Consider the following 72089-nt stretch of genomic DNA (forward strand, 5'->3'; position numbering starts at 1 on the left):
ACAATGTTATACACCCCTAGAAATTCCCAAGTTAGTTACAGACAAGAGGAAACGTTCCCCTTGTGTCTCCTCCACAACTCAGTTGAATAACTCATGTATTAATGTGTAATATTTTCCATTATAAATGTATGGTTAGTTCTAGTCTATTGAGGGGTGAATATCTAATAATATAATAAGGGATGGATAAAGTAAATTTTTGGTATTGTTTTTTACAATTAATTCTTCTTCCATTTTCATGCAAGATGCTTCACTGCATACAGCTTCCATGTCAGATATAGAATGGTAATGACAAAGCAATCACTACACAATATAACTTCTTTCCAGGTATTTGTCAGTCCAAGTATTAATCTGTTAAGCAAATGACCATATTACTTAAGAATTCCACATCAATGTTCCACTAGCAGATGAAAATATTAAAATCTATACCCAGTCGAGAACCATGTATGACGAGCAACTAGGTTTCATCGTATTTTCTCCCCGTTCTGAAAAGGACTGTGGTGGTTCCACTCAAGTGGGCAGCTGAGCTCCACCACAACCTCTCTCTCACTCCCCCTCCTCAAAGAGGAATTGGGAGAAAATACGATGAAAAGGGCTCAAAGGTTGAGATAAGGACAAGGAGATCACACACTAATTATTGTGACGGGCAAAACAGACTCGGCATAGGGAGACAGTAAGATTTATCGCTTATTACTAACAAGGTAGAGAAGTGAGAAACAAAGGAAAGAAACCAAAAGCACCTTCCCCCCCATCCACCCTCTTCCACCTCCTCCTCCCGAGCGGCGCAGGGGAATGGGGGAATGGGGGTTATGGTCAGTCTACAGTGCTTCTTCTCTGCCGCTCCTTCTCGGTAACTCTCGTCCCCTGTGCTGTGGGGTCCCTCCCACGGGATGCAGTCCTTGATGAACTGATCCGGCGTGGGCTTCCCACAGGTAGCAGCTCTTCCAGAACTGCTCCAGATATGGGTCCGTACGACGGGGTCCATCCCTCAGGAGAAAACTGCTCCAACCTGGCTCCCCCATGGGCAGCAGCTCCTGCCAGGTCACCCGCTCCTGCGTGGGCTCCTCTCCATGGGCTACAGGTCCGGCCCGGGATCTGCTCTGGCAGGTGTCTTCCACAGGTGGCAGCCTCTGTCAGTGCAGGGCCACCTGCACCACCGTGGTCTCCTCCATGGGCTGCGGTGTGGAACCCTGCTCCACCGTGGTACTTCATGGGCTGCAGGGGGACATCCTGCTTCACCATGGTCCTCACCACAGGCTGCAGGGGACTTCTGCTCCGGCACCCGGAGCACCTCTCCCCCTCCTTCTTCACTGACCTTGGCACCTGCAAGGCCGTTCCTCAGTCCTCTCACTCTCCAAGCTGCTGTGTATCGCAGCATTTTTTTCCCCCGTCTTAAATATGCTCTCACAGAGGTGCAAAACATCTCTTATTGGCTCGGCTCTGGTCAGCAGTGGGGTCCTTACCAAACATGGGGCAACTTCTAGATCCTTCTCACAGAAGCCACCCCTATGGCCCCCTGCTACCAAAACCTTGCCACGTAAACCCACTACACTAGTAGGTGTGAATACTTCTGCAGGGATAGTGATAACGAACACTTTGCTGTTGAAGCAAGATAGTCTTGTAAATAAAGCATATCTACCATACTGAAAAGGTCCAGGATCTACTCTTGCCTCTTGTATAACATTATTGTGTCTTACAGCTACTTTTCTGTGAAATGGGGAATGCTGCCAAAATCCTGTACCTAGCAGAGATGCATTCTGGGAGAGGTCTGGCAGAGCACTCTTTTCATCTATTCAGTGTTAGTCTCGTTACTTTTGAGACCACAATACATTGTTAAGATGCTTTAAAAGCCCGTTTTACAATTAAATTTACAGGTAGAAAAGAAAAAAGAAGATAAAGAATTAATTGTGGAGTCTAAATTACTTATAACAACAACAACAAAATTTAGGCACATCTCTGTTCCATTCCCAACCGTCTCATAAACAATAAGCTATGTTTTAAAAATTTCTAAGGAGAATACTTGCCCTATTTTGACATAAGAGAAATATTCCTATCCTTAAAAAAGTGTACAAAACAAGTAAAGTTGTAATAATAGCATATATTTGAAATAACACTTTCTTTAAAGCCATATTATTATATGCCTTCAAATGTGTACATAAATCTTGCCTGCATTTGCGAAATAATAAATTAAATTCTTAGAGCAATTTAAAAAAAGATGAAATAATGTTAACTGACAGAAAGCTGCTGTAAAGTGCTAGTCCTAAAATGTACAAGCTCTCTGCAGATTCAGTAATATTTAAGAGGGATGTGGCTAGCCATAGTGATGACATATTTGGAAAAGTCAGGGGTCATGCAAACAAGCTGTTTGGAGTGATAGCAATCTTGATGCACACTAGTTCTCTCAGCTGTTGCCACAGGATTAATTTGGAGGATTCAAGAGATTATCTACCTACAGGAACAGAATTGATATCTGTAGTCCAAGAATAACAGTGAGATATATATAAATACTTGCAATGTAACTGAGCTTTGTGCCAAAGGGAGCATGTTGCTGTAAGGGTGATGGATTTGAACTGCTGCTTTGTTACCTTAACATGCCAAATATACAGCTTCCCATTTCTCCACAAAAAGTAATTTTAGTCTCATACTGTTCTGCCTGCATCAGTATTGAAACTTACAGCATACATCACATGCATCAGCTATGCTCATGGTAGTACTGGTGACACCACAGCATGCAGGTGATTTTGCCTGACCACTAGGCTGCAGGAATTGATCAGGAAAAGGCCTTGAAATCCCCCACTCCACGACCCCACCCCTGGTCACCTTTGCTGATGCTCTTCCACTGAGGCTGCTCCCGTCTTCATTGCTTACTTCAGTGATCCTCAAAGACAACACTGCAGTTAAAATTAGAGGCTGTTTCTCTCCTAAAAGTTGGATCCTAATTGTCACTACTAATAAATGCAGAAACACAAGAGAGACAGCAGGAATAAAAATCTAAGAAGAAGGCAAAAGGGGGAAGGGCTGTTTCCATTGTTCCAAGAATTGGCCATTGGCCAGAGATGTCTGAAGTAGCTGCAGGTAAGAGCTAGCAACACCTTATTTATTTATTTTAATGGCTAGGGAGAAATGTGTGCATGCAGTCCACTTGAAAACCCAAATCTGCCTTTTTCTAATTAACCATTTCTTTCAGATGTATATCCTGCCATACACTTTAAATATTATATACAATAAATGTATTTCTACACCATAGTGCCTCTTGAGTGGGCCAGTAGATAGTGCTCAGGAATCCTCAGAGTTGTACCAGGGCTATTCCAATCCAATGAGACCTTCTCTGCACTGCAGGGATCTGAGGATCCAGTCAAATTTAAATCCTTTCACGCTGGGGGTGATCTGAGTTTTCATGACAGGGCCCCAGTACTTCCCTGTCATCACCTTTGAATTAAGCATTATTGCCAGTACTTGCAAGTCATTCAGCCTCTTAGCAGTTCGAGGCAGGGTGATGATTGCCTGGCTGTGCTCAGGAGCAGACATGAACCCTTGAAACAACTTCACATGGATGGGTGGGCTGCTGGGGTTTCATCTGCCTGTGGCAAGGCTGCTGCAGAGAGGTCAGGAGAAGACTGCTCCAAATCTACTCACCAGCACAAGCCCTGGCACATCCCATTGAACTCACAGGGCTGAACTTTCGGAATGGAAACACTGCTGCTGGAAAGGAGTTCTCTTTAGGAAGATTGCAAGTGGGTAAAGGTTGTATAAAGGCACTTTGAATAAGTGCCATTTTCAGCCACAACTATCATAGGGAAATATCATGAGATGCTTGTAAAACAAAAGCAGCAACCACAGACACAGATTTGCTTTTAGCACTTACACCCAACTATGGGCATGCCAAAATAGCAAACTAGAAAGCTTAAAGAAGCACAAATAATCCCCTAAGAAACAGTTTTTGCAAGGGCATTTTCCTATGCCCTCATCCCCCAAGCTCTGAGTTCACTTTGTGATGATTTGCATCACATCAGTGCAATAAGGCTGCAGGCTCACAAAGTGAGTCCCTGCTGCTGCCGCCACTGCAGCAGTTGCTGGGGAGCATACAGCAGGTAGGTGCTTCTGTTGTGGTGCTTTCATGTCAGGCCTGCACTGATCATAGAATGGTTTGGGTTGGAAGAGACCATAAAGATCATCTGATTTCAACCCCCCCGCCATGGGAAGGGACACCTCCCACCAGATCAAGTTGTATACAGCCCCGTCCAGCCTGGCCTTGAACACTTCCGGGGAGGGGGCATCCACAGCTTCTCTGGGCAACCTGTGCAAGTGCCTCACCACTCTCACAGTAAAGATTTTTTTCCATACGTCTTATCTAAACCTACCCTCTTTTGGTTGAAAGCCATTACTTCTTGTCCTATCACTACACTCCCTGCAGGTAACAACTGCTCCAGCAATCTGATTAAATACACAAGAATTAGACTTATTTGATTAGCCTTATTTTATGAAAGTCTTCATATGATTGAATAAACACTACTTACTGTATTTATAACCTCCTCTGAACTTCTAGATTCAATTTTGACCATCGTTGAGCTTATATAATATTTTTAATCCAAATCAACTGAAAATCATGAAGACATCTTTACTTCAGACTATTTCTACATCTTTAGAGGCTTACTTTAATTGTGTTTTAACTGAGCAGTAACAATACTCTAAACTATTTTCCTTTTTGCATTAGTTTTTTGAGGCTCAGTGCACTGATGTTTTTGGGTTCTTTAGTACTAGATAAAATTTGACAGGTTTGATATTTCTCCTGGAGTTCTTGAAAAGGCTGAAGCAATCCTCATATTATTAAAGAATTTGCCAAGTTCACCAGAAGTCATTTTCACCTGGTTTTATAGCTTGAATAAGATTTCATTGAGCAAAGCAATCTAGCTCAGGGAAAAAATGTTCTTTTGTTCACAGGTCATGTGCCTGTTTGACTCTGCTAGGAAATGATTTAGTATATTTATCCACCTGAGAAGCTGAGGTACAGTCTTTGTTGCTGCTACATCTGACATAGTTTTCTTCCAGTTTCATCAGATGACATCATCCATTTCAGCAAGAAGGCATTTTCATTTGTTGTATCACTGTATTATTCTGGCACAGAGGTCTTAGGCAGCTTTAGAGCTCTCCAGAATCCCCTCATTTACTCTCTATAAGTAATGGCTTTACATGCTATTTATACACTGCAACTTGCACTTTTAGTTTCTTTCCCCTTTGGCAGCCATTTCCCAACTTATGACTTGTGGGTACATTCTCAATAAATACAAGAGTATAAATGGAGCAAGTCTGTCTAACTACCTGTAGTCAAAATAAATTAGAATAAAGATAGATAAAATGAAACTGAAATATTTAGCTCTGGAATAAGCCAGGTGTATTACTAACATGGACAAAAACAACCACTACAAGTACCTAATGAAAGTGCACTTTTGGGGTAAAACGCTTTTGTCCTCTCTGAACTGAACTTGTGCTGGCAACTCTGCAAACTGGTGACAGAGCCACAGTTTCCTACCCATAGGTGGAAAGCTGTTACTCCAAGAAATATACTTAATTCAAAAAACACTGCTGTACAGTATATAGTTGGATACAGTTAGATTTTTATTATTAATTCTTTTAAGATCAAACCAGGAATGAAGGCTAAGAGACACTTATTTTAAAAGATGCCCCTTTTCAGAGGTGACAGTTAACCTTCCAAAGGTGAATATGAAAATATTTTCAGCTAACATTTATACACATACTAACTTATACACGTATTTATGAAGAAAATGCATTAAGCAGTAATTTTGAGCATAACTGCAGTAATCTCAGGGATGCAATAGGGATACTGACTTAAGCATATTTCAGAAATCTCTAGAATGCAAAAACACAAATAAGAAATATGAGGCATAATACAGCATACTTGAAACGAGTAATGATATCAATGATTTTCATTTTTATGGCTCATTATACAAGAAAGAAAGGCAATGAAGAGTAGATACACTTTTATGTGTCATTTTACTTGTGCTCACAAACGTCCAAATATAAACAAAGAAACGCTTCAACACATATGAAGCTCACAACTCAGGCATTGCAAACAGGACGTTGCAGTAGTTTGTATATTGGCAAAAATAAAAAATAATTTAAGCATCCTTTCCCTTTAGCTGTTCTCTTGACTTGTTCACTTTCCTTTCTATCTTATACAATGCAACCTCAACCCCTCATTTACTAAATGGGGATAGTGATTCCTCAGAAGAGATGTGATGTAAAAATTATGAATTGAGCTGCTGCTGTGAGCTGGGAAGAGATAAACCAGCCTACTAAGGCCTCAAAGGGACCAAAAACTGGCTACAAATGGGTCTGAAGCTTCTCACTGCTTCTTCCATCACCAGCCCCTGCCAGTCCGGCTCCAACTCCAGGCCCATGGGAGCTTACTGAACTGACAACAGAGAAATGAACAGAGTGAAACCACCTGAGCCATGTGATGGGGCCAAAGCAGTTTTTACTTTGACTAGTAGATAAGAACTACATAGAAATAGCTAAGAAAATCTTGCTTGCAAACAACTCAGCAAGCATTGTTAAATTCAACCTTTTTTTTTTTTAAAAAAAGCTTTTCTAGATCTTAAATGTATGTACCTCACCTGTTAAGAAGAAACTTAAAGTCCATAAATCATGGGGAAGAAAAAAGACACCAATTTTAATTAAGCTTGCCAAACAAGTTTGTGATTACTATTGTCTTCATCATCTGGTAAAGCTTTGATGTTGCAGCACTTGCCAGAAAGTGATCAATGTTCCCAAAAGGCAGTATTTGAAATCTGTCAAAAATTAAACAACATGTATGGCAGGTCCAAAACATTAATCTCATAAAGGATGCTTGTGACATCAGCTTGAACCAATATCCTGTCTCCCAGCATAGCTGCAGAATTGTTCTTCCTCATATAAGTCAAATTGAGTCTAATAAACAGTGGATAGTGCAGGGATAGGAAAGATTGAATTGTTAGAATTGATCCAGAAACACCTTTAGAGAGAATATTCAGACCCTGTCATTAGGTGTATTTGCTTCCTAAGCTTCAAAGGGGCACCTGTCACAGCTGCCACCACTCCTGAGTGCAGTTGCAGTAAGGCTGGAACCTGAACACAGACAAAAATAATAATTATAAGTGAAAAAAAGGAAAGGAAAAGATTTCCTTGTGATTAAGTGAACAAAGCCTGAAAGAATAAGTTGTGTAGATGGAGAAAAGACAGAGAAGTGGATTGTTGTTATGGTAATATTTAGTAGTGGAGAACTTGTCTCTCTGACTTTTTTTTTTCAAGGCTTGTTTATTGTATAACAAAATATTTCAGTTTTCAAAGTACAATCTATAGGACACATCAGATAAACACAAAGAAAATGATGCAAAGGTACAAGGGACAAGAGAGCATGACCACAGACTGACAGAAAACCTACAGAAGGACAAAAGCATCTCCCACATTATTACCATAAATTACACTTTGATTTAGCTTTCTATAGAAAGTATTATGAAAGGCTGTATTTTGACAGTCTTAACATTCCTATTTGTAAAAGACTTGCTGCCCAAAGGAAAAAGAAAAGTGTCTCATTTTGGCTTGTTCAACTGCAAAAGCTTTTTACATACTGATACAATGCCAGTGTTATATGCAGGTACAAAATGTTTTTTTCATAAACAGTGGACAATGCAACATCTGTTAAATAATAAAAGTGATAAAAACTATAAAAGCTTTGAAGGCATAATTATAAGGCTAGCTTTGTGTGTATTATTTAGTGTAAATGACCAAATGAGCAAATGGGAGGAGAATGTGAAACTTTGTGTAAGATAATGTATTTTATCTCCTATAACGACAAGAAATACAATTACCAAAAGTACTCTTATACACAATAGTTTCTCCTTCAAAGAAAGTTAAAAAAGATCCAGTCAGTAAGCTGAGCTTGTGGCAAGAAAGGTCTTGATAAGAATTAGTAAGTAAAAATACCTCAGTGTAAAGTATTTTAACTTAGAATGAATGAAAGAAAACAAACAAACAAACCAAACCAACAAAATTACCAAACAAAACCAAACAAATAAAAACCAATCTTATCAGGTTCAGATTACATCCATTGGGCCTCAGGTAAAATACCCTTGTAGTAAACCAAATATGGACTACCACATCATTGATAGTAAGAAACATACTACAACACTCACAAAATTGTTGCTCTAATTCCCTAGAAGTGTTATATACTGCTTGCTTTCACTGCCAAGATATCAGATGTACATGTGCAAAGAAGCTCTGAGAAGTGTACAGAGATGAAGAGGAGGTGAAGTTGCAAATAACGTGTGTGTGGGGGGGGGGGGCGTGTGTGTACATGCATGTGCGCTGCCTGCCTGCTGTGCATCCTTCCTGCAGTTTTTGGAGGTGCTTCTCCAGACCTCATCTCCAGGTTTGAGGGACATTTCCAGGTACAAGATATAGGATGAAGAATGACCACTGGGTCAAAGTTGGAGAGGTTAGGGAGGAAACTCAGTCAAATGGCTTTACTTCAGAACAATTATAAGACAGAGAAATACACCTCTCATTACTATGTGTACGTCTCTTATTCATAGATGAGTAGTAGTGAGAGAGGAATCTAAGAGAAAAAAGCAGCAACTGAATGGCATAAAAGCTATTCTGATCTAACAAAGAACAATCATGTCAACATTTGTGATGATTTTGGATGAGGTTATCCCATTTTATTCCCCACTGTAGTACATTTAATGCACCAGGATTGGGAGTGCTTAAGAGTGAAGTAAAAAGAATGAAAAAGGAAAATGATCATTTTTCAGTGTTAACTGCTTTCATTCCTTCCTTTGTGTGAGTGTCTCAAGATATATTTACGCTGTTCAGCAATAAAACTATCGTATCTTCTAAAAATGTGCAGTTTTACACAAATTTACATCCAGTTTCCATGCATAATCACTCTCCATTTGATTCCAGCAGTGATGGCTTGTTCATCTGTAACTGCCTAAGCACTAAAAGTTCATGTCCACTTTCCTGTCCAGTTTTATGCTCCATTTATGCCTTGAGTCCTTGTCAACTCATAAATACTACTTTTTGCATGCTAGCTTTTGACCTTATCTAATAGAAAGACTGATATTTGCAGGCAAAGTGTGTGAGGCAGTTCAGTTTTGACAATACTCAATTAAATAGGTAGAAAGCTATAACGTCATTTGCTTGTGGGGGAGAGAAAAGTGCTGCCAGATTTCCCTGATGCTCAGTTTTACCAGCAAAACACATAAATTATTTCTTTGGCCAGAACAAAAGTGATCACCTGAAGGTGAAGAGATTTTGTGCAGAATTTCACGTGAAACATAGGTAGCACAACAACACTGAAGGATGGATCGTTTTGTCTTGTGGGTGAGTGAAAGAAAGAAGTGACTGCACCAGCTGCATAAATTAATGAAAGAGCTGGTGTGTCCTTCCTTATTTTCATGCTGAATTTCCCTAGTGTACTGGGCCACTATTGCTCCAATGCATTAAACAACAGAATAAATTCAGACTCCATCTGTCTTTGCCCCTTGACCTCACTCCCTATTACTTGATTTAGATACAGATCCATACTTTATGGCTGAAAACCTACCTGTAAGAATTTTATCCAAATCATTACAAAGAAATTCTTCACAGGAGGTGGTATTGCAATAAATCAGGCTATCCAAATAAAATCTTCCAAATATACTGGACTTAACCCCCACTCTTCCCAAACAAACAAACAAAAAACAAACACAGTTTTCTAGAATTTACATGCTCCAGCATGATGCTGTCATTTGCTTAGCTGGTATAACAATTTTAAGTTCTATAAGAAAGAAGGAGAGATAAAGGACCTGTTGTCTAAGCAAAGGAAGCCTGGGACAGTCACACTGCTCTTCTGTTTTGGACTGGATAAGAAATATTTGTGCGAACAGAGTACATTCTTAGTAGTCATCAAAAAGGATCATTGGATAAAAGTACCTTACTCAAAAATTAGGCCATATCTCCCACAGAAGCTACAAATTTGTGTTTTTCATTGATCCTTGCTCATGGCTTGCAACCAATCATATTTCTTAGAAAAAGTGATATTTCCAGGATCCATCAACAACAAAAATGAATCTGCTGTTATGAAAACCAGGCCAGAGATTCTGACCAACTCAGCCCAGAATCAAGGATTCTAGAAAGTCTTTTATAGGGAAGGAAATAAATAACTAAAGAGGGACAGATTCCTGGTAGACTTACATTAAACAAAGCACGTGTTTAAAATGATTCCAGGAGATGGCCAATATAAACAACCCCTGACTGAACCTAGCATACCTAGGATGGAACTTGTAAGTCCAAATGCACAACATCTGGCACATAGACTGAAAATGGCTCAACTTCAGTGTTAAATATCCTTTTTAAATGGCATGGTGAGTTTGCCTTCAACTCTGGGAATGTCATTATTTTCTATGTCATTCCTGCAGCTGGACATTAAACTATCTTTTAAACAGTAATATGAAATGTAATTTGTATTTATTTACATAACTTGAGAAAAAAATGCAAATTAAAAGAAGACATTAGGTGAGCAACAGACAACAGGTATTTGTCAGCACTACGTATTGTCAAATACAAACCCTTTTCCCTCTACAGCAACATAACATGCTGCACTTCAAAGCAGTCAACACCATAGGCCTTGAGTTTAATAAAGCAGTCTTACACGGTCTTACATTTATGAAAGGGTCTTACATGACCATTATCATAAATGAGTTACAGAATTGAGTCTAAGTGAATCCACTATGAAATTGTTGCACAGTGTCTACAGACAATGTGAGCTAGATCAACTTTCTGGTAATGACATACTAAACTGAGTAATTCTTAAGGTTTAATTGTAAATCAGAAAGAAGTATCAAGCTGGGCTTCATGAGAGCCCAGACCAATCTCACTCTTTTTGATATTTCACAGAAGACCAGAATGATAGAAAACTGTCTCTAAATTTGTGTCAGGCTGCACGGGGTTAATAAGCTCTTTGAAAAGCAGGCTTAAAATTCAAGAGGATGTTTATACTGCTTTTAAGATTTATAGCAGACAAGGTAAGAAGTGGTAGAATTAAACTGAAGCGTGGTAAATTTAAGGTAGGAAAATCTTTATAGTTGAAAGAACAGATAAGCACTGGAATAAACTGCTCAGAGAAGTTTAAGAAAGGATTTGACAAACGTTCATGACTGTTGTGAGACAGGAGAAGGACTAGCAACTTCCTTTCTCTTGAGGTTCTCTTTTCTATGTATCCTAAAATATAACTAAATATTGTTTCAAAAAAATATTTTGTATTTTTGCCTTTGTATTATAGTGATAGAAATAGTCTGAAAACAAGAAATGGAAATGCATCCTACATCATAATAGATCTGAGTTTGACTCAGACAAGAAAAGACAGTGGAAAACTTCTTTCCTTATTCCACTGTTTCTGATCAGAAAAAAAAATATTTTTGAAAATAAATCTGCAAGGATATATGTTACTAACACAAGCATATGTCATCTGTTCACAATAGTGACTTTTACTGAAGTTTCTTCCCCTATTATGCCAAGAATCATTTCATTTGCAGATTGCATAAACAACAATAAACTTGGACTAAAGTCTCCTGCACATCCTGCATTTAATTGTTAAACAATTTACTTCTCTGACAAGATGTTTATAGAGCTCAATGCAAAGAGAAATTATATTCTACTTGCAGATACTGCATGGCATCTATTATTAGTTGGAAAAAAGATCTTTAAATTTTGGTCAAAAAAAAGTTTCTGAGGCTGAAAGTTGAGAATTTGATTCACGTACAATAATCAAGGCATTCTTTTGTTTTTAACGTACCTACCATTCAAACCACTTATCAGCACACATTACAGTTGTTTGCATTATGTTACTCCTGTGTATTTGTCTAGTATTGATATGAATCTACGCAGACTTAAAGCAATTCAGGGAATTCTTTAAAAAAAAATAAAATTCCCCTCTCACCCAAACTAAACCCCATTTAAAGTAGCAAAACTGATAAAAGATCTTTGTTTCTCCCCAGCCCATAAATAGACTGTGGCACTCCATAGTGCAGCATGTTTAAAGTGTATACATTAATGTATATTATTTATGTATACTATGTATATTAATAAATACATTAATTTAAAAAAACACACACCTTAGTGTTTGGATATGAAGTGTCCAAATATATAATGCTGATAGTACAAATTTAAATGAAATTACATAAGCTGGCATGAGTCCTAGTGAGAAAGAGCGAGAAAAAGACCAAATATGAGAAGCAAACACATCTCATATCTGCCTGGAGATCTTACATATTTCTCTGAAACATTTTTTGTTAAATTACCAGCCAATTTTGTTAAATTACTGGCCAATTAACTATCAATTAAAGCCAGGATACTAGAAGAAACAGGTAGCAGATTGGCCTAGACCAGTGCTGCTGGTGCCGGCATGTGGCCACCAGTAACTTTTCCCTAGCCGGTATTCCTGAACTGGAGCACTGTCCCAGAGCAGGAAATGCCAATATCCGATGAATAAATCCATAACAACATAGTAAAAGTTGTTTAAGCCCAAATCCTCATTCTTGGAAGTCTAAATCAAACCCCTGACATTTAACAATACCAGTGTAGTCCACTAACTTGTAGTGGTTTTATTTTGATTTGTTTTCTTACCCTCTCTCTTCAATTAAAGATATGTTATCTGGAAAAGAAAGATGAAAAGACCAGCTTAGCTCACAGTAGGTTTACAAAGCATGATTATTTTTTCAAAGGCTGACTGAAAGCCCATGCTGAAGCCAGGAAAAAGTATGCTCCTCCCCCAGTGACAAGAAAGAAAAAAATTACTTCTGACAGAAATACATACTTACAAACTCTGTTCCTATCTTCATCAATTTGTTTGATATTTTAAAGGAACTGTCCCATTTGGGTGCAGGTTGATGCCTTATTCTTAGGATTATTTCAACATCCCTTTTTATAACCTTAACAGGAAATAAGGAAGTCTAAAGAGACTGGAAGACCTTTAAAAAAAAATGAATCTTTTTCTTTTTTTCAGCATCATGAGTACTGCAACAGGAGAATTGTGATAGTAAAAATCAAAAATTCATCAACAGCTGAAAGTGGCACATAGTGACAAAGGCATGTGTACATAAAAGTGGAAATCTGTGTGCTTGTAAAGAAAGTCTGAAAGGTAGGATGTTGGACTGAAGATAAAATTACTTTAGAAATAGTAACTGAGTCAGTTGTTCTTGGATATCAGCTCTGTTGAAAAGACCTTATATTCTAATTTATTACTTTTTCCTACCCACAAACAAAATATTCAGCATGTAGATTACTATTGATATTCAGGTCCTTTAGAGAAAATCTATAATTAAGGTTGATCTGGAGAGAATGAAAAAACTACAAAACGGTTTGCAAAGCTTTGTGTTGTTAGCAACTAAAACTTCACAGTGAACAGAAGAGGAATTATTTTTGTATTCAGGGAGACATGACTCTAGACAAATTCACACTCCTAAAAATTCAACAAGATATTTCACAATCATCCATATGGTCTTTGTGTTAATGTCACTTCTCAAGCTGGCTTATAGATCTCTTATGATTATTAAAATGTGTTACTAAGCTCCCGAAATTGTGAAGACAAAAAGATCAGTTACTGAACTCCATGCACTATAAAGGCACATCATTTTAATTCCCTTACCCTAACTTTTCAATTCTCAACTTTGTCATGTAACTTAGGCAAGCAAAAGATGCTACTTTGCAGTTTAAAAAATAAGCTTGTGCCACGTAGGAAGAGCGTTGTGTGTCCTTAAATAAGGAAAACAGCTTTTTAAGTGTTCACCAAACTGGACAGTGAGAGGGACTGAATCAAAACCAACCTAAAGTATTAAAAGTAGGAAAATAACACAGCACTTTAAACTAGAGACTGAGATGGTGCATGGCCATTCCAGTGACATCAGGAAAACATCAGGAGGTAAATCACAAAGTGGCCACAGTCTTAATGGGGTTTATGAATCCCAGTCCAGACAATGAGCTTTGCTTTTTATATCTCAGGAATTCCACCTCATGGATGAGAGGTGAATTCTGCAGCCACACACAGCCCTAGGGATTAACGTGGCAACCTGTGAGGTTCAAGGGGATGCAATCCTTCCCTACCACTTATCTTACAGTAGCTGCAGCAGGTCACAGCAAACACCATTAGATAGACTTTCTCTATTGGTGTTAAGTTCTTACAAAGATTATAAGGTTCCATTAAATTTCTTGCACATTTCCTAGCTAATCAGTGTACAGAGATATTTTGGATGTAACAGAGCAAAGAAAACCAGAAGGGTACAGCTTAAGTTACTTCTAAATGGGATTTAGAAATGCTGTTTGTATATGGAATAAGATTTGGAGCTGTGTAAGCACATTTATTGGTAACTCTCACCAAAGTGAAACTCAGATGGTCAGACTGCCATGCAATACAGTAGAAGTACAATTCATTCACACACACTGGATTTCTCCAGCTTGGGGTAGTTTTAAGTGTGGTTCAAGAAGCTTGTGCTTAATATAAACTATTTAATACAGGATGCCATTGTAATATATTGCATATGCTATACATATTCCATATATTCTGTAAAAGATTTTTTTGTACTGCAAAACAGATCCCCACAATTATGATGTCAATCAATTTGAGAAGACCAAAGCAAGCACAGGTCAGCACAATGCAATTCAGTCTTCTAAGAAGCAAGCAAACAAGGCAGCAATAAGGACAGAAGAAGGAATGAAGGAATGGGGAGCAAAATGGTATCAACAACAGACATGAGCATTCTGAAGAATATTTCCGCCATCCACTCAGCCAGCTTCTACTGGAGCACTAGCCAAGTAATCACAATCCAGGGGAGCCTAGGAAACCTAGAAGAAAGTTCTCTTAGCTCAAGGAAGGTAACACTGTGGCTAGGTGATACAGGCTCTGCCCTTCATTGTTTTCTGGGATATGTTCTCGTTCTCCCCGTTAGCATCACTAGCTGTTGTCTTAGTGGTTTCTGCATTACAACACTATGTTATATTGACTGATTGCACCATGCTTCCATCCTGAGTGACAGAGGTGAAGCAGGAGATGTCTTTGAAAATACAGTCACAATCCTATCCACCATTTTATGGCTTCTCATTAAAAAAACAACAACTATGATTTCGAAAAACTTATTTCTATTTCTTCCAACACCACACAACAGAATCAAAGCAATGCAAGTAGGACAAAGAATTTGGGAAGGAGGAGAGAAGGTTTTAAAGGATTTTACACACAAATGTTGTACAGATGTTGAGTAAATGAAACCACAACGTCTAATCAAACAAACATTTTCAGGCAGTTTATAGCCATGGGAAGAAAGTGGAAAGAGATGGGAATTTTAGCTTTGATCATACAGCTAGTATCAAGGAAACAGCTATTTTCAATTTCACTGGATGTTTGGAAAGAGCTGTTTAATAGATGTATCACCACCCTTCACTGCCTCCACCCTTTGTGTGAAGGCAGGCTGTAGTGCACTCACACAGAGATCAGGCTTCACAAGGCTTTGGATCTCAGAAGTAAGTGTTTAGTTTGCTTTTGTTTGAGAAGTATCCTAAAGTCAGGTTTGAAAAGCCTTCCAAAAAACCTACAGAGTAGCATAAAAAATAAATAACTAAAAAATAAAAATATTGTTCTACTTTATCCTCTTTTACCTCAGTTAAAATGTATATACAAAATAATCAGATGCAACATTGACAGCAACATCCTCTTTTTTTTTTTTTTTAACCATAAGAGAGCATTTAAGCTTAATTATATAATTTTTCATCATTTACATCTGATTTTCATTTTTTTTCTTCTGAAAACAAAGACTTTTGTCAGAAATAAGTGATACAGATTACAGGAAAAAGCGTCAAAATCTCCTGTATGTAACTTTAATCAGAAGGATTTTGCTTTGGTGAAGATTTGTGCATATGCATTTAATGTTAAGGATTAAGGTTTTAGCATTAAGTTCTACCGTGCAGTTATGTCTCTTTTTTCCCCCCCGCTCCCTACCCCACTTACTGATTGATCAACATGTAATAGAAGGCACTGGAAGAGCAGATTCATACCCTTTCTTCTACCATTTTGAGCAGCCTAGCATCCCAGTTTAACTGGAGGCCCCATCCTTCATACAGCTTTCAGGATGCAGGTTCATATTGTTAAGACAGAATACAAGACATGGAGGAAAACAGATGGCTGTTGTGAATGAACATGCAACAATGTCTCTTGATTAGGCTTCAACTAATGCTGGAGATGAAAAACAAGCAACTCCAGAACCCACTCAGACCCTTAACTACATCACACAGCACAACCCTTTTGTGTATTCCAATCACTGCTAAAAAATCTTGAAGATTGGATTTATCTGTCTATACCTGTATACACATTCCCCCACACCTGCTTCCTTGATATGCTGAAGTATATGACGAAAGAAGCTTCACAGAAGCCAAAAGAAAAGTCAATTTTACTGAGCAGCAGAGATATTTGAAGCCTTGGCCACAGCAGCTACATAAACTTCTGCCACAAGCTGTCCCATCAACAGCATCTCTGTTATTTGAGAGGCCTCTGTCTCTGCTCTCTCACCTCCACCCCCAAGAGCTGCATGCAAACCGTAAGGACATGTAAGGACATGTACAAAGTAAGTACAAACCATGTAAGGACACTTTTCCATGGCTTCCTCATCCACCTGTGTGTATCAGAGGAAATTGCAAATGGTGGTAACACAGCAAGCTTATTAGTGACAAAGCCCATTATCTATCAGAATTATATTTGCACTAGCAAAATTTCAGAAACTTAAGAACTATACATGTATAAATTCAAAATGCCTCTTGCTAACTGAACAAAAATTAAAGCTAAAGACAGAATTCCAGGTTTAAAACTGATAGTGTAAATCAAGTGTAAATTTGATTTTGCAGAGTGGCTTCTGAATCTTATGTTCCAAACACAACATAGCTGAAGATAACGCATGGTTTCAGATCAAAGTGAGAACCATAGTGTATATCAAACATCTGAGGCAAAATAAATCTCCAAATAATATTTTTCTGTTGAAGTAAAACTCATGTTTTCTCAATATTCTAGAGGTTTTGGCTCCACCCCTATTTGCAACCCAGATGAGTTCCTAATAAATATCTTCCAAATTAATTGATGCATTTTTATGCCAGGTACTGACAAGAAAAGTGAAATACAATTCATCACTCGAAAGGGATGAAAATCTTATTTAGCATCTCCTTATTTTCAGTCTACAGGGAACAGGGTGATGTAAGATCAAGAAAGGACAGAGCTCTCTCATGGGCCAGTACCACATCAGTAGAACAATTATCCTACCCAATTATTTGCAAGATTGGTAGTCCAAAAAATAAAAATAAAAAACTAGTTCTTAGGTGATGAACATCAAGGTATTGTAAAGAATTACATTAAACAGTGTTTCTTTGCCAGAAGAAACACTATAGGGTGACCAGAAGCCCAACTATGGGAGACCAAAGCTCATAACCATGAAATTCTTTAGACAGTTACCAAGAGGACTGCTATTGCACACTTCAGAAATCTTTCCTTTTGAAAGTATTACACAGAGAAAACTATTTATGCTAGAACAGTGTTTGACTTCCATTGAATCAACATGCGTCAGTCTGTAAGCATTTCTTCAGAAGACTTCTAACCAGCTCCAATTGATCAAAACCAGTATGTTAAATGGAAATTGAAATGTTATATGGACTACTACATTCTTTTGCATTGCATCTATAACCTTTATGTTGTATAAATACACACTGTCTTATTAAATAAAGTTTTCATCTGACTTTCTAAATCTGAGATGACTTGCAAGACCTTCTTAGTTACCATAGCTAAGCACACAAAATTTGCAATGTAGTTATTGAGCTAAATATTTAAGCCATGTCTAAAATACTAAGTATTGCACTTCTATTTCCTCAAAATTCTTAGCTATGCAATACTTTGAGTTTGTAAACACGCATTTTGAAATCAAAAGACTGCTCACATAATCAAGCATGTGCGTAAATTGACACTAAGAGCCCCCCTGAAGACATTTGCCCTCTACAGTAACGGGAGCCTCCTGTCACAGAGATCTCACAGAGATTCTAAGCATGTCTGCAGTGCTGGTTACATTTTGACCATCCTAAAAGTGGAAAAAAATAATCCACAGCTAACTGTATTAACAAAATTAGTATGTTTTCCAAGCAATATATAATTTGCACATTCAGAAGTAGTATTGTAACAGTGCTTTTTGTTATTTTCCAACAAGTAACAGGCATTTTCAAACCATATTCTAAGAAGTTTGCGCTACTTTATTCTGCTGATGCTATCAAGTGCAAAACAAGCTTGCTTTCATTTGAGATGAAATGACTTTCACTTTTATTTCCTTATTCATGATACTCCGAAAGGCAATCCCATATATGAGAAAATGATATTCAAAATCCTTTTTTTTTTTTTTTGCTAAAGAATATAGGCAGCAGAGTCATCATATACCTTAAAGACTTGCTCGTTACAGTGGGAAATTCTACTGAGCACAAGTAATGAGGATTTTTATATATGTAAGCTTTTGATTTTTTTTTCCAGTTCAGAGCAAAGACAAATTTAGGGCTGACTTAGGAAATCTTCTATGCATATCAGTCATAACTATGCAGCTGATCAGTAAGAGAATCCCAAATGGAAAGGTGAGCAAGAGTTCACACATCAGATTTTTGCACACTACGTGGAAAATAATCTCAGAAGAATAATGTCTCTGACTAAGGTTGTTTGCATCTCTTCTCTAACACTTTTCTTCCTAATGTCACACATGTGCAGGCTTGAGATTGGAATCAGCTTTAGGACTCTAAATTGCTACTTCAAATACTGGAAAATACTGAAAAAAGACAGTGATTGCTTGAGCCTAAAGGCATATTTTAGTTTTCCTTGTCTAATCAACTTTTCTGGCTTCACAGTACACAGAGTTTTTTGCTTTTTTTAAAAAAAAATAAATATATATATATAAAAAATCCAATAGCTTGCAAGAATATTACCAAGAGGACATAAACGTGTGGTAGAAACTCTTTGCAAGAGTAAAAGAAATAAATTTTCCTAACTCAGATAGTTTGAGGAACACACGGTTGAAATACAGCCCATATGCATGGTGATTATTTATAGGCATACAAATTATATTCAAAAAAGAGCCAGATGGCTTTAGCAACACATCTGCTGTCTTCAAGGAAGAACTTCTGAAGTAAACTTGGGACATTAACTCCTATTATAGAGCAGTCAAGAACCAGTAGGACTACATTCTGCTTTGTAGTCTGTAAGAGTTGCATCTTCCTACACAGAAGTAGAATTTAACCTGAGGTCAAGACCAAAGACAGGCTGCAATATTCTGCATTTTAACGAGGTTATCATGCTGTTACTAACTAAATGCAAGGCTAGGAAGGTAGATCACCACTAAGGCAAACACCAGACTAAACCAAGCTTCTCACATGCTAAGTAGCAGTTACATAAATCTTTGTGCCAGCTAGTAGTTCTGCATGTTTTGCAATATTTTGCACTAATTTTCAAAGTCGTAATCCCTGAAAATCATTAAAAATTGCAAAGACTCACACTACACATTATATTTCCTCCTGAGAAGGTTCTCATTTAGCAAATACTCAGAGATGATTGAAAGATGTCTTAGACATCAAAGCTACAAACGAGAGGTTACACAACATAGATCTATATGAACAGATGCAGAAGTATGGGAAGAAATTAGACAAATATTAGCTACTGAAGTTATTTGCATGTAAAATATGCATTTGAAAATACCTTTAACTGAGAAGATAAATTGGGAAAGAACACTGGGAGCATTGCCTATGCTGTCCAGTTTCTAATCTCCATTTGGCTAGTTGTCACAAGTACTTGAATGTAGTATCTGGCCTCCGCACATACTACTTCTTTTATTACTGTGTGCTACTCCGAGTAGTACTATTGCTCATTTTTATTTTTATTCAGCTTTTCATAAAGTTCTACAGGAACAGCTCCCCTCTCCTCCCTTCCTTCACCTCCTTGTTACAAAAAGAAGCCTTGAAACAAACAAACAAAAATCAAATAAATAAAAAGATAACAAAACAGACAAATAAAAACAAACAAACAAACCTGAACATGTTGTTCTTGCTAAAATCGATTCACTCTTCAGAATCCAGCTTTGCCCACTTTTGGATCCCCTCTTCTATTTCTGATGGAGTAGATAAAACCGGAAACTAGTTCTGCTGCAATATGTGGGAGTCCCTGCACTGGTGGCTTCAAGCCTATATTTTGCTAGAAGGAGGGGTGCCAACGTCTGTACGCTTCAGGGCTACTTGTGTTCCCAGCTATGAGTTTAGAGGGCAGATGAGAGCAGTGGGAGTTGTGAAACACCTGTCAGCATTTGTTAGGTGATGTTCAGCTGCATCTGCATCTCTGCAGGACAGACACCTGCAGCAGCAATATGTCTTACTGGCCTCCCGACCAGCCTACATCCTCATATCAACAGAGCAGTCAAAAGCCACATAGGTCTTTGAACTGGAACACATAGCAGAACCATGCTGCTCCTTTGTACAGGGCAGGTCAACCTTCTCAAAAGCACAGCAGCTCTTCAGATAACCTCTTGTAATGCTGTTTCTCTCACCTCCTTTTACTACTTCAAAAATAGCTGGAATAGTCAAGAATAGCTGAAATTAACCAAGACTCAGAAAATGGTCTCACAGACCATGCCATATTTGAAATAGAACAAACTCAATTTTTTTGGAAACTTAACTCTCTTGCAAGACATTAATACAATGCAAATGAAATTCTAATTAGAAGCATAAAAGTTGAAACGTATACAGATATGTATATATACTTTTCCAAGCTTTGAAGATGTTCTAAAACATGACAGTTCTAAGTATTAACGCATTCTCTGCTGTGAGCTAACGTACTACAGCTAATATTTGTAAATACTTTGTTCCTCCAAATTTTTGAAAGCTTCTGGGATGATTTCTAGTACAGCTTTTTGTATTGTATCAAAATAAAACACTAGTCTCTCTTTTCATATGTTCCTTAATTTTGTTAGGCTATGTAATTTCATCAGGACTCCCAGTCATCCCAAATAAGCTAATAAGAACTTGCTTTGAGAGAGAGTGAATTTGACCCCTTTGAAATGCTAATTGAATTCCTTATCTGCAAAACCAATATTTGTATTGTACAGATCAACGATGAAGAAAATAATCCATAAACCTGATGAAAAGATAAAATGCATTTGTTTAACTAAGTCATTAAAATTAAACAGTGCTTATTCTAGGTTCTTATTTCAATTCACATGAGGTAAGAAAAAAAATGCTAGAGATCACAGGTCCCTAAAAATAATTACACAGCAATACCCTTTAAGTTTACCCAAATCAGCCTAAAACTTAGGTCTTCAACTCATACATGGTTATTATTCTCAAGGGTGATATTATAAGTATGACTCAGACTATTCCAAGTGAGTTACTCTGGCAGAACTTTGTTCTTTAAACAGTGCTTTCTATTAGCCTTTAACATTAAAATGCTTTATCACACACACAGTAAATTGTGCTGCTTCTTGCTGCTCCCAGGAAGGAGAAGGACATTTTGGCAAAACATTTTTGGATAATAGCACTTCAAAATCAAACAGAAGTTTCAGAACTGCTGGGATTTTTGTATATGGTGTGTCGAACTTGTTTCTCCATAGCCTGAAGTAAGGGAAATGCTATACAAGTATTGGCTGTCTGCTACAGCTTCAGCTGCACAGTCATAACTAGGGAAGGGATTAACTTTTGTTAAACATTTTACTGCATTTCCTTTGGGAGACTACGGAAACATTCCAGAAAGAGTGACTCTTCAGAGTAACACTTAACGCTAATCTCTAGACTTTCCTCCATCATGGCAAGTGACATTTCTTCATTCCTCTGGGAGAGGAGTTTCCGTAGGACTGGTGTTTCTCTTTTAAGATCTAAGATTGGGGCTTAATAGTGTTGGCTTCTTCCACCACCCATAAAAGCAAAAGATCAGAATAGCAAGATCAGTTTGTCTTAAATCAACGAAAGCACATGCCAACAGTGCAGCTTTATAAAGCTATTAGCAGAAGTGAGCAGTGCACACCCTTTGCTTCTTAATATAACTACTATTATAAATCATACATGCTCAGTTGTTCATTCATTTTCACCCAACTATATGTGGAAGAGGAAAACTAGCATTAAAATGTATTCATCCTCAATGCACAGTTCTACTTTGAAACTGCCTGCTATAGACAAACATTTTCTGGTTAGATTAAATCATTGTTCTGCATAATCTAGGTGGCAATATAGAAAATTATTTCTGTTTTACATATATGTGGCAAATTCCCAATGAAATAGTTAAATAGTAAGAGCAAAATGCTTATCAATGCTACAACTAGAGAAAAGTTATTTCCTCAGAAAATTACTGTGTTGTATTTGGATGACACAATACATATTTGGGGAAGAAATAAAGATGACTTGGATACTTTTAAAATTTCCCGTTTAAGAAATACCTAGTAAATCATGTGAAACATTATTTTTTTCTGTGAAAATAATGCACTAAGTAGAAGTCAGTGGGAAATCTTGCTGCTAAAAAGCCATCTGTTTCACTCCCTAATTCTCAAAGAAACTGTACATGCATGTGCATGCATGAAAACAAAAGAATGGATTGGATACAGATAACCATTTTGACCTAGAGGATTGGTTGAATTTATATTATTTTTAGGTAGAGTGAGATGGTGTCAGTCAGGACCAGATCTTTGCAAGTCTCACAGTGAATGGCATCATGTATGGAAGAATATAACTGTGTTTTCCTTTTGGCTGAAGGCTGATGTTTATAAACTCCTGAAAAAATATTTAAATCCCTTAAAAAAAATGTATTGCTGTGAAGTCTAAATATATAGGCAAATCTCATTGTGAAGTTATTATTACTGCTAAGTAAGTATAGTATGTGGACCGGCAAAATACATATTTCAGACTCCCTGTATTGAAGCGTAAAAGTGAAATGTACCCTCTGCAATCTTACAATTAAGACTATTTTAAAACTAATGAGGTCTTAAACAGAGAGGGGAGAATGATATATACAGAATTGCCTGAATCACAGAATCATTAAGGTTGGAAAAGACCTCCAAGATCATCTGGTCCAACCATCCCCCTATCATCAATGTCACCCACTAAACTGTGTCCCTAAACACCACATCCAACCTTTCCTTAAACACTGTCCCCCAGGGACAGTGACTCCACCACCTCCCTGGGCAATGTGTTCCAATGCCTGGAACAATCCAAAGAGCAATCGCTCTTTCTGAGAAGAAATGTCTCCTAATTTCCAACCTGAACCTCCCCTAGTGCAACTTGAGTCCCATCACTAGTTAACTGAGAAGAGACCAACCCCCAGCTCCCCACACCTTCCTTTCAGGTGGTTGTAGAGAGCAATAAGGTCTCCCCCGAGCCTCCTCTTCTCCAGACTAAACAACCCGAGTTCCCTCAGCCTCTCCTCATAAGACTTGTGTTCCAGGCCCTTCACCAGTTTCACAGACCTTCTCTGGGCATGCTCCAGGGCCTCCATGTCCTTCCTGTAGTGAGGGGCCCAAAACTTACCACAGTACTCAAGGTGTGGCCTCACCAGAGCTAAGTACAGGGGGACGATCATCTCCCTGGCCCTGCTGGCCACACTATTCCTGATACAAGCCAGGATGCCGTTGGCCTTCTTGGCCACCTGGGCACATTCAAATATAGGTTAGCACAGAATCATCTGTGGGCATGATTATGAAAACATTAAATGATGCGTCTTTCAATGCACTGTGGTAAGTCTAGAAACATATTTTGTATATTTGCTGGGTTTTGTTTGTTTTGTTTGATATAAATGCAACTCTTACCTGGCAAAATTAATTATGTAATAATTTAATTAATAGGGTGCAAGACCAGAAAGAGAAAAAAATAATCTGTTTCTCTAGTCCCTGTCCAATTGCTATTATTATTATTTTTTTTTTTAATTTATTTGATACAGAAGTTCCTCAAAGTAAGAATTAACACTGACTTTTTAGCACCTAAATTTCCTTGAAACCTTGTGCTGTTGATCATCAGTCTGGGTATTGAAGAATGAATAGACCTACATAAGTGGTCACAATCAATTTAAAATTCATGACAAATTTGGGATATTTCTGTCTCAAAGACAAAGTCTAACCAACCGTGCTTGCAGAGAAGGCCCACAGACAAAGAGAGACTTGTTTTATTTTAAAACCAGCATTTACTGAGAGCCTCTGAGCTAGCTTCATCCGTCTCAGAAGGATCTCAACTCAATGTGCTCAATGGACACAAGTCTCAACGTGAAATTTAAGGTGTTACAAATGCACTTTCCCCAGAGCACTCAGAAAATTAGCATGAATCCCTGCTAGGCAAAACCACAGAAGAGTAACCCCACTTGACTTCAGGTCAAGTCAAACAGGGTCAAGTGTAATATTTTGGATGTTGGTGTAATTTGAATAAGATGGGTTACAGATGTGAGAGGTTTGGTGGAGGAACAGAGGGATGGTGGAGCAGAAGCTCTTTGGTTCCCCCTAGAGACAACACAACACCCAAGGGTGTTTTCCTACCTCCGTCTACCAGTTTGCTCCTACTCTGTGCAAATTTTAAAAAATATCTTTGTACACATGGGCAAATATATTTGTTATATATTAAACTGACAGAATTTATTTTCTGGAATATGCTTGATGTTTCACACTCCCAAATTAGTACATATTTATATTGTTCTGAAATTTGTTGTGTTTTAATGTGTTAAACGTTATGAAATGTAGCATGTTTTGTCCTGATAGATTTCATTAATGAAAAAACCACCAGGTTAAAACAGATATCACACAACTGCTACTGTTTTGAAATCTGATTTCTAGTTTTGTTTAGCCTGTACAATACTACTTAAGCTTCATAACCATATCAAATCCAATTATAGAATTCCAGAAGGGATATTACATTCAAAGAATTTGTGCTGGAAATAAGAAGAATATTGAGGATGGGGTTTGCCATCCTCATCCAAGTATCAACTCTTCAATGCTAATAGATGGTGGTTAAACTGATTTATAGTACAGATCTCCACTGAAAACAAGCTGAAAGTTTACTGTCCTTTCATAAATACGTAAAGCTGATACAATGTTGTGAGAATTTTATGTTTTTTGGTTTTTGTTTTTTTTTTTTTTTTCAGTCCTCCTTAAAATGAATTAATTCAATAACAAGCACAAGAAAACCTATTGATTTTAATAAGTTTTGGAGAAGGTCTAAGGCAACAGGAAGAAAAAGTAATGTTGAGGTTCTTGGGCAAGAAAAAAGGAATCTGATAAAACAGGTAAAATATTGGCCTCAAATCAAGTCAAAAGGAAAAGTACACTCAAAACTAGCAATGAAGCTAAACAAAACTTCAGTAAGTATTGTAACATATTTTCATGATGTGGAAAATGGAATAGTGGTGGAACAGGGAGATCATATGCCTCTACAAACCTATTAAGACACCTGATTATTTCTGTATTGAGACCATAACCCATGTTTCCACAGAAAGCCTTTTATCCATTCTTTAACATTCAAAGCTATAAGATTCAAAGCTGTACTTAGTTTGGTGTGTTGATTGTTGAGCAAAGTTGAAAGCCTTAAATCTCACTATCTTCCAGTTCTTCAGGCTAACTAACACAGCATTGTTATTACACCCTTCTTTTCATTACAATGAATCCAGGATGAACCTTTATAAACCATTTGATAACCTCCAACAATAAATCTGCATCTAGTAATCTACAGCATTTTACCAGAACATATATTTTAACAAGCAAACCAAAAGATATATCCCTTGTACAGTTCACCTCAAGAAGCTTTTAATTCAACAAGATTCACATGCAAGAAGCTATGTATAAAGAAAACAAAAACAAACAAACAACAACAAAACACTGCTTAGAGTCACAGTCGCAGTTTTATTATATATGCCAGTCTTCAGGTATTTCAGATTGCCTCTCCTGAGTACATTTCTAAAGCAAAGTTTTCTTGTTTGTCTTTTTCTTTTTTTCTCTCTTTTTTTTTTTTTTCTCCTGTCATTGTTTAAACATAGCTGAACTAACCTGGTAAAGTATATATTCCAGATGCATTATTTCTGTTTTCCGAGAAAATGCATTGATGAAGTAGAGTCCTTCATCCTTTAAGATTTTATAGTGTTCTGGCCTCATACATCTTCAACAGGAGGAGGTTGTGGGGGTTAAAACATAACAATAATCCCTTAGGAGGTTCAACATCTTTCCAGAAAGCTTTTCAACTTCCATGATTACATCCCCATAAAACAAACAAACAAAAAAACAACACAAAACCCACCACCATCACCACCATTAAAAACCACATAGGAACAGGAGGAGCTCTATCAGTACATATTTGAAAAATATACTGCATGCCATTGAGGCCAATCTCCCACATTTCCTGAAAGTAACACTCTACATCTGTTTATGCAGGCAGAATTTGGGATTTGACAAATTGAAATGCAAAGCCCATACCCTGAGATCCTGCAGGCTGATCGTGCTTGAGAATGTCCTGTACAATGGACAGAGCAAAACTCTTACAAAACAGAATTTTGTGTTAGCAGATGTAGCTATGGATTGATGAGATTTTAATAAAGATTTCCCCTTGCTCCACCTCCATAAGCTTTTTGAATTAGTTTGTTTAACTAGATGTCTAGTGATTACTAGGATCTTGCTTTACTTTCAGTTTGAGGAAAATTTTGATTAAAACGTTCTGAAAAGAAGCTAGGGTACCATTTTCATATACCATATAGTTCATTAATAAATCAGCAGCCCTTTTTATCTCACCATCGTGAAAATGAAATTGTCTGCAGCATGATTGATTCTATTTTGTAAAGGATAGTTTATGTCTGTACACTTAGGGTAAGTATGCAAGAAGATTGTAGCTTAGAGCTTGTGCTCAGATAATCTTCCTTCTAGAAAAACTGTGTAATGGCAAAGGAAAGAGCATGGAGAAGGAAAAGAAAAAGGTATTGGCTTACACCAGAACTTAGAAGAGCATCAGGGTTTTTTTTTGTTTTTGTTTTTTTAAAACAACAACCAACAATTACTACTACTATTCAGTGGTTTTCTGATACTTTCTAGTCTCTTAATTTGAGAGTTCTCAAATTATAAGAAATATACTAAATTGAAAATAAATTATTTCAAGTAAACATTCAATTTTTTCCTCTCCCTCTAAAGTAGGCTGTGTCCATCTAGTCATGTGGGTAGATCTCAAGGAGGAGGAATTACTAGCATCACAAAGCATCACTAGAAGGGAACGGAGACTTGTACCTTGATTATAAAGGGAAAAAAATAATTCTGCATTTCCACTGAGGAAAGGAATCTTAACATCAGTATTTCTTTCAAATCGAAGCCGGTAACGCTTGTACAAAGAACCATCAAACAAGGAAGCAAAAAGGGAAAAATAAATAAATAAATAAATAAAAAGTAATCTTACTCCTTGCTCAAGAAACCAAAAGAAAAAAAGAAGAAATTTTTGTAGACTCAGTCACTAAGAAAAATCATTAACTTATAATTTAATTGTACCCAGCTGAAGTGCTAAATACCATGATAGATTTTTTCTTATGGGTCATTACCTGTGTGCTTAAATGATTACAAAAAGAGATATGAAGCCTGTGATGGTATTTAGCTTTTAAATATTGATTTTCTTTGCACCTACAATGTAAAGTGGAAAAAGCTGATACAAATTGTTTTTTGGCTTGCAGTACAACACAGTTAAAGTACTGCTTGCAGATCTTTCTCAGACACAGTTCTGCAACATGAGCATATAATAAATATGTTTTCCTAGAGGATTTATTACCCACTGAACATCATTTTTTCTCTTTTGGTTTTCCTCAGCAAATTGTAAAACTCTTCTGCAAGAGGAGTGGTAGGTTGTTTTGACAGCAAAGGACAAAATACAATGCTGGATTTGAAGAAGGACAATATATATATATATATATATATATATATATATATAAATAAAGGAGATATTGCTGATAATTGAAAGATTTCTTGCTTTCTATGGTCACTGATTTAATTGAAGTCATATAGAAATAAAACTAAAGAAATACTCAGTCTTTATCCATCTATTAAGAATACATATTCAAAAAATAGGTATGGTTATATGAGAGAGAACGCACAGAAATTTAAAGTAGTTAAAAAAAAAAAAAAAGTACATTTTCCTTCCATCCCTTATTTTATAGACAAACAGCAGAGGTACATGAGCCTTCCTGAAAAATCACATTTGTCTTTGATTGGGAAAGTTACTTCATCCTCATGCTATCTTCAATAACAAAATATCCTGAATAGTTGCTTCCATTGCATTATCTATGGGTGACTTTTTCTCAGTGTCTCCACTAACACTGGTGTTGAGAACATTTGCCCTCTGAGATATACCGCTGCTAAGAAGCATTCTGAGGGTGTTGCACATACATTGAAGCAGCAACTACGACTTAGGAAATGCAGTCCTGCTAATGCTGTAATAAATACTCATAATAAAACATATTATCCAGCATCCAAAAGGCCCTGGTGATTTTGCAGAAAAATATATATACTTGTACAGAGAAAATGGTGCCCTTCTGCAGGGAAAATAAATAAATAAATGAGAGAAAAAATAAAGTAGCTCTTCAGTGTTACACTGGAACCATGAAGCAGTAACAACTGAAAAATTAAGAAACTGGATGCAAATATGATTTGCTCTCCCCCTCTTCCTCCCTCTCCCTCCCCCCCCCACTTTATTTTTTTTTTTAGCTGCTTTGGTGTATTCATAAGACTGCTTCTTAAATGTTGTGAATTCAGTGGGAACAAAAATTCTATGGGAGAATGAATATAGAAATTACTTGAACTGTAACTCCCATACTTAGTCAAAGACCTAACTTCATTTATTTTTTAAAAATGTTTTCATTTTATTTTCAGTTCTACACATTCAGTTGCTCAAAACAACATGACTAGGAAATGATTCCCAGAAGAGTACCAATGGAATTAAAAATTAACTGGTCTTCTAAGAGACAGTCCCTAAACAAATTTTTGCGACCTACTTCTAACACTAGCTACAGTAAACGGAAAATAACCTGTACCATACAATTTGCATGAGTTCTTCAACACAGCCAGAAATACTGCTTATAATGAACCACAATCTTCCCCCACACTTTTTTTTTTTCTTTTTAAACTAATGGGTAGATATTTCCCATTCTTTAAATAATGAACCCTTTTTGCCTAGTTTCAAACTCTTAGTATGGTTTAAATTTAATTTATTTATTTTTTTTAATCCCCTTTGAGTTGCCAATAATATTGTAACCAGATAAAATAATTGAGTTAAAGCAATAGGTTTCTCTTGCTACTGTATCATATTCCACCATCAAGAGCATATGAAGTGTTTTATGTTCCCTGTTCTTGTCAACACTCTTGGGTTGAGATAGAAGGTTAAAGGGAGGTGACAAGGTTAAATGATTTGACTAACACCCAAAACAAGGCTGAGGATCATTATAAGCCTGCCTCAGCTTTCTAATAACATATGTAATGAGGGAGAATTGGAATCTTCCCACACCAACAGCTCATGCAGAAGTGATTTGTTTCTCTCCATACCCTTGCTACAATAGGTACCCATATATTTCTTTTAAGAATATTGTCATGGCCCACTAAATTACCCTTGGGCAGTGCTATCAGTGGTGTTCCACTTTGCCCCTTTATTTCTTTCTGTGACATTATTCTGCACAAGGGTTACTAGAAAGACAGATGAAGCAGTAGTAGATGGGTCTCTAAGGAGTGATATATAGTAGGTACGTGTAATAGAAAAAAGTAAGGATGGTGTTGTAAAAGGAAATTTTCATTTCTTTCCTCTCATTTCCAGAAGAAATTTTAGACACTGTAAATTTATTGTGCTATGATTACCAGGTTTGTTTTTCCTTAGACTCCAACTTCTTTTCATGGAACTTGACTCCAAATGGCACAATACTTTTCCTTCTCTATTTGCTTTTCTCTTTCACAACTCCAAACCTAAGTTATCTGTAGCTTAGAGAACTCCTGATAAATTCTTTTGTCATCCATCACATTGGACAATATTTTTACTGAAATCAAAGTCATACAATGAAGAATATGTCAAAAATTGAGCAAAAGCATAGTTTCTGAATGTTGTAGTTCAACAAGCAACTAAAGCAATTGTTCTGGCAGCAAGGATAGTGGAGTAATATCAGTTTTTAATGTAGGTGTAAAATTTGTCATATTAAGTTACTTTTGACCTGATGGATTTAATAGTTCCTCAGAGCCATTATGGTCTATCACCACTATGAGTGTTAAGGGACTCCTAAATCCATGAATAGATAAATTGGCTGCCACCCTTGCACAGTAAATTCACTTCCTCAAAGCCCTCATTAGATTTGCACAGTCCATTTCTTAAGTGCAATTAACAGTGCATTTCTTTAAAAAAGTTGTCAATTTGTTTCCTTCTCCTATAGACCCCCATTATTTCCTACTGTCATTGCAGAGATGAGGATGGATCTCCAGAGTTTTGTTTTAAAGCACATCCAATTATTGGCAATTGGAAATTATTTGTTTGTAACTTTTGCGCTCAATCTGTACCACTACTGAGCATCAAATGAAGAAGTTTTCCATAGCTGAATACAAATAGTAGTTTGGCCTAGCGGGTATACAGCATGCTTTATGAACTACTAACTCAGTTGCTGGATGCGTCAGTTTATGGACAGAATTGTCAAAGATTTATTAAATCTTTGCTAGTCCAATTTGTTTCAACTGTGCCAGCATAATCAATTCACTTTTTTTCTCTAATAATGCTAGGGCAGTCAAATTAAAATCTCTAAAAAACTATTAAGCTGTGGAAGTCTGTGTATTTCAATTCATCACACTGTATTATCAAAGTTAAGCAGACCAGTCAAAATCATTATTCGTGTGTTACTAAATAATCACTCAAGAAATATTACTTAATTTCTGCTTCTGCAATAAAAATGTTTATTTAAAGTTATTCTGTCAGTTAAATCCCAGTAATATACCTTTTCAGCCTGGTTTAAATCTGTACACAATATAAATTCACAATTAAAACATCAGTAACAAGATATTCATTGCTTTATAACATAAAGCAGTGTTTTCAAGAAAACATTATTTGCACAAATACTTTTCATTAAAGTGGTATAAGCTTGCATAACTTGCAATACCTAATGAAATGAACTTAGATACATTAAATTCTCACTGTTTGGGAAACACTGTTCACCTTCCAGAATCAAGTACTTACACAGCATGTACAACTATTTCATGGTGGTTTTGTGGGAGGAAGTTAATTTGACTGCATGAATAAAATAACTTACTTTCTTAATTAGACATTTTAATCAGAGATCCATTAGCTAATCAGAGCTAATCAGCATTTCATCAAGACCATAAATAGGCAACATAGGAGAAGATGGTCAGGACTCCTAGGCTTGCATGTGTAATAGGAAGTTGTGATATTCTCTTTGAAGGTTTATCATTTAAAAAGGCCCTAAAAGATTCTAATCATTTTGATATATAGGAGAAAGAAAAATAAACAAATAAAAACAAGAGAAGTTATTCCTTGTTGGCAGAGACTCATTACAATAACTTCTGAAACGAGTAGATGTGAAAATTGGGGTTCCTTTTGCAGTAATTCCTGGCCACCTAGAAGCGAGCTTTAGAATTCAAACTAATCTAGTTAGAGAGGCAGTCACCAATATTGCATTGGCATTTACATTTAAACTTTTCAAAGTTTCAACCCTAACTGAATCTGTGTAAATGCCAATAGAGCATTCACAATATGCTTTTTTAAGCTGGGTGTCCTTCAATTAGCTTACTGGATTTCTTACACAGGTGATTTCTAATATTTGAGGAATTTGTAAAAATCAGAGAAAATCTAGGCTAACATAAGAAAATTTTACCCATTTGCTTTATGAATTGCTGGAATAAATATTTACAACTACTTAAGCACCAAACTGATATTGAACAATGCACAACTGTAAACTTTTGAGCATGAGTTTTTTCCTTAGGAGTGCTACTGGAAAGAAAAACTACTACAACTGTAGTCACATGGTGCTGAAATAATTACGTATTGAGTTATTCCATATAATAGGTTTAAAATTTTTCACATCGAACACCTTACTAAAAGTGGTAATAATTGCAATTATTATAATACTAGCAATTGGCTAGTAAATACAGTTCTCTCCTTCTCTGATATTTTAGGTTATCTAGGAATAGAAAAAAAAAATCAGTAAGAGTTAGGTGATCAACCTATGAAGAGATCCACTGTGATTATTTCGTGTTCAACTATCACTTATATACTGGCCTAAAATCAGGATTTCCCCTTGACTATTCCCCCCTCCCATTTAAATTTTAAACATCAATTAAAATTAATGCCAGTCCAAATCAGTTTGAAAATCTTTCTATAAATACATTTCTTGGAGACTTGAAGTTCTTTCAAAGGGAACAAGGAAAGGGAAGGCCAAATGAATCTGTTCTCCAGCACTGGGAAACCAATCAAAGCTACAGTTTTATCCATTTGCCAGTCTGATTGGGGATCAAAAGTAAACCTATAATGCAGAAGGGAGAGTCATATTTCCACCCTCCTCCCCAAGCCCCAAAGTATAGTTGTATAAGAAAAGACGCTGGCATTTAATACTCAAGTTAGTATTTGCAAACTAAAATAAAACTAGTTACTTCAACAAGATGCCATATGGTCTGTGTAGTTGTACTATGTCAATTTGGATGAGTACATTTTTCTGACTTCACTGTATGCCAAAAAATTAGACTGAGTGGTTCAAAGTCTGTGTTGTTAAAAACCATCACAGAAGTTCTGATTCACCAGAAAGTCAACGGAAAACAATTGAACTGATACAGAAGTTAAAAAGAAAAGGAAATGGTCAGAGCATATGCCATATCCTTGCCAGTTAGACCTCTGACACTAACAGAAAATTGATCTGTCAGACTGGTTGGGATGGTGGGAGCAACGCTTATTTCTCTCACTGCACAGTACAGACATGCTACCATAAAAATAAAAACTGCCTAAACTGCCTATTCTTCACTTCAGATTCTCAGCAATTTCACCCTTAAAATTAGAATGATAATTTCTGATAATCTTAAGGCCAGTTGTTTATTTATTTATTTATTTTTAAACTTCCTTTTGTCTAACGTTCCTGCCTATACGTACTGAAATGTAAAGCAGTTTATCATCATGACCCATTTCAGCATCACAACTTTATTGTGCACTGTTCTGGAAATAAAAGAGAGAACAGCAGGAAAACAGCTCAAATAGCAACAAGGAGACTGACAGAGGGAGGAAGAAAGGAATGGAGGGAAGGAAAAAGAGGGAAAGTTGAGGCCTGAGCTTAAAGGTTCATTGAAGTTTCCTCAAACAGTATTAGATACGTGTTTTGTTTGCTGTTGTGTTTTGTTTGTTGTTGGTAATATGAGATTTTTTTTTTTCCAGTAGGAGCTAGATGGACTACTACTAATCTAACACAGGGAAAATGTTTTAAATCGATAACATGAATCAGATTTGAAACAGTGACCTTAGATAAATCTTGTGTATCCATTGCTAATCATTGAAGCTACCTATTTTCAGCAGCCTAAGAAGAATCTGCTCACCCTCTTGTCTAAGAACGTTCCTGGAGAGCTGGAAAGCATCAAGCTTTATCTGCAAGTTTCAAAAATTGTACTGTGTGGTTGTTTTTAAAAGACTTCTGTATTGCTGTTCATTGGCCTTTGTAACTGCTTTGTGAAGAAATCCCTGAAACTGCTCCTGGTCTCCTTTCTTTTCACACGAGCAATTAAGGTGGAACAAGGTATACTGCAAAGAACAGGGAGAATAAAAAAAAAAAAAGGCAGCAATTTCTATCTATTCAAATAGTCTTTGCTAATTCACAGGGACAGGGACACAGAAGTAATACAGATTTGATAACCTACTGCATTTTCATGTCCAACACATGAAACAAGAGTCTACATAAGTAAAATTAACCACAGGACCTCACACGCACACAGATTGCTCTTCCAGAACTTCTTTTCAATGATCATGATTTCATATATGAAATTCTCTTCTCTCTTCCAGCAGTATTTTTATGCTACTTTAAATCTTCCAGATTTCCTAGTGAATGAGCAAGAGTGCTACCCACCTGGGGAGAACCCTTTTGATCCTAAGAGATGATCATAGATCAGGCAAAGAGGATATATAAGATGAACAACACTAAATACTTAATACACATTATCTAATGTTCTTCCACTCACTAATGGCTGAGGGAATATACACTTCTCTAATGACTGTAGACTCTGTCAATCTAATCAATTTACTTATCCTCTTTGTACTTGGGCATTATAACACATAAGAAGATGAAAGGAAACTTAGAAAGAGCTCAAGTTTTTTTACAGCTCATTACTTAGAAGCACACAGACCTTCCATCTCAGCACCCAATGACAACAGATGTGATATCGCCTCCCCAATAAGCACTGAATCAATAAAGGCTCACTGGAGCTCTCTATTCTACCTTAAAAATCATGACTGAGATCCATATCTAAGATGCATGACTAAGATGCAATCCCCAGAAATAAAATATTCAAAAATAACCAAAGATGTACGAACAAGATGCAGAAATTCCTTGGCAGCAAGGACTGCTGTGAGCTCTGCTGGTATTTATGGTTCCAAACCCACAAAAACCTGAGCATATTCCAGCATCCGTGCTTCAGTAGGACTCCTCCAGGCTCGGAGGAGTGCCATTATGCAATCAATTTCATAGCTGGAATCTTAATACATATAATTTAAAGAAAATAAAATTAAATTGATGGGTCACCGGGTCATTTGGAAAGAATGCTTTTCTGACAATCAGTCCAGTTTGATCTTTTTTTGCTGCTATAATCTTTACCCTATAAAGCAATGGAGTCAAACAAAGTCATCATCTGTGTTTGTATTTTATTATGTATGGTTGCAAGTTAACAGTGAATTCTCTTTATGGGTTATCATAATAAAATATTACAGAGGTGTCTGGTTGTATTGCTCTTGTTAAGTGTCTAATCATTTTCATTCCATTTCCCTGATTTCATGGGTTTATAAGCTAAACATAAAAATGTCCTCCAGGTTAGAAGTTAGGAAACCAAACCTAAGCCTAAGAGTAATATTTTATTTTGAACAAAATTGGTAAAATATAGTTTCCTCCTTTATATTTCCGGCCATAGTGTATATGTATATACAAATTACGTAGATGAGATTATTACTTTTTTTCCCCAAGACCCTTGTTGTCATATTTTTGGAAAGCTCTTTGTTTTTGAGAACAAACTGGAAGGGAGATTAGTTTAAACAATGGTAACTTGTTTCAGAAGAAAAACAAACTAAGGCAGACAGAGGAGATCTCAAGGATGTTTTAACAAAACTCTATCCAACATATTCAGTTATCTGAATTCACGTCCGTCAGACTCCATATAAAAGTTTAGAGATTAAAGATTTTTATATCCAAGCCTTTTACACCCTGCTCAAAGATGAAAAAGACTATTTCAAAGAAAAGTTTGAAAATACACAGCACACTGACAAGTGCTCTGTACATTAGTATGCAGCACCTACTTAATATTCATGTCATTGTTTTCTAAATAACACAAGATACTTTGTTTTCCACACTGTTTCAATCTCACTTATTCTATGATATTTTATCAACAATTTATTTGAAGCTTCCTTTCCTCATCTTTCAAAGAAATACTACATCAGAGGACATTTTAAGGAAATAATTTTTAGAAAAATTATGTTGTGGTTATGTATGAGAGATGTTTGGCACAATGTAATTATGATTAGAACTTTGGAGAAAAAGACAATAAATATATAACATATGTATTACTATACATCTAACAAGCAAAGATCAGATAATAGACAATTCATTCATTTCAGTATGATGCTAATATATATTTATCCTGTTGTAGAACATTTGTTCCTAAAAGTAGTGACAAAGTTTAATGTTACTTCCCATAACATTTTTATTCCTAATCACGTGTAATCTAAGGAGATGAGAGTAAACCTTCCTGTTTCTCTAATTGCTGGGATAAATCAGCACAGATTGGGCCTAGATTCAATGTATTTACAACAACTATTCATTCCTAGATCCTTCAGACCCAAAAATACTTCCTGAGAGCAAGTTCAGTACTTGTCTGACCCAGAAGAGATCAGTGTAATGGCATACATTCATGGCAATGTAGCCAAACCACTAATACAAGTTTAATAAATATATAAAATAAGAAACATTCAAGATAGTAGCTTTACAGTTTTGGTCATTCATGAAAAATAGATGGATCTGGGTTCAGGTTCCAAATAATGGCATCTATTTTATTTTTTTGTATGTGCAGTGGAAATTAAAAATTAGGTTAGAACAGGGGACAAACATAGAAATGCTGTTTGAGTATTGAGTGCTTTTTAGGCTTTCCTGAATCAATTACATCTTTAAAAGAAGTAAAGAAAACTAACAGCTAGTATAAGACTACATGTATTTTCAGAAGGCTAAGTGTTCAGAATGTAAAAAACAAGCTATAACAGCAGACTTGAACACTACTACCCATAAAATAATAACTAAAAGCAGCAGTGAAATCAGCACCAGCAGGAACTAAGAGAACAGCTTAAAATACACATTTTTATAACCTTTTGTAATATAACTATTTTAATTATTTAATAAGATTCAAAGTGGGAGGTTAATAAAATTTATCAGTAGGTGTTCTTATCAATGAGCAGGACTGCGAAGCCTGTGTGATGGTCTATCAATAAACCAAGAGGGCTGAAATTTTTCATTAAGTTTAAAGAAGAAATACATGTATTTCAATCCAAGACACTTATACAGTAGGCTGATTTCAAGGGTGACACAGTTGGGGCTGAAAACATTACAAGTGAGAATTAATTTTCAGCAGAATCCTGTGGTGCAAAGAGAACCCAAAGTAGAAATTAATCAGTTTTCATAGCAGATAAGAGATGTCTGCCCAGTCTTCACTGGAGAAGTAAGCTAGATGACTAAGTATAAAACTGCAATATATTGTCCAAATTTAATTTGAACTGCATCATGAATTGTTTCAAGTAACTGAAAAGCTATTGCATCTGAACAGCCTTTGTAAACCTGAATTATGAATTTTCAGGTCATCTTGGAAAGTTTGAATATAGAAAATTAAAGTATTACAGAGGTCAGTGACAAAAATTCAGTCCACCCTGCTCTTGGTTTAAGGTTCTTCTTACCTCCAAGGGATTGAAGAGCAAGATGATAACTGCCAACTGCATGAAGAGGTTATTGCTCTTCACACTATTCAGTCAGCTGCTCACTCAAGAATTGCCTGAGCGGTCTCAGTCATTATGAGCCAAGAGTAACAAGCCTTAATATTTTACCTAAGCCAGACTAGCTTAAAAACTGTAGGGAATGGTAACATGGGTAGCTGAGAAGTTTCACTGAATGGGACAATAAGAGTTTTGGAGGAAGTGAGGATGTAGTCATTTCAGTCAACCTTGACGTGAAGGGAAAACAATATGCAAAATGCCCATATCAGAAATATCTTTAAGCTGATGGTGTAGATAATTAAATTCTGCCTCATTTAAAATAAAATCAAAACAGTTTTAAGGAGACAGATGTGTGCTGGCACTTTAATATTTTCTCAGATAGTTCCAACTGAAAAACTGAATTTAAAGTTTTTGGGGAAAGAAACAAGTCTGATAATCTAACTTTATTAATTTATTTAAATGACGTTAGATTTCCATTCATCTTTATCCGTCACCTCTACTGTTAGCTTAGATCTAAAACATCTGTAGGTGACTTGAGAAAAGTATTCTTAACACTAACATAGGCTTAACTGCATAACTTTCACAAAAAGGTAATTCATTTTGTAATCCATTTTACTTTCACGTATTTGTACATGTTTACATGGAGCAACACGTTCACTACTCATGAAGTTTCTTGCTGTTTTGATGTACGTATCAAGCTTGTAAATAAATACGTTTTAATTCAAATCATATATTGGTGACCAAAAATGTGACAGCATAAATTTAAGATGCTCATTACATTACATGTGTTGCTCTATGCAAGAATGAATGTATCTTATTTTTCCGTTTGTATCTGGCTGCTTCACTATTTGCTCTAATGCTGAACTACTTTCTCATGGTCAGCAAACAATTGGATGGACCATTTTATAAGCATGACTGCCAACTTACATAAGAAATCATTCAAGACTCTGATTTTATTGTTATTTTCAAGCTGGAAATAAAAAAAAATAGTAGAATTAAAGTAGAACAGAAGTAGAATTAAAAAAGTAGAATTAAAGTATACAGAGTCACAGTAGACAAAAGCATAGTAAGAATCATATATTTTCTGCCTTTAGACCTTTTATATTGCATTAGTAACTCACCATTATTAAAACATGATTTGAAGGATGTTAAATGCTTGTGGGAAACTAAGAAAAACACTAAGCATTCTCAGGACTCAAAGACACTGCTAAACAGTGTACTGATAGTTCTCATTTATGCATTGAAATTTCAACATATGAGAAATTAATGAAAAACATTCAAGAAACAAAGCTGAAGTTAGTACGATGAGAAGGAAAAAACATTCTTTGTTCTCTCATGCTTCTCGTTGATTTCTTTAGGACTGTTATTGCTTGAGCCTGTAACTAAGAGTTAACGTAGATGCCATGAGAGAGCTATATCAAAATACTGCATTAGGATGACATTTCAGATTGCTATATAGCTCTTCTAAAATGATTAAGGCTAATTCTAAGAAATCAGAGTAATAGCTGCTATTAAAAACCAAACCGAACTTCTGGGCTTCCTGGAAAGTTTGACATGACAGATATCTGCAAGATATTAATAAATCAGAACCAAAATTAAGAGATCTTGGATCTGTTCCTGACTGTGATATAAATTATTTGTATTATCTTGGGAGAGGGTCTAAACTTGTGTGTATTTGAGGTGGACTTGTGTTGACGTCTATGAAAACCTGTAGCATGGACAAGGTAAACAAATGACCACCTCCCCTACTAAGGTAGATGGCCTCTAGTTCTCATCTGTAAAAGTGAGAAAAAGGACTTCCACATAAACAACTAAAGCTTCAAACAACATATGTTTGTGCATACATTCAGGTTCATGACTGAAGTGAAGTGAATACTGCAGTAGAGCTCACTGTACCAGTCTGGGAAGGCAGCCAGATCTGGTGTAAATCTGCACGGTTCAGTGCTGAAGCATAGCGCGTGACTGTGTTCACCTCTTCCACAGTTAAAAAGTGTTGATTGGCCTTCACAGATATCTCCAAGAACAAGGCAGGTCAGTTTCTAGAATAACACACGTACCCCTGCATTTTGTCCCCTGCCGAAATAATTACTGCTTGCAAATTACATTCATTTTTCTTTTTCTTAGTCAGGAATATTTATATAGAAAGTAAAGCCCCAGATATTAAAGAAATTCCTTTCCTAATAAAATGTAACAAAATTTTGGAAAAAGATATTGAAAAAGAAATAAACCTTACATCACCAGCTGAAATGGTTTTGCTTTCCCTTAAGTGTTGTCCTAAAGTTAACAGCACTTTAACAGATGCATTGGATTAGATCCTTCCAAACAGGATCTCATCCTATCTCCTGATAATCTTATTACTTGAGTGTGCATTTCCGTGAGCTTTTGAGCCTAGTAATGGTTTATAACAACAGAGAAGTAACTTTACAGGTCAATGTTGTTAGAACAACAGTTCCACGTTTCAACTATGAATGTGACCTAATCACGTGAAAAATACTTGTTTTACATTCAAAGACAGAATAACTAGTAAATACAGCACCATTACTGTTCTTTAATGGCTGTGTCATTAACTGGTTACAGTACAGCATCAGCCAAATTTTGTTCCAATTTTGAGACAGGATATTTCTCCATTACTCATGTAGTAGAAACTGCTAATGAATTTTTGAGTTATTAAAAAACACTAGCAAACATGATTATACCATTTACCTACCCTTATGCTATTGTCTACAAAGAGCATTGGTTCAGCATACCCTTGAAAATATTTTATTAATCTTCCAGCAAAAAAGATACATATCACTCATTCCCTGATAAATAATCAAACATATACCAAAAGTACGCATGTTTAACACACCACTCATCTTTCTTAAGCAGTCCTTCATGATCTCTTTGAACCTGGTGGAACAAATTAAATCCCTAGACCCTTACTCATTCTTACTCTGTTATCACTGGTGGGTAGAGAGAATAGGGTATTTCTGATAGTGCAAAGGTTGTCAATATAGAACACAAAAGTAACAGAGATCCAAGCTGAAAAAATTAGATAGCTCAATTTCTAAAACAATTCAAATCACAGTAAATGATTTCCTAGTTGGAAATGCCTGTTGCCTGCAATGGCAACTGAAATCCTTAGAGCTGTATCATCTTATGGATATGCTTGAATACACAGGAAATCATTGGCCTGATGAAAAAATTCTTCTATGAAATTATACGGTCTCTGCATTGCAGGAAGTTGTCAACATTATCAAATTGTTTGGTCTGACATGAATAATAAATCTATGATTCCACAAAAACAACTCAGCTAAGTTGCTTATATTTTTCTAAATTTTATAGGGAACAGATTTTCTTTTACTATTTGCTGTGGTGAAAAACACTCCATTCAAAAGTTCTGTTAATCCAAAACCAAGAGTTTTCATTACCATGTTGAAAGTTGTATTGTAAGCGAGGAAAACAGCCAACAGACAGATTGCACAAACTATTTCCTGAGAAGGCAGGGAACATAATTCCTGCTGTTGCCATCATTTTGTGATAAGAACTCTATATATGCAGTATGATGTGTCAGGGTGAAGCTACCCACAGAAATTTGTCCTAATGAGGTTTCCAGTTTTTCTCATGACAAAGGAGTCCATAGGAATCCAACAAAGCAACCAATTCAATGCAAAATGTGTACTAAGTCTTGGAAGCTGTAATAAACAGGATAATCTTATTTTAGTCAATAATTCATGTAGTAAATACTTTTTATAAAATTGGTGAAGGAAAGAAATTGATTGCAAACATGAAAATTAAATCTATCAAATTTATTGCAGGAAGTTGAGGAGGGAAAGGAGGAAGGATAAAAGATAGGAGGGAACTGATTGCATGGTGTTGACTACTTTCTTTTCTTAAAGAATTATTTTTCCTGAATTTAACTGTAAGAATTCATAAAATACTTGTGGTAAATATTATTCTGCACCTAAATGTTCCACTGTTTGGGAACAACACTGAGAAGAAATTAGTCAGTGGGAATGATTTATTTTGCATATCTACTTGTAATCTTAAAAAAAAATAATAAATCCTTCAAGGGCCTGATTTTGTGTAGATATGACTCTGAAAATACAGGGCTTATAATTACTCCAATAAGAAGGTTTTCTGAGATTAAAGGAGAATAAGCAGGTTTTGAGTTTTTCCTGAAAACAGAAAACAGGTCTAAAAAACATATCACCAAGGAATCCAAAGTTTCCAATGAACCAAGAATCTACATTTATAGGTATGTCAGGTATTTATTTACAATAAATATCAGAGGTAAGGCAATAGGTAGGTGGTCAAAGACAAGTAGGTGCAGGCAGGAGGATTCAAAAGAGCATCTTTACCTCTGTTGTCTCCTGTACAATTTAATTCAAGCACAACCCAAACTGAAATTATTTTATTATTATTTCTACATCCTTAATTTTCTTCCTGTAAACCTATTGCCAACTTCTGACTCTCTTCCAAATTCCAGCTCCAGATTATTTCAGAATGTGACAATCTCATTTGGAAAACGATGTTTCATCTCAACACCTCCACATGTCCACATAAGTTTAGTGAATCCAGCTTCAAACTCATTTTTCAAAGTGGACACAATGCAACGTATGATTCATATGGAAAGTGCCTGAAAGGTTTCAGGGCACTAACTTCTCTAAATTTGGCAAAAAGAAGAAACATTGCCTGAAGACAGTTGAAAGACTCTCAAAGGTGCATGGAATTATATCCCCTTATCCCTCCTATTAATAATGACTAGCATCCAGTACTATTACTAAGTTATTTGGAAAAGTTTCTGGACCATGTTCACCTCTTCTCTCTCTCTCACTTCTCTTTAAAGTCTGATGGATTTGGGATTTTGTTTAGAAAAACAGCAAATGCTGTATATAGGTTTAGTTTTATCAGACACTTGGCATACTAATTTAAATACGTGCATTACACATGTAAAGAAACAGAACTAAATCTGACTTTACAAGTGGATAGCACACTTTTGTCTGTACTACATTCTGCATAAAGAGGTCTCTCTGTATTTGCTTGCTCAGTTCTGTAGAGAACATATTGCCATTAACTAATATCCCCAAAGAACCCCTGGGGCTGAAATAGCCTACTTCGGTTTTGTTAGACATAACAGATTGGTTGTGGTACATAAACATCACTTATTTCATTTTAGTAAGTCTGCGCCTGTTAGGAGTTAATCTTGGTGAATAGCTTTTACTTATGTTAAACATATAGACTCAGTTTTAGAGAAGCTGGACCTCCTCTCTAAACTCTGAAGGGTAATTTGAAGTGTTCCTAACATAATAAATGATATTGTCCTTCTATTCACAATCTAAGGGGAATATATATACATAAATTGCTTAACACCAGAAATGGTAAGTTATTGGATAAAGTATTTTGCTACTCTTTAAGGCAATGGATCTCCTGTACCTTAAAACCTGCATCAAATTAGAAGGCATATTTTGAGCAGAAACATAGTTGGACAAAAAAACTCAGGAAAACAGGGGAGGGGGAGGACTTAAAAAAACACAATAACAATACTGTGGGAATTTTTGGTGTTTGATGTTCTTTCCATAACTCATTATATGTTAATTTACATTAATAACCTGTAAACAAATGTTTAAGGACAGGTTAGACTTAAGTTTACACAATTCAGATTCACAATTCAGAAATTAACCAGATTCTTTATCAGCATATTGTATCTGCTAATCCTACTCCTTAATCAAAAAACAATCCCAAAGGCAGTCACTAACATACCTGCATATCATGTCATCAATTTGCAGGTTGGGAAATAAAACTGTAAAACTTGCCTGAGAGTTAAAAATAGTGCGATGAGAGAAAGTAAGTGTTTAAATCAGAAGAGATCTTGTAACATTCAGGAGTATGATAGTAAGAAAAAAATAAATCACATGGAACTCTGCCAATAACTGATTTACAGTAGTCACACAAGAAGATGCTATACAGAAGATGCTATACGATTTGATTTTTCTTGTATTGCTCATTTTTAAAAATCAATTGAAAGCTTTGAAAGAGGATGCTATTTCAAGTTTTGAAATATATATTAATATTCAGCTTGAAAACTACCTAAAACATCTTTTTCTCTACTTCCCTCCTCCATCTTTTTCTTCCCTTCCCCTCCCCTACAGAAGTCATGATTAAAATCTTTGTGAAACCTTAATTCCCCAAGCAAACTGCTCCATTTCCAACAAAAGGTTGCACCAAGTTCTACTACTGCCCTATTTTTTGTTACTTATAAAAGAACAACAAATATTAAGATCTGTGTTCATCACAGTTTCAAGTTAGATTCAAGAACTGTGAGATGGCCTTTTTGGATGTTCTGCATTATTTATTCTGAAGCCAAAAACAAATCACTCATCTAGCTAAGAGCAGATAATAGAAAACGATAACGTGTTACTAGATACCCATCAGTCTTTAGCATCTCTGACATTGATGGTTGTTGGCCCATTTTCAATATTTTAATCTTTATGTGAACATACTAGAAAAGGAGAGAAACCAAAGTGGACTCCTTGATTATTATATTGTCATTCAGAAGATCTGATTAACAGCTAGTTACCTTTAGGTGAGAGACTGCTCTGTCACTGTCCTGTGAAGCCAGCTGTAGGTTTCCAATGGTATGGCCACTTGGTGTTTTCACATCACTTTCTATATATATATATATATATATATATATATTTTTTTTTTTTTTTTCTTCTTTTTAAAGAACTGGGATAATAAAGCCACAGAAACCACCATTGACCAAAAAGACCATCCAGTTCCAACCCCCTGCCATGGGCAGGGACACCTCCCACAAGACCAGGCTGCTCAAAACCCCATCCAGCCTGGCCTTGAACACTGCCAGATCCACAGTTTCTCTGGGCAACCTGTTCCAGTGCTTCACCACTGTCTGAGTGAAGAATTTCTTCTGAATATCTAACCTAAATCTCCTCTCTTTTATTTGAGAGCTTCCTCCCTTGTCTTATCACTACTTGCCCATGTAAAAAGACTTTCTCCATTTATTTAAAAAAAAAAAAAAAAAACAACAACAAAAAAAGCCCCCTTTAAGTATGGCCACAATGAGATTTCCCTGGAGCCTTCTCTTCTCCAGGTTGAACAACCCCAGATGTCCCATCCTTTCTTCATAGGAGAGGTGATCCAGCATTTTGATCATCTTTGTGGTCCTCCTCTAGACCTGCTCTAAAAGGTCTATCCTTCTTGTGCTGGGGGCTCCAGACCTGGACACAGTACTCCCAGTGGGGTCTCAAAAGAGCAGAGCTGAGGGGCAAAATCACCTCTGTCCACCTGCTGGCCATGTCTCCGAGGCAGCCCGGGATGTAGTTGGCCTTCCAGGCTACAAGCACACACCACTGGCTCATGTTGAGCTTTTGGTCCACCAGAAACCCAACATCCTTCTCTGCAGCACTGCTCTCAGTGTGTTCCTCTCCCAGTCTGTACTCATGTCTGGTATTGCCCCTACCCAGGTGCAGCACCTTCTGCTTGGACTTGCTGAACCTGATTAAATTCACATGGGCCAATTCTAAATCTTGTAAAAGTGACAGACTCTTCCAAGGATTAATTCAGACTAGCTTCCTTGAATGGATGTTAGCTATTAGGAATATCTATCAGAATATTCTTGATGTCTAGGAACCTAATAGGTTACAGAGCTCAATTTTATTTTTTTTTACTTTTCTTTTTGGTGACAACTACTCTTAAAAGTAAAATGTGACACTATATTCCCACACATAGATATGTGTTTGAGATTCAGCACGAGGTCATGTTCATTCTCAGTTTCAAAGCCTGAAATGATGTTTCCAATAACTTCATCAAAAAGTACCTATATGAAGACCAGTATTTTAAGATTAATCCAGTTCATACAGGAACTGAGGATTAGAGTTATCACTCACCTCAAAATATTTCAGCAGCGTGCTCAGGTGGCCAAGAAGGCCAACAGCATCCTGGCCAATAGTTGGCCAGCAGAACTAGGGAAGTGATTGTCCCCCCTGTGCTCAGCTCTGGTGAGGATGCACCTCAAATACTGTGTTTGGTTTTGGGCCCATCACTAGAAGAAGCACATCAAACTGCTGGAGCATGTCCAAAGAAGGATAACAAAGCTGGTAAAGTGTCTACAGAACAAGTTCCCTCAGTGTCTGAGGGAAGTGGCATTATTTAGCCTACAGAAAAGAAGGCTCAGGGCAGACCTTACTGCTCTGTACAGTTACCTTAAATGAGGCTATAGCAAGGTGTGAATTGGTCTCTTCTCCCAAGCACCAAGTGATAAAACGAGGGGAAATGGCCTCCAGTTGCAGCAGGGGAGGTTTAGAGTGAATATTAGGAGAAATTTCTTTACTAAAAGGGCTGTGTGGCATTGGAATAGGCTGCCCAGGGAAGTGGTTGAGTCACCATCCCTAGAGGTCTTCAAGAAACATGTAGATTTGGAACTTAGTAGCATGGTTTAGTGGTAGACTGCAGTACTAAGTTAAAGGTTGGACCAGATGATCTTAGAGGTCTTTTCTGAGCTGTGTGATTCTATTCTAGTTATGTAAACTTAGGCAGCTGATAGCTTATTATCACTCATGAACATACTTTCTAAACACATGATACCACAGATCAGAAACCTAACATTCTGATGTTAAAACACATGGACATGAACTTAATAGATTTTTCCCATTTCTTTATTACATACATTTATTTGTCTATGCAGGCATCCTCATATGAGTTTTGACCTCAGATTGAACTATTAAAACAACATCAGCCACACTTTAGTGCCTATACAAAGTATTTAAGAGCTACTTTTATACTATACAGCCAGTCTTCTCAAATACTTGCTAGCTTTCATATAGACTACCTATAAAATTAAGCCTCAACATTTCATTACTCATTTGCAGTGCTCCTTAAGTCTGACACATCTGAAATAATAAAGCTATGCTATCCTGGTTTCAGTTAGAACAGAATTAATTTTCTTCCTAGTAGCTGGTGGAATGCTGTGTTTTGGCTTAGGATGAGAAGAGTGCTGATAACACTCCGATGTTTTAATTATCATAGAATCATAGAATATCCTGAGTTGGAAGGAACCCTTAAGGATCATCAAGTCCAACTCTTGACACCGCACAGGTCTACCCAAAAGTTCAAACCATGTGACTAAGTGCACAGTCCAATCTCTTCTTAAATTCAGTCAGGCTCGGTGCAGTGACCACTTCCCTGGGGAGCCTGTTCCAGTGTGCAACCACTCTCTCTGTGAAGAACTTCCTCCTGATGTCAAGCCTAAATTTCCCCTGCTTCAGCTTAACCCCGTTCCCGCGGGTCCTGTCGCTAGTGTTAATGGAGAAAAGGTCTCCTGCCTCTCGACACCCCCTTACGAGGAAGTTGTAGACTGCGATGAGGTCTCCCCTCAGCCTCCTCTTCTCCAGGCTGAACAGGCCCAGTGCCCTCAGCCGTTCCTCGTACGTCTTCCCCTCCAGGCCTTTCACCATCTTCGTAGCCCTCCTCTGGACATTCTCCAACAGTTTCATGTCCTTTTTATACTGTGGTGCCCAGAACTGCACACAGTACTCGAGGTGAGGCCGCACCAGCGCAGAGTAGAGCGGGACAATCACCTCCCTCGACCTACTAGCGATGCCGTGCTTGATGCACCCCAGGATACGGTTGGCCCTCCTGGCTGCCAGGGCACACTGCTGGCTCATATTCAACTTGCTGTCTACCACGACCCCCAGATCCCTCTCTACTAGGCTGCTCTCCAGCGTCTCATCGCCCAGTCTGTACGTGCAGCCAGGGTTTCCCCGTCCCAGGTGCAGGACCCGGCACTTGCTCTTATTGAACTTCATGCGGTTGGCGATTGCCCAGCTCTCCAACCTATCCAGATCCCTCTGCAAGGCCTTTCCACCCTCATTCGAGTCCACAACTCCTCCAAGTTTGGTGTCATCAGCAAACTTGCTCAAAATACCTTCTATTCCTACATCCAGATCGTTTATAAAAATATTGAAAAGTACCGGCCCTAAAATGGAGCCTTGAGGGACCCCACTAGCAGAGCAGTGCTTATACCAAGCCAAGGACATCTCAGCCTTTTGCTCTGTCCTGCCAATAGGCAGGCTGGGGGTGCAGTAAGAGCTGGGAGGGGACAGACCCAGGACAGGTGACCCAAACTAGCCAAAGGGGTATTCCATACCATCTGACGTCATGCTAAACAATATATAGGAGTGGCTAGCCGGGGGAGGGGGCCGGACTGCTCGGGGTTAGGCTGGGCATTGGTCAGCGGGTGGTGAGCAATTGCATTGTGCATCACTTGTTTGTACACATTAGTAGTAGTAGTACTATTATCACCATTGTATTATTATTATTATTATTATATTATTATTATTATTGTTATTATTATTTTCCTGTCTTATTAAACTGTCTTTATCTCAACTCACAGGCTTCACTTTCCATTTCTCTTCCCCATCCCAGAGAGGGAGGGGGGAGGGTGAGCGAACGGCTGCGTGGTGTTTAGCTGCTGGCCGGGTTAAACCACGACACATGCATACAATGAAAATATTTCAGTTTAACAACTTACATTTTCAATTTAGAAAGACCTTCATCTTTCTAGTATATCACAAATGACCTTTCATGTAAGGAAAGCAAAAGCACTAGAAGACATCATACCTGCTTTCTAACTGTGAAAGTTTATTTCATTTCTTTCTGACCTATCCCCCCCCCCAAAAAAAAGAATAAAAATTTAATACCAACATTAAGCAATATGTATTGGTACATTATGACAATATGCACTCTATTTGACTTAAGGATCATCAATAATTGAGTTTCTGAGTATTGGGACCTTCAGTATGGCTCTCTGATTTTTAAATATCCCTGTTGCAAAATAGCATGAGGAAGCCCTTTTTTTTTTTTTTTTTTTTTTTAAACTCTACCTCTTTTGTGATAGGAATCATCAAGCAACATGGCTCTTGATGTAACCTTTAAAAATTTCACTACATTCTCTCAATAGAAGTATTTGAGATACGTAGTTATCAATCTACTGAATATATTTGTCCAAAGTCAGAACATACAAAGCAAAATTTTTAGTGAACTGCATAGGACCCTTAAGGCATAAATAATACTCTAATTTGCTATGGCATAGACATTGCAATCTCTGCATTAGCCACCTAACAATATTACAGTATCCCTTTGGGGCACTGTGTTCTACATTTCTAAAAGTGGGATTTCACTTTTCTCATGCTTACATAAAATTATGTATTCAGGAAACGTAATAAATAGATACGTTTGGAAGTGCAGCTGCCCCACTGCCAGCACATAGCAAGGAGGACAGAAAAAGAACTGTTTTATCAGGTAGGAATAGGAAGGACCAGTCTTGACAATGTCAAAGGAACTACTGTAAAGATGCTGTGAAAAAGGCCAACTCTGCAGTACCCTTCCATGGCCAGGTGATGCGTGGAAGTGGTCAGGAGGAAGGCTCTCCTTTTCTCTAAGGCCTCTCAGGTGAGGTTGTACCAGAGAGGGGAGCCAGAGACATCTTACTCTCCCCCCCCTGCTCCCTTCTTCCAAAACATTATCTGCCACTGCTGCTCCTGCTTTGCAGTGGAGAAAGTTAATTTAGGGTAGAAAGGACATACAGAAAAAGAAGAGGAAGGAGAATGTGCTACCATTTTCAAAAACTCTGGAGCAGAGAAGGACTCATACAGAGGTAAAAAACCTAGCTGCTCAAACACCTGCCAGTACAGAGCTGCTACCATTATCTCTTTGTGCCTTCTATAGCAAAATAGGCATAGAATACAGCCCCAGTGGTGCCTGCAGTGGCTAGCAACCCATTTCCTCAAGCCTGCTCTTTTAAAATTCATTCCTGGATTGGGTTTCATTCCCTAATATCTCAATCAACAATTACTTGGGTTTATCTGTGTTGAGCTCTGTAGACTACATCAAATAATCATTGCGGCTAATGCATGATCAAATAATTGTGAGCCTTCAGCACAACAGATACAATGGTTTCTGCAAGAGAGATCAATAACTTCCATCAATATTATTTCTACAAAATGTTAATGATATGAATGACATTAAGCCAAATTGATCCAAACAAAAATAAACACTTGGTATTAATATGGACTATATTCGTCCCATGGTGTTGCTATAGTAAAGGGAAAAAGTCAATTCAAGTATTGCCAAATAATAAGCTACTAACAATCAAAAAAACAGAGATGGATAAATGTAAGATCTTTATCAACTGTTTTGCTTTGGTAAAATACTATGCATGAAGATCAGATTTAAAAATGTAAGAAAAAGGTTGGTGACATTCATTGAACACATGTAGGAAAATTCATTAAAAAAGGCAAAAAAAACCCACAACCAACCAAATAACACCACCACCACACAGTAAAAGGTTGTTAAGTTTTGCCTTTTCTGCTTTAGAAGTTGTGTATCATTTCTCCCAGTTTGGTTTCAGCATAAGCATGGCTTGTGGCAACAGTTACGGGTTCTTGAAAGATTTTAATTGTCACAATTTATTTTTCTAAACTCAACCTCTAAGACATTGTAGTAAGTTTTCAATAGTAAGAATGTATTTTAGGCACATTCACCTCACAATGCTTCCTAGTTAGCTGATTTTGGTCATTACCAAGACTTTCAGAAAGCCTATACATTGTTGAAAATCAACATGACATGCAGATTAGCATCCTGTACACTCCAAAAAAAGTGACTGGGGCATTCACAGAGGTCCAGAGTAAGGTGGTCTTGGGAATGATGGGTCAAAAGTAGGAGTCAAAAGAACTTGGGGTTGGTTTTGCCAAAAAACACACCTTGATTTGCAAAGAATTGTCTCAATTACTTTATAAAATGATGAAGATAGTCTGTCAGTTTATCTGCTTAATGTTCAAATTAACTTCATTCACCCTTTTGAGATACAAACGCCTATAAGCATTATCATCAGAAGACATTATAAAATCATTTTTACTGTCATAACACAACATCTCAATAATGAAAAATAAATATCTCATTTTATTATGCTAAAGTAAACACTGCAACAAAGTAAATGACAACTAGTATGCAACAGTACATAATTTATCCACAGTTATTTACACTGGAGTCATTATTACGTTACCCAAGTAACTGAACAAACACTTCCTATACATGACATTTACTGTAATCAAGTCACAATTCTATGTTAAAAAGTATCAAATTTTGGTGGGGGAAGAGGGGTGGAAGATGGCAAATTATATTTTGAATACCTAAAAATTCCAGGAAAATGCTGTCTTCATGTACAATGTTTTCATAGGCTTCTGCCTAGGACTGTGTTGTTACATGTTCAATAGTTTAACTGCCAAAGAAGGGTTGCAAGAAGTATTACAACATTATATTAGCATAACCAATCTTAACTTCAAAGAGAAATACTTAGAGAGAGAGGAAAAAAAAGGAAGGAAGGAAAGCATAACATAGGGAAAGAACAGAAAGAAGACATGTTATTATGGTCTGAATAATGTCACATTCCATTATTGATTAAAATGATTTTACCATGACATTTCATTCATCAGATTCCATTTCTCATTACACACAAACCCTGAATATTTATCAAGCTTACATGAGGTTTTTCTTCTCATCAAGCAATGCATTTTCACTCTCCATTTTAAAGCTATGTTACATTATGTTGAAGGGTCTACACTGTCTTTGAACTCTATCCTTCTCACACTTGACCTTACAGACATCCCTTTTATCTCATTATAATGGATGCTATTAAGTATTTATATCTAACAAGGTAATTTCAATGGTTCATCCTTTTTAAACAATCCTGCGATCATTTTCTGTTAGCAGGAAATAAAGACATTTTATTAAATCAAGATCTATCTGCAACTACTCAGTATTAATATTCTTTCTAGTCAGGACATTTAAAACCTTCACTATGGACAATTGCAATACTTTTTTGGTAGCTGGGACTGAATTCTCCAATCCTTGGACACCTAGTATTCACATTAATTTCAAATAATAATTTTAGATTTTTATGGAATATAGGCTTCATTAAAGAAACAAGTTAAACCTGGAATGCATAACGCTGTTATTACAGATGCCTAGGGGAAGCCAAAGGAAACTGCAGATACATATGAAGACTGTCCTAGACAAAAGAAGTCTTTCTAAGAACCCTTTGAGAAGCTTTTCAATAATTGAGATATACTGAATATTACTGATTATTATTTTGTGAAAATAATTTAAAAAAAAAATGGTTAACACAGCAAAAAGAGATAGCATGTAAAACGTGATTCAGCACAGTATACAAATAAACTTTCCCCAAAACCTCACAGTAAAAATAAGTTTTGATCAATATAGGTAAAATCATATAAAATCTCATCTCTGATATATTGCACATCATGAAAAGGCATCTATTGATTTCTTCAGCCTTTTGACCAAATTTCATAGGATTAGCAACAATATAATTTCATGACCTACTCTTAGTATTAAACACAACATTGATTTATTTCCACATCACATTTTATACACATCACCAGGCTTCACTATCACTATAAGCCAGTTGTGTTGACTGATTTGCAGAATTTCAAAAAACCTTCACTTTTGCTTTTTCTGTGTAGACTGACATGTTTATGATCCTCTCAGCGTTATTACTAAATGCAATCCACAGCTCAGAAACATTCCATTCCTAAAGATTTCAAACACTATATACAAGAAAAATCTCTTAAACAACACTTTCCCCTCTAAATCCGTGCAAACATTCTGTATCAACAATTAACCAATTCAACTTTCAGAAACCCTTTTTTCTTTTTTAAAATTTTCATTTTCTGTTTCAGAATTTAAAAATGCCAAACAATAAAGGACTTTTTCCCCCCTAATATACAACCAGGTTTGGCAAAGAATAAAACCAAGTTCCAGTATGCTTTAAAAATTGCATTAAAAAAATTAAGAACATAGGTATTTCACTGTGTCTGCACTTGAGAAATAAATTAACATTTGACCAATATCACAAACTCTTATCAGAACAATTAATTCTAGAGCTTAGCCTCGGAAACATAAGGCATTTATATGTCTTATGCATTTCCTATGTAGTCTGAACCTTTAACTTCTAAGTTTCAGTGCAGCTGGCAGGCTTCTAAAATTTCCTCACAAAAATCAAAGTTGGAGCATGATGAAGTATAATGCAACATACAGACAGCACATGGCATGTAAGCACATGTAAAAGATATTACACAATAATTTGATACTAACAGCTACATTACTTCCATGTCCAAGAAATGAAACAATCAGTTGTAGAAAACTAGCCACAGCACAGCAGTGGTCGATAAAAGCAATCATGCCAGCTAAATTGTAGCTGAAGTCAGTGGCACTATTATTTTTATTTTTAAAGTAATGACATACCAGTGAAAACATTCCACTGAAGATGAAGAGTCAGGGAAGTGTCTAAAAAGCAGATCCATCTGGAAGAGCAGCTGAAATAGTGAACAGAATGAATTTCCCACTTTTAGGTGTCTTGCATAATTTCTTAACCCTTGCCCTTAGATTTCAACAGATCTCTTCAATCTAAGGCTTTCACTATTTAACTAGCAGCCTCAGACACATACGTTAAAAAAGGGGGCCTCACTTGTTTGAGCCTCCTTAACAGTAGAGCTAAAAGAAATAAAAATTAACTGGTTTTCCCACATACAGTATTTCTGTTGTTTAATCTTTACCTTTTTCTTTGGCTGCCTTTTGGATTTCATCTGTTGATATTTCACTTTCTGTCTTCAAAATAAAAATTATTTGTGTGTTGGTGCATATTTATGACAGACAGCAATGTGCAAGAACTCAAGCTGTGAGGAAGTCTTTACTCTGAGATCCCTGTAGTCCCTCCAAACTCTCCTCAGCTGTTGCAAACCCACAGGAGACCTATTTGTTTATGGAAGTGTGCCAGGTGTTTCTCTTTCATAAATATTTAATTAATCAATCTTGTGAGGAAAAAAAATGCAGCCTGCACAACACTCATGGTAATGAATATGTGTTGGCTGTCTGGATTTTTTCCCCTCAGAATTTGATTAGTTATGTCATTTGTAAAATAAAGTAGTTCTATTGTATTTCTAACAGGGAAACAGAGCAGAGTGGTTTGGGGGTAGAAGTTTGCATCAAATAAAAAACAGGAAAAAAGGGGACTATTCAAAGTGGTGGCTGTTCTGTTAGTAGAAATGGATACCATGGGCCAGTGGATTTGAAGATAATTTTCTTTAATTTATTATGAAGAAGAATCAGTTCAAAGGGCTGCCTTTGCACAGGATCTGCTTGCCTGGATATTGGGTCATCTCACTGAGTCTTGGCATTATGATCTGCCATCCCTTTCTGAGATCTGAAACTCTTTCCCTGCCTTTTACTCTGGAGGACCTACAGATCACTTCTTGCTAGGTATATGAGCAGTAGTAAGCCTAAACTCACTTAGAAAGAGGGCAAAAATAAAAAGGATTAAAAAAAACAATCCTATCTGGGGAAGTATGAGACACATGGATCTTGCAATTAGATCTTCTAAGTATGGATGTATTGTCAAAGATTTTAAATTGCTTTACATTTGATAAAAGTGCAACTCCAAGTATGTGTCTAGGAACGTAACATCTTGATGCAGGGAACAGAAACACAAATGTACCTTCAGAGCATGACTCTGAGGACCTAAGCTTTACGCCTACCTCCACATGATGCAGATCTACTTAAGGGGTAGTGAAGAGCTCTGTCAGTTTTAACATAGTTGGGCTTTGCCTGGGGTTGTGGAGAATTAAATTGCAAAGCTGAGTAACTGTACTCAAGCTTTAACATTCACAGAGGATTTAAAATCATAAATTAATCAAAAAAAAAAATAAAATCTGGCCAATATTAAACAATATGTTAAAAATAAACTAGCCTAAAAACACACAGTGACTATCACAAAATGAAATGTGAAATGGTCTTTGACTGTGTTTTACATCCACCATCACGCTTGCTTTCCTCCTGGGCAACACAAAATACATTTTTTTTCTTTAGATATGGTTGCCATATGCCAAAAAAAAAAAAAAAAAAAAAAAAAAAAAGGAAGTATATAATTTTTGTTTAAGGAAAAGTGTTCAGCAGAGCTATAGCAATATTACATGTATATTTTGCTTCCCTGCAAGGTTATTCCAAGGTTATTCTCTACAACACCTCCTGATCTATATCACCTAATAGACATCTAACTCCTTTGACAAATTCAGTCGTTGCATGGTCAAAAGAACAATTGTGCAGACATACTGTAGCTTTAAAGTGATTATTAATCTTCCAGTACATGCCAGTACATGTTGGTACAACATTCAAAGTACAGAGCACAGCTGGTAAAATTCTGCATAGCATTTATGCTGCTAAATAAAAGGGGGAGGGGGTGAGGCAGAGGCCTGAGCCCCTGATCATTCATGTTGGTTAAGTCACTCAGTTGCTCTGTTTGGGTCACTCAGGTCTTTCTGTCCAAACCAAATCTTTTTTTGCAGGGAAAGCATTTTAACAGGGGTCTAGACTGAGACAGTATGAATGGGAACCAGGCACTGGGACCACAGATTTGTTCCTTCTTTAGCAACATACACATAACCATGGCACCCAGCATCAGATTTAAAACACAAAATATCCAGCTGAGATCACAGTGCCAGTGATATTGTTTGAAAAAAAAAACAAAAAACAAACAAAAACAAAACAACAACAACAAAAAAAACCCTCATCATCCTCACGTGGGCCAGGCTTTCACATCTATAAACTGTTAATTGGGAATTACTTACATATATACATATAACAAGTTATCCTGTATTTGGCAAAAGCTATTTCTGTAGCTCAGTTATCAGGAGAGAGAGAAGGTAGAAAAAATCAACTTAAGCATAGAGTGAGTATGAATTTTATTCCTCTTGAGCAAATCATATTAAACTTTGAAGTTCTAACAAAGAGATTTCCCTTATCAGTTTCAGTTTCTCACTAAGATTTCAGTTTTAAAAGTGTAACATTCCAACTCATGATATATTTATGTATCAGCAACTGGGTGAGCATACTATGTATACATCCATTATGCTCACTCTGTATACAGTATGCCAGGTTTCCTTACTGGCCTCTGCTCTTCTGCTCTTAGAATATCACAAATCAACATTTTTCATTTATGTAGAACAATAAATCCTTGTTCATTACAGGTATGATAAGCACCTATTGCATAGCTGTTTACTGTAATCATCTATGAAATCTCAAAGAAATATGTCTTTATATACGAATTATGACCTAGACAGATGTGTTACTGTACTGCTCCGTGGCATGTGTGGGAGGTCACACGGCAGTGAAGGGATAGAAGAGATCCCAGCTGCCATCAGAGCATGTCTCCCTACTCGTGCAGGCCACCTTGGCACCCATTCCCCTTAATACCCTTCATTTCTGTGACTACTGTGACATTTACACAATTAGAGTGTACCCAGCTCCAGCTGGGGGAGGGTGAAGGACAAGTGGAGAGCTTGTGGGTAAGAATTAAGGGGTGGGCTGGTATGGGAGACACAGTGGTGGGGGTCTACTACAAGTCTCCACATCAGGAGGAGGAGGTCAATGAGGCCTTCTACAAGCAGCTGCTAGTAGCCTCATGATCACGAGCGCTGATCCTCATGGCGGACATCTGCCGGGTAAGCAACTCAGCCAGGCACGAGCAGTCCAAACAGTTCCTACAATGCGTTGAAGACAATTTTCTGACACAGGTGGTGGAGGAGCCGACGAGGCGGGGGGTGCTCCTGGACTTCATTCTTATCAACAGCGATGGCCTTGTTAGGGATGTGAAGGCTGGGGGGCAGCTTGGGATGCAGCAATCATGAGATGGTGGAGTTCCAGATGGAACTAGGCAAAGGAAGTAAGGCTAAAAGCAGGATTGCTACCCTGGACTTTCGAAGAGCCAACTTCGACCTCTTCCGGGACCTGCTTGGGAGTATCTCATGGGCTAGGTTGCTAGAAGGCAAGGGTGCTTGTGAGAGCTGGGCTACATGTAAGCAGCACTTCTTCCATGCTCAGGATCGGTGCATCCCAAAGAATAGGAAATCGGGGAAGGTGGGCAGGAAACCTGTGTGGATGATGAAGGAGCTCATCAGTAAGATCAAAAGGAAGAGGATGGTCTATGAAATATGTAAAAAGGGTCTGTCCTTTTGGGAGGAATATAGATGTGTTGTCAGGGCCTGCAGGGACATGACAAGGAAGGCTAAAGCCCACCTAGAGATGAGGCTTTCAAAAGAGATGAAAGATAAATAAGAAGTTTTTTTTCAAGTATGTAAACAGCAAGAGGAAGACTAGGGATAACGTGGGTCCCTTGCTGAATGAGGGGGGTGTCCTGGTCATGGGAGTTGCTGAGAAGGCACAGATACTGAATGGTTTCTTTGCTTCAGTCTTTGCTTCAAGGACACTCCCCCGGGACTCCTTGCCCCTGGCAATAGGACGAAGGGTCTGGGAAATGGAGGGCTCCCACCTGGTGGACGTGGGAGTGGTTCGGGAGCGTCTCAGTGGGCTCAACACACACAAACCCATGGGTCCCGGTGGGATGCATCCATGTGTGCTAAGGGAGCTGGCAGATGTGATCGCAGAAGCACTCTCTATCATCTTTGAAAGGTCCCGGAGAACGGGTGAGGTGCCTGAAGACTAGAGGATATCCAATGTCTCTCTGGTCTTCAAGAAGGGCAGGAAGGAGGATCCAGGAAACTACAGGCCAGTCAGTCTCACCTCTGTCCCCAGAAAGGTATTGGAGCAGGATGTTCTGGATGCCATCTCCAAGCAATTGGAAAAGAAGGTTATGAGGAGTAGTCAGCATGGATTCACCAAGAGGAAGTCGTGCTCGACCAACCTTGTTGCCTTCTATGATGGCATCACCAGCTGGGTAGATGGGGGGAGAGCGATGGATGTCATCTACCTTGACTTTAGCAAGGCTTTCGATACTGTCTCCTGTGACATCCTACTAGCAAAGCTGAGAAAGTGTGGGATAGATGAGTGGATGGCAAGGTGGGTTGAGATCTGGCTGACTGGCCAAGCTCAGAGGGTGGTGGTCAGAGGATCAGAGTCTGGCTGGAGACCTGTGACTAGCGGTGTTCCCCAGGGGTCGGTGCTGGGTCTGGTCTTGTTCAACATCTTCATCGATGACCTTGATGTCGATAGTGTTTGCCCTCAGCAAGTACGCCGATGACACGAAGCTGGGAGGAATTGCTGACATGCCAGAAGTCTGTGCTGCCATTCAGCAAGACCGGGACAGGCTGGAGAGATGGGCAGGAAGAAACCAAATGAGATTTAATAAGAGCAAGTGTAGAGTCCTGCACCTGGGAAGGAACAACCCGAAGTACCAGTACAGGCTGGGGGACAACCTGCTGGAGAGGAGCTCTGATGAAAAGGACCTGAGGGTCCTGGCGGACGACAGGTTAACCATGAGCCAGCAGTGTGCCCTTGTGGCCAAGAGGGCTAATGGGATCCTAGCGTGCATTAAAATGAGCATGGCCAGCAGGTCAAGGGAGGTGATCCTCCCCCTCTACTCTGCCCTGGTCAGGCCTCACCTGGAGTACTGTGTCCAGTTCTGGGCTTCCCGGTACAAGAAAGACAGGGATCTTCTGGAAAGAGTCCAGCGGAGGGCCACAAAGATGATACGGGGCCTGGAGCATCTTCCCTATGCAGAAAGAGAAGACTGAGAGGAGATCTCCTCAGTGTATATAAATGTCTGATGGGTGGAGGACAGAAGGATGTAGCCAACCTCTTCTCAGTGGTTTGTGGGGATAGGACAAAGGGGCAATGGCTGCAAGTTAGAGCACAGGAAGTTCCGCACCAACATGTGAAGTTCTTCACGGTGAGAGTGACAGAGCACTGGAACAGGCTGCCTAGGGAGGTTGTGGAGTCTCCTTCTCTGGAGATATTCAAGGCCTGTCTGGACGCCTACCTGAGCAGCCTGCTCTGAGGAACCTGCTTTGGCAGGGGGGTTGGACCCGATGATCTTTCAAGGTCTCTTCCAACCCTTACAGTTCTGTGATTCTGTGATTTCTGTGACTTGATTTCTGTGACTACTTCTATTTTCTGTCCACTGTCAAACAGTTCTATCTAAAAAGATCTGATACTTTATTCAATGACTGTAATGTCTTACTAGATTTGAGGTATTATTATTAAAAGTCTAGAGTGATTAGAACAACAAAGCATGTTATAGGAATATTACTTTTACAATTATTTTTGCAATAATTAAGCCTTTACCATTTGAAAGGACATTTCCTTGCAATCTTTGTTGACCTTGATAGGTATTTATTGGCATAGAAACTGGGAGAGGCATTCAAAATGGTAGGTGTCATCACCTAATAGGGCAATATTTTTATATCAATTCTTACAGCTAAGTGAAGGTAATAATGACGATATAGCTCTAAGCTGAGAAAGTTTTAATTACTGTATTTAGACAGACATTTACTCATAAGCAGAATGTTCATATATATGATAGTATACACTACTTAACTATGGTTAATATTATTTTAAGATCCATGTTTGGGATTGAACTAGTATTGTCTAACCACATGATAACATATTTCAGCTTTGCTGTATATTTTGCAGAGATCACTCAACATATAGTATTACTCTGGCTTATATATAGGCTATTCAGCTTGCAAAAATGGAAGTATTGAGTATTTCTTTCTGGTTTTGCTTACCTGCATATAAATTACATCAATTTAGGCTAAAAGTTTCTACTCACAACATTTCATTTGCACGAAAACAGAAGAGTAAGTTTTTCTGATTTAAATCAATAGTGACAAGCCATCATTCTATATCATTTAAGAGTTCAACACTCACCCTTACAATAGCAGAAACTTCAAAAATAAACATTTGGCAATCTGTAATATCTGAGATTCACACACATACTTCTGTAACTTTTACTCAAATGCCATTTCCCTTTTCCTGTATTCTTAGCTTTTATACACATATCTCTTTCCTAATTTCTTTCCTTGTGATAATGCATATTTCTTCATATTTTCTATCACTTCATAGCCCACAAAGGTAAATATGCTGAAACGAAGTTTGAACTTGGAAAAAAAAAATCAGTCATCAAAAATAAGCTTAATTTTAAACAACGAAGTATGAAAATAAATCCACTCTTTCTTACATCCTTTCAGAGATAGTGTATAGTACAAAATTCTGCGTTATATAACACAGATACTTATTAAAAAGTGCCCGTGACACTTTAAAGCACACTGTTCATTAGCTGATTTCACTGTTTACGCAAGTGATTTTTTAAAGGACCATCAAATACAAAATTATGATGGCAGAATAACATGAAGGAGGATAAAATGTTTACATTGCATCAACTTGTGACATCTTTAATGTGAAACACCTGTCTGCACAAAATGTGTTAAATTTCCCATAAATCACAGAATCACAGAATTGTCCAGCTTGGAAGAGACCTCAAGATCATCAAGTCCAACCTCTGACCCAACACTAACAAGTCCTCCGCTAAACCATATCTCTAAGCTCTACATCTAAACGTCTTTTAAAGACATCCAGGGAGGGTGACACAACCACTTACCTGGGCAGCCCATTCCAATGCCTCACAACCCTTTCAGTAAAGAAGTTCTTCCTAATATCCAATTGAAAACACCCCTGGTGCAACTTTAGCCCATTCCCCCTCGTCCTGTCACCAGGCACATGGGAGAATAGACCAACCCCCACCTCTCTACAGCCTCCTTTAATGTACTTATAAAGAGTGATAAGGTCGCCCTGAGCCTCCTTTTCTCCAGGCTGAACAAACCCAGATCCCTCAGCCGCTCCTTGTAAGACTTGTTCTCCAGACTCCCACTAGCTTCATCACCCTTCTCTGGACTCACTCAAGCACCTCGATGTCTTTCTTGTAGCAAGGGGCCCAAAACTGAACACAGCACTCGCGGTGCAGCCTCAACAGAGCTGAGTACAGAAGGACAATCACTTCCCTAGACCTGCTGGCCACACTGCTTCTTATGCAAGCCAGGATGCTGTTGGCCTTCTTGGCTGCCTGAGCACACTGCTGGCTTATATTCAGCTGACTATTCACCAATACTCCCAGGTCCTTTCCTTCTCCACCTGGCAGCTTTCCAACCACTCATCTCCCAGCCTGTAGCTCTGCTTGGGGTTATTGTGCCTCAGGTGCAGGACACGGCACTTGGCCTTGTTGAACTTCATACAGTCAACCTCAGCCCATCGGTGCAGCCTATCCAGATCCTCCTGCAGAGCCTTTCTACCCTCGAGCAGATCGACACACATGCACCTAACTTGGTGTCATCTGTGAACTTACTGAGGGTGCACTTGATCCCTTCATCCAAATAATTGATAAAGATATTAAGGAGGACCGGCCCCAATACTGAGCCCTGGGGAACGCCACTAGTGACCGGCCACTAACTGGACTTGACTCCATTCACCACAACTCTTTGGGCCCGGCTATCCAGCCAGTTTTTAACCCAATGAAGTGTATGCCAGTCCAAACCACGAGCAGACAGTTTCTTGAGAAGAATGCTGCGGGAAACGGTGTCAAAAGCCTTGCTGAAGTTAAGGTAGACCACATCCACAGCCTTTCCCTCATCCACCCAGCACGTCACTTTGTCATAGGAGATCAGGTTCATCAAGCAGGATCTGCCTTCCATAAACCCATGCTGACTGGGCCTGATCGCCTGCTTGCCCTGTAAGTGCCGGGTGATGACACTCAAGATAATCTGCTCCATGAGTTTCCCTGGCACTGAGGTCAAACTGACAGGCCTGTAGTTCCCCGGGTCTGCCCTCCGGCCCTTCTTGTAGATGGGAGTCACGTTTGCTAGCCGCCAGTCGACTGGGACCTCCCCCGATAGCCAGGACTGTTGATAAATGACGGTAAGCGGCTTGGCCAGCTCCTCTGCCAGTTCTCTCAGTATCCTCGGGTGGATCCCATCAGGCCCCATCGACTTGCATCCAAGTGCCATAGCAGGTCGCCAACCACTTCTTCATGGACAGTGAGGGCCACATTCTGCTCCCCATCCCCTTCCACCAGTTCAGGGCACTGGGTATCCAGGTTTTGCTGCTGAAGACTGAGGAAGAGAAGGCATTAAGCACCTCCGCCTTTTCCTCATCTTTTGTAACTAAGTTCCCCCCCGCATCCAATAAAGGTTGGAGATTCTCCTTAGTCTTCAGTTTTGCATTAATGTATTTGTAAAAACATTTTTTGTTGTCTTTGACGGCAGTAGCCAGATCGAGCTCCAGATGAGCTTTGGCCTTTCTAATTTTGTCCCTGCACAGCCTCGCAACATCCTTATAGTCCTCCTCAGTGGCCTGTCCACTTTTCCAAAGATTATAAACCCTCTTTTTTCTCCTAAGCTCAAGCCACAATTCTCTGTTCAGCCAGGGTGGTCTTCTTCCCCACTGGCTCGTCTTTGGGCACCTGGGGACAGACCGCTCCTGTGCCATTAAGATTTCCTTCTTGAAGAGTGCCCAGCCTTCCTGGACTCCTCTGCCCTTCAGAACCACCTCCCAAGGGACTCTACCAACCAGTGTCCTGAACAGTTCAAAGTCGGCCCTTCGGAAGTCCAATACAGCAGTTTTACTAGTCCCCTTCCTGGCTTCTTCAAGAATGGAGACCTCTACCATTTCGTGGTCACTCTGCCCGAGACAGTTTCCAACCACCACATCTCCCACCAGTCCTTCCCTGTTTGTGAAGAGAAGGTCTAGCAGGGCACCTCCCCTGGTAGGCTCATTAACCAGCTGTGTCAGGAAGCTATCTTCCACGCTCTCCAGAAACCTCCTGGACTGCTTTCTCTGGGCTGTGTTGTGCTTCCAGGATATGTCTGGGAAGTTGAAGTCCCCCACGAGAACAAGCGTTGATGATTTTGCAACTTTTGTCAGCTGCCTGTAGAACTCCTCGTCAGTCTCTTCATCCTGGTTCGGCGGTCTATACCAGACCCCCATCAGAATGCTTTCCTTGTTGGCCTTCCCGCTGATCCTAACCCATAGGGACTCAACCTTATCATTCCCAGCCTCAAGTTCCATGACATCAAAACTCTCTCTGATATAGAGAGCCACACCACCACCCCTTCCATGCTGCCTGTCCCTTCTGAAGAGCCTATAGCCAGACATTGCAGCACTCCAGTCATGAGACCAGTCCCACCACGTTTCCGTGATGGCAACCAAGTCGTAGCCTGCCTGCTGCAGGATGGCTTCCAGCTTCATCTGTTTGTTACCCATGCTGCGTGCATTAGTGTAGATGCACTCCAGCTGGGCCATTGCTTTCTCTCCCAGCCTTGCCATTGTTACCCCTGGCACAGCTCTAACAAGCCTTGTTTCAGCCCCATCCCCCTTCTCACCTAGTTTAAAGCCCTCTCAATGAGCCTGGCCAGCTCCTGGCCCAGGATCTGTTTTCCCCTTAAAGATAGGGCACCATCAGGCCGGGTGCCGAGTAAAGCACCCCATGGTCAAAAAAAAACAAATTTTCTGTCTTAGCACCAGCCTCTGAGCCATGTGTTTATCAGGTGGGCTTTCTGTGTCCTCTCTGTACCCCTCCCTGCCACCACAGGGATAGACAAAAATACCACCTGTACTCCTGCTCCATCCACTAACCGTCCCAGTCCCCTAAAGTCCCATTTGATGGTCTTCAGGCTTCTCTCTTCAACGTCATCACTGCCAGCCTGGACTATTAAAAGAGGATAATAGTCAGAGGGGCGAAACAGGTTGGGAAGCTTTCTGGCAATGTCCCCCAGGGAGGCAGCAGTCTTCCCTACAGGTAGGGTCAGGCCGACAAATAGGGCCCTCTGTTCCCCTGAGAAGGGAGCTGCCCACAATCACCCTTCTTTCTGTCCTGGTGGAGGCAGTCCTGAGGCATTTAGTTTCTCTACATAATACAAATATAAATGTAAAATTACAAAAATAAAATCTTAGGAATTACCTTCATAATCCTTTTTCATTTAAGACTCTATTCTTCACACGTACATCCCCATTCTTTGTGCAAAATACAAAAAAAAAAAAAAAAAAAAAAAAAGAAATAAAAATCACGGAGATAACAGTATTATGAAAATTAAAGAAGAAATCATAATGGAGACATGATCCTCAAGGTAAAACTATGTTAAAAAAAAAATGGCAATATGTAGAGCTGCACGGCACTGATATTATCTAAACTGTAGTGTCCTGTTTAGGTTGTCATGTTCCTAAGTTTTTGAGAGAGGTATTGGGTGAGACATTTGTTAAGAACTTCTTTGGAAACCTGAAGCTTCCTTATTGTGTATGTATCCATGCTGCAAACCTCCATCCTTCACCTCATTCTCCTCCCCTGCATCTCATCCAGAATATATCTTGAGTTGAGTTTAGGCTAAACAAAAAGGTTGGCAGGGTATTTCAATGGGAGACAAAGCAATATTTAGCACTGACTGAGTTGACAGACATTGAAGATATCTGTAGTGTTATAAACTGTGTTATAAGCTGTCAGTTGTACTAGAAAAGCACGGACATAGTTATGTTCACATCTGAACATGCTAATTTAAAGAAATCACATAAGAATAGGAAAGGTTATTTGATGACATAAAGGATTAGCTTCCTTAATTGTTATTCCCTCATTGACTTCATGCCTCTTGACCTTTTCATCTATCCCAAGAGAAAACCAATGTGATCTCAAAGAAACATTTAGGGATTGGTATATCTTTACTCTCTAGCTCAGCTACAGATAGATTCATTTACCGTGTTCAGACACTTGGGGTTTCTTAAGGGAACTTTTGTTTCTGAATCTAACTTCTGCAGAAATTTAAATTAATATTGTTGACTGACATAGAGTTTACGGATAATACATTTAAATATCAATTCCTTCTGGGACAAGACAATAATATCAAAGTACTTAACATAAACGTTCACAGATAAATATGTGCCCAACATTACTTTAACAATAATTACCATCTCAAAGGGTGCAGTTTTATTATCCATCTCCCAAGAGGATAAATTACAAGGTCAGTCTTAGTGAGAAAATACATCTGTTATTGAAAAATAACACAGCATTAGTTTTGATGCAGTTTTCCTAGCATTCTTATGCAGTTGAGGTTTTCTTTCAATTTTTATCAATTTAGATAAGAATAAGACTTGACAAAGAAAAACACCATCACTACTAGAGATAACATATTAAAAAATTAATTGAAAGCAACAGGAAAGATTGGTAAGGAGGGAGATTATAAATTAGTGATACATACAGGGCAATAGATTCTGAATCCTGCTTAAGCTTTCATATTCCACACAAAGGAGGAAGAGGAAGAGATTTGCATTTTATTACAGTATTTATATGATGGAGTATAATGCATATCTCTCATGTATCACCTAGCAGCTCACACAATCTGTGGTATCCCAGCTCCAGAAAGCCATTCAGGAAAGTATCAGTGAACCTGTTATTCATCTGCAGCAGCAAAACAGCACTCCAGCTGATTCAGTAAGTCAGTCCTGGCAGTTCACCTGCTTTGGGTGCTACAAAATGGAATCAGAAGCAGTCACTTCAGCTCCCACGTTATTCTGTTGTCATTTGCCCCTATGGCTTGGTGGAGCGCAGTGGGTATACTCAGTTGCTTCATGCCTCTAGCAGTTACTCTGATGCTAAGGTAGAGGCAGTTTCACAACCAGTGAAAATGCTCAACCTAGACATCTTACAGTTGCAAAACACTGGTTCCACAGAAGACATGGGTCATGATGAGATTCACTGCTGCATGACAGAGCATGTACCCCAAGGAAAGGGTCCCCACCAGTTAGGGCATTCTTAATCTCTCTTTTTCCCAGGAGATCAATGAACAAGTTCTTCAACTATAGTGAGCCTCCCACTGGGGTCTGTACTCTGCTCAGATGCTTTCTTTCAGAAATGCATTTTTTTAAACTTTGACCACATCTCTATGTATGAGCACACTGAATTTCAAAAACATCTTTCCTTTGTCTGTCAAATTGGACTGAAATTCCTCACAGGCACATTTATTGGGCCTGGACAAGGACAGAGAGGAAGGACAATATTCTGACAGACAGGCTAAATATTGGCCCTTTACTTGGGAAACAGGCTTAACAATATTAAGCAAAAGGATGGGGATTATGTGACAGAGAGTGTGTCCCACAGAGTGGACAGATGAGCACCGAGAAGGGGCAATGGTTTCTTGGTGAAAATCTAATGCCAGCCAGAACTGCATGGAGAAAACAGACAAAACCTTCTCTTTGCTGAAATCACAACAGAGAGTAACCATCCCATTAACTGATATGTATTTTTAAATATAAATGCGTCAGCTGTCATTCAACAGTGTTCTCAGGCACCTGTAAGCAGACCGCTGGTAGTAATGTTGCTTAGGCAGGCTAATTCAAAGGGCAAATTTTGCAACCACTTCAAAATGCTTGCATAATACTGCAATTCAATAGGACTCAATTTAAGTCTGTTGCTATGACTGTCAACACTGCATTCCCTGACATATAATGTAAGAGTGACCCAGAACAGAAAGCAAGACACTGACATGCTGGAAGGAAAGCAAACTCCTAGCAATCAGGATATCTATGTTAATGGATTTTACATGTGTGTCTTTGATTCATACCAACCCATTGCTTTATAGTCACTCTAGGCTCAATCTAGCAAATAAAATAAACTCTTTGTAGTGGGGGAAGCACAGAAAGAGATGAAAATTATCAAAAGCAAAGATATGAATTTAGCTGTAAGTGTTGGGGAACTTAAACACCTTCTCTATATACCACAATCTCTTGTTTCTCAGGGAAAAGGTTTACTCCTAAATACAGATTTTCATTCACAGGAGACTAGTTCCACTCAGTCTTGAAGCAAACAAGGGTGAAGAAATATGGCATGAAGATCTGAAAATCTTCTTCAAACTATTGCTTACAATCTGTATCCTCAATGGTAAATATTAAGCAAAAAGGGAGATTACCTATTTCATTCCTAGTCTTAGATAAGAAGCATTATTCAGATGAAAAAATAGGCAAATACAATCAGTTGTGCTCATGAATTTGTTTCTGGATGTAAGAATAAATATTTTAGAGCATATTTCATTTGAATACCTATTGTTTGTAGGTATTATATTATAGCCATGTACACTATTTTAACCATATAAATTATGGTAAAGAACATCTACACTTCTTGTGCAATGTTTAAGAAATAGGAAGCAATATAGTCAAGAGATTTTATTCTACTGTGCAACTCTTAGCAAGTATCAACAGTTTCAGTTATCCTAGTGCTTACTTAGTGACAATGATAGAATTATTTTTTTCCTCTATTGGAAAGGGCAGTGTAAAAAAAAATAATACAAATTAGCTTCAGGTATGACTTTTCAGTTACAGTTGACCAGGGTATAACTCAATTCTGAGGGTATGACTCAGAATATAACTCAAGCTACTTTATTCTTCCTCTAAGCAAAACAAATTCTTCTACATACTGCCACCCCCACCCACAAAAAAAAAAAAGAAAAAAAGAAAAAAAAATCACACAACCAAAATCAAATGTGAATAATTTATTTTAAAAGAACATAAGTGAACTGAATACAGAAGTCTGTATCATCAGAACTCTTACTACCTATCAAATAACATACCACTATTTTCTAATAAGATTGATTTTAGAGTCAATTCTACTTTTTCTTAATGGAGATTTTTCTCTGTAACTGTAACTTTTCCCTTAAAAAAAAAAAAAAAAAAAAAGTTGGTCAATTGTCTCAGTTTTCAGTTGTTCACTTTCCTGGCACAGTAGGAACACTGAAACAAGGCTATAGTAAGAAAACTGAAACAATGTAACTATAACATGGATTTTTTCTGAATCCTTGTGAAAGATTAAAGATAGGTATAAGAAGCAAAGCTTACTGATCTGTTACATGACAGGCAGGAGCGAATAAAAAAGCAGATTCAAGACTATTAACATGTATAATTATATTCACTCATTCCTTTTAAAATTGCTTAAAGCTCAGCTGGATTTAATATTTCCTTCAATCAACAACATGCAGGATGTGCTGAAGAATAAATTATGATTAAAGTACAGACAATATGAAGCAACGAGATGTAGACCATTAATTTAATTCATGACATTTTCAACACCACTTTTATGAAAGTCATGGATTTTATTCAAATGGACTTTATAGAGCTTTTGATGTAAGCAGTCTTTGAAGTTCCTACTTTATTTGTTGTTACACTTATCATGAAATGTCAAGGAAAAAAATGGTTTATTACTATCAGAGGTGCTTTATTACTCATTTTAGGGGGATTATCAAAATGAGAATCTCCATCCAAGGACAGATTTATCAGGTCATAAATTCTACACATTATTTTGATAATAAAAATTGGCATTGCAATTACCCATTTTCCCCAGACATTTCTTCTGGAGGAATAAAAGCTGACAAAAACTCTACCTTCTTATGAAAGTTTGTCTCTGCCTTCAGTCATTTTTCCTGCATGATGAGGCACATAAATTGTTAAAAATAAAAGCCAAGTCTTGAGATTCACATGTTCATGAACCAATCTCTGTTATTATAGGAGCTTGAATAAATTTACAGAAACATTTTGAATTTAAAAGAATGAGGGCTTTTCATACTTACTAACATTAATAGGATACTTCTGAATTGTTTTCATAGTAGGGTAGTTAAAAGAGTTGATGAGGGTCAATCATCAGCAATAAAAAAGTGAAATCTAAATAATTATCTGTTTAAGCAACAGTGCCTTCCTGGAAGGAAAGAAGACTCCAATACACCTGAAAGGATGTTTTATACCTCACCTTTGCTTCAGCATCAAATGGCAAGTTTTGTAAAATTTTCAGGTTGGAAATGAGGAGACATTTCTTCTCAGAAAGAGCCGTCAGACATTGGAATGGGTTGCCCAGGGAAGTGGTGGAGTACCTGTCCATGGGGATGTTTAAGGAAAGGTTGAACCTGATGCTTGGGGACATGGTTTAATGGGTGATATCGGTGGTAGGGGGACAGTTGGTCCAGATGATCTTGGAGGTCTTTTCCAACCTTAATGATTCTGTGATTCTATGACAGGATTCTATCATTTTCTGTCCAAGTTTGATAGACATTATTAGGACCGAAATATGCGGAAAATGTGCATTAATATGCATGACATTCTCATTTAGGATTAAAAATGGAGTTCTGAATCAAATTTTACTAGCTCCGTTATAGGAAGGGTATAATACTGAAGACTTTTAGATGTAAACATTATCAAGTTTTGGCTTTGGTCCCACACATAAAGTTTATATGCATGCCTAAGTACAGAAGACAGTACATGTGTATTTTCACAGAATCACAGAATTTCTAGGTTGGAAGAGACCTCAAGATCATCGAGTCCAACCTCTAACCTAACACTAACAGTCCCCACTAAACCATATCCCTAAGCTCTACATCTAAATGTCTTTTAAAGACTTCCAGGGATGGTGACTCCACCACCTCCCTGGGCAGCCTGTTCCAGTGCCTAACAACCCTTTCAGTAAAGAAGTTCTTCCTAACATCTAACCTACTCATATCAAATTACAGAGCTCTGCTGCCAGTCCAATACAGTATAGAATCTGATTTAAAAAAAAAAAAAAAAAAAAATCAACATCCTTTTAACAACCTACAAATATGTAACTTCTAAGTAGAATGCTGCTACTGTGAAAAATGTCTGAACTGTGAAAAATAAATCTGAACTTTACTCAACTTGTACACCACTATTTTTTTTTTTTTCCTGAAAAGTTCTGTCATTAACTAAAGCATGTTATAATATTGAAAGTGCTGATGTCATAATCATGTTAATGGTTGCTGGGTAACAGAATACTTACCTCTTTTTTCCAAAATGAATGTTTTTGTCTTTGCTTTCTTTAGGAAAAAGGATGTATGTCTATGAAATATGTACCTCATACATACATTTGCTTGCTCTTTATTTATTGGGACTTTTTAGAACCAAGCAGAAAAATAAGATAACTGAAAATGTGCATCATAAGTATATAAAAAAAAAATAATTTTGTCCAGATATAGTCAGCTAATTTTTTGTAGTCAATGTATAAACCGTGAACATCTTTTTCTGAAATCTATTTTTTGCATATCACCAAAGTCAAAGGATTAGTTTTGAGGAAAAGGGCTGCTACTCTCACAACTCCAGATGGCAAAATAGAAGACAGTAATCTATTTGTCCTAAATCCTTACAACCACAGCAGTGTAAAGAAAAAGGTTATTCAGGTGTATACAAACCACATTTAAGCAAATAGAACAATATCAAGGATTAAATTTCCTATTCAGTTTTTCCAGGAGCTGATGTCAGGGTCAGAAAGCAACATCAAGCATATACTGAAAAGGATGTCATACATTTAAATACATAATAAGAGGACTGGATGTTTCCATTAAATGCAGGTGTTTATAAGTGCAGGAGTACATTTTGTCTGTTGATGCCTCAGATTTGTAATGTATCACATCTTGTATTCCAACAGAAAATGATTATATAAGTTGTTGTGCAAAATCTTTCAGCAACTCCTTACTAAAATAAAAGTTGCTTTCAAGGTGTAGCCCTGCCTTTCAGTCACTTCTCAAAATCAAGTAGATTGGGCATAGCTTCAGAAATCTCTTCAATCTTTTGCTATTCTTGGGTAGGACAGTTTTGCTTTTCAGAAGTGAGAAGTATGTGCATAGCTTAAAATTTCTTCAAGTTTTTAGACAAAGAAACTCAAAACATTCTTAAATCAAGGCCTCCTAAAGCCTGGCAAAACTTATATCCAATCCTTAGAAAAATTCCTGGGCAAAAAGTGAAAATGTTGAGGTCTCCCCAGTCTTTGACAACAATATATTTGAAACATAGCTTAAGAACGTAAAGGCAGACTCCCAGGTTACACACAGAATATATATGGCTGTTGCAGAACACATTTAGAAAAGGACTGTTTGATGCCTCACAATGAGATCAGAATGAGAATGTGATCGTGACAATCAAAGAAACACTTGACTTGAGAACACCTCTCTGTGAGACCAGTTATTAAAAAAACACACCTCAGGTGTGCCTGAACTGTTGCCAATGACATCTCCCAAGGACATAGGCCTTCCAATATCCTTTTCCCAGAAGCTTAGCTGATGTCAGTATGTTCTTATAAACCAGTGATAGCTGAATCTAATCTTTTTAAAATTTTTAGTAATAACAGTTAAAAAAAAAAAAAAAAAAAAAAAAAAAGGCATGACTGCTCAGTGATTCTCAGGAAAGGACTTCATAATAGATATCTAAGTCTTTAGTTTGGATTTCATGTGCTCTGAAGCTGCATTAATGTATCCACAGTACAGCAGGAATACATGGTCCCCTCTTCTGGGGGAAGATGGGGCTCAGTCTCAGCTCTCATTGAAATCCTGTGGGAGATTAGTGCTTACATCAGTCAGATACTTTATAAATATTTACCATTTATTTCAGTTATTAAAATAAATACTTCATTGCATAAACCAGATTCAGCAAGTAGATATTATATTTTCCTATGCCAAATGGACGTCAGTCAACATGAACAATAGATCAGAGGCCTCTTTTGGCTCTAAATAAAAGAACCATTCTGGAGTTGTTTCTAATTAGAACACCATAAGTTAAATGCACTGCTGACAGTCAGTCTTCCAGATTTACAGGACCTTCCATACTGAGAGAGATGATGAAGGTGCAGAAAAGTATATGTTACAGCAAGGACGGTAAATAGTATTTTTATCTTTGTTTGTTTTTAAACGGAAAGAAACAAAGCCATTTAGCAGCAAAATATTCTCTCCAGGCTTAAAATAGGCCTGCAAAAGTCCCACTCGGTTAAAAAAAACAAACAAAAAAAAAAAAAAACAAAAAAAAAACAACAAACAAACCCTTAATTAAATATATGAAAAATGAGCATATACACCTGCACAGCACATCTATATGTATTTTGTGTTGTGTCAGATCCTGATTTGGATTATTATTATTTTCTTAACCTGTGAAGCTTCACATTGTCTCATTACAAATAATAGCAAAATCTGAACAGAGATACTCCCACCACATCAAGACAGGGTCTGGAATTTGGGTCCAAATGCATACTTCACATTTTATTTAGACCTGACCTTCCAACAAACTACTTCATATCTTCCCCATACTGCCTGAAATTTCACTTGGGACAAAGCATAGGTAAGAAAGCAAAAGAAAGCATAAAGCACTCAGGAGACTTCCAGTTGAAACTTTGCAAACATATTGTTTGCAAACATTTACTTTTAGCACTATGCAAAAATAGTAGGTTTTGCTAGATGGATTCTGAAACTAAAAATTGACTTGAAAGGTGAGTAAATGGAATTTTAGATCATGTTTGTTATCCACTAAATAATTCATTGTTCTATTTTATACATGCAGCCTTTAATTAACTTACTGACTCTGAGGCATGATACTACTAATCCATTCATTTCCCCAAGCCCACAGAAAAGTATAAAACATGTGTGGGCACAAGCAAAAGACTGGGAGTTTATTAAGAAAGAATTTTTAATCAGAAAACCTCAGACAGCTGGATCCTCTTCTCCCAGCTATGAAGACCAGATTGAGAAGTGATTGGTAACACCTGTTAACTACTGGCTTTTTCCTGAAGCTGTTGAGACATAAGTCTGTACAACTTTTTTTTTTTTTTTTTTTTTTTTTTTCTTTTTCCTCCTGAAATACTAGAATACTAGTCACAAAAGCACAAAGTAGATAACTGAGTAACAAGGCTCTTTTCAGCAGTGCAATACAGGACAAAGGGAAATATACCAATTAAAAACACATTAGTTTTCAATAGCTTCCAACTATATAATAAGAGCATATAAAAATGAAACAGTTATTGAAGAATTGGAAATAATAATAATAAAAATATTACAACACCTTTGCAGTAGCTAATGCTTTTCTCTGTTTCATACAAGGTAGCTCGTTTTGGTTAAAGATCTCTTTTCACTATTTTACATAGACCTGATTTTCTCTCGTTTCTATATTGTCTTCTTTCATCAAAGCAA

This window comes from Anas platyrhynchos, chromosome 1, assembly GCF_047663525.1.
Source record: "Anas platyrhynchos isolate ZD024472 breed Pekin duck chromosome 1, IASCAAS_PekinDuck_T2T, whole genome shotgun sequence".
Lineage (NCBI taxonomy): Eukaryota > Metazoa > Chordata > Aves > Anseriformes > Anatidae > Anas > Anas platyrhynchos.